Genomic DNA, 72,089 nt, shown 5'->3' with positions numbered 1-72,089 from the left:
CACTCTCTGCAGAACTTCATACAGGAAATGTCAATGTTACCATCAAGCAGATTTATTCTCAAGCAGACCCTTTGGAATCACTGCCATTCTTCTTACACCATGTATTTAAGGCCCATACACACATAATGATGTATTACTAACGACACATCGTTAACGACCATCGTTTACTTTCTCCCTTCAAGGGGAAAGTGAACGACCAGTGTAAATTCAAAACAAAGATGAAGAACGATGCTGGATGATGGACAATGGACGATGAGCGACGATGAGCGATCTGTGGTCATTGAAGACCTATTGTCAAGGGAAGAGTGAGCTGCCAAACACAGAAATGGCAAAAACAATGGGCTGGCTTAACAATGGAAAGTGGGCAGGATATGTACAGGGAATAAATAGGCTCAACCATTTTGAAATCTCTGCATTTGATGCTCTGTGCTAGTTCTGTGAGGGCACAGTGGCTTGCTAGTCTCGCCACCTATTCTGTTCTCCCTCTATGAGGGTCATGGATTCCCACTAGGGAGAATAGCCGGTGGCCGCCGGGAGCCCGGCTGTCAGGGTTTTGACAGTCGGGATCCCGATGTCGGGTAACTGCCTGTCGGGATCAGCATGTGCATAACTTTTTGTAAAAACAACGTAAAAACAGAAAATGAAAATTCACAAATTCAAAAATTCTTGCTCATCACCTTATAGAGTGGCATGGGCACTTAGCCAAGCTGAGCAGCTACCCCTTGAGGCTCTATAGGGAACAGAGGAAGGTGGGGAGGGGGCCCCGGATGCAGACTAGTGGATTGGGTGTATTTGGTGATAGTGGATACGACGGATAATGCAGGTAATTTGTTGGTGGTGGAAGAGGTGGCCAAAGCAAAGTCTGCAATGGTAATATGGGGCTCTCAGGTAATTTGCCATTTTGAGCACATATTAGCACATCATAAACCATGCTTTTAAACTGCAGACATTGGAATGGATCCATCACCTGCAGTTCAGTGGCGATGTTCATTCCAAAATTTTCATGTTCATCTGGGGGCATCTGAAGAACCTGCTCCGCGCGCCTCAGAAATTGTTCTGTACACATTGGTCCAGAGCTCGTAGTCTGTGCAGCAACCCGACATCTTCTAGACAGTGGTGACCAAATCGGTGGAGGAGAGGGATCCACGTCACCATTTTCGGGCTCTGTGGGCTCGCTGATGGTGAGTTCCAGTTCGCTCTCTGAGGGTGCAGGCTGTAATAAAGGAATACAAAAATTAATTATACAGACCGTATATATGGTGTAGAACAGTGATGGCTAACCTTGACACTCCAGCAGTTGTTGAACTACACATTCCAGCATGCCTTGCATCAGTTTTAGCATGGCCAAATAGCAAAACTGCAGCAGAGCATATTGGCATGTGCAGTTAAACTACAGCTGGAGTGTCAAGGTGAGCCATCACTGGTGTAGGGTGTGTTTGTCAATATGTATATGTACTTACCAGCTCTTCACTGCCCACTGGCTCCTCCTCAACTACCTGGGGCAAGTCCCCCATCACTGAGCACATAGACTGCGTCCTGGGATCTACTTCAAGGGTGAACAGGAGTAGGCTGTAGTACCACAGCGTGGGCCTTCGGACTTCATCAGCCCCTGCTCCTGAATGCTGCGACTCCTTCACTCTCTTATGTTCCTTTAGGAACACTGTCCAGGAATTTTGGATCTTAACCCAGTGCAAATCAGCTTGACTTTTTCGGACCTTGCAGTAGTCATTGAGCTGCTGGTATGCCTTTGCTTTTTTCTCCTTTTGGCATAGTCTTTTGAGGTTATTTTCCACAGACACTCATAGGACTGGTACAGCTCAAGGAATCCAGTCCAGTGGTCTTGTTCAGTGATTTCCGAAGACATGTCTGTAAAATAATACAAAACTGATTAAATAAAAAAAAATAAAAAAAAATAAATTGTATTAAATATTCTTTAGAACACATAAACTGCACCAGGCGGTCCGCAGCAGTTTTCACCAGGCACTGCATGCATAAACTGCACCAGGTGGGCGGCAGCAGTTTGCACCAGGCACTGCATGCATAAACTGCACCAGGTGGGCCGCAGCAGTTTGCACCAGGCACTGCATGCATAAACTGCACCACAACCACAGTACACATATAATTCACAACAGTCTTGCAAAGCACCCTCCCCAGCACACATCATCCCCCACTGAACACCTTGCCTTCCACCCTCCCACCACTGACTCCCACCCAAAAAAATATATCCCCACTCTGCCAGCCATCCCCACCACACCACTGAGTACACATATATCTCCAGAGCCAGCCACCCATCCAGCATCCCCACTGCACACGGCCGCAGACCCCCCAGAAAACATAAATCTCCAAACAGGCAGCTATCACCCCATTAAAATAAGCATACTGCACTGCAGCTGCCCCCTTACCCCCCACCCCCCCACTCAATTCACCAAATTATTTCTGGGAACTCCCCTGCCATGTCCTGCTATGCCTGCTATGGCCGCTGTGCTGCTGTTGCGACCTGCGGCGTGTTGTTTCATCAGAAAATGGCACCTGGGAGGGTCCTGGGAGTGACTAGGTCACCTGCCGTCTTTGATCGTCTGTCATCGTACGTCGTTTACCGTCGTCCGCACTGTAGGATGTTAACGACCATATCCAAATTGACCTGCATGCAAGGACGATGACTAAGGTTATTAACGATCCGCGGGTACGCGCAACATCAGCCATCGTCCGTTGTTGAAAGCAGACACACTAGACGATGTAAAACGATGTCAAACGATCCACGACCTGACCGACTCACTAAGGGTCGTTCAGGGTGGTGAAATAAAAATAAATCTTTCACAGTCGTCTACATGACATCTTTGTGTTTGTATGGGCCTTTAGTGTGTAATGAATTGGGGAGACAGGATATTGGAGCTGCTGCATTTGTTTACTCCTCTCAGACTTCAGAACCAAAATGGCCGCCATAGAAACCTCAGAGACCTGCACAGTGCCCATTCTGCAGTGCAATGTAAGGGGAACCAGTCTTGCAATGAAACTTAGGAGGTTATTCTGGTTGGTGCGGAACTTTCCGAATTCTTTCGGAGCTGAACGAACGCCACGCTGTGCGGACATTGTAAGAACAAACGCCCACAGGTCCTCCGCATTCGGACGGACTCGCTCTCTAAGAAGAGTGTGTGTTTTCGGACCACATCCAAACCGTGCGTGTGCGGTGGGAACACAAATATTCTGCACGGTCTTACAGCATCAGAACGGACGGGAAGCTGCCCGTACGCACCGATGCAGTGTATTTACGCAAAACTCACGACTATTATCTGAACTCATAAATCTGTCACATGACACACTTATGCAAATAGGCTACCTCATAAAAAAGGGTTTGTTTATAATTGTAATCAATTAAATCCTATTTGATACTTAAACACATTACTACCACTTTACATTAACCCTTATCCCCAAATGTGTGGTGTTATTGCTGAATGTAAAAGTGACATGTAAAATTATATTATATTATAGACTCTCCTCCAGTCTCCAAACCTATGAGCATTCCCTAAAAACTCATCTCTTCAGGCAAGCTTATCAAATTCCAGAACCAGTCATAGAACCTTGCATTCTGGTGGAATCAATGCAATAAAGAATACAGTATCTATCCTCATGTATCAATGCCTATTTCCCTATAGATTGTAAGCTTGCGAGCAGGGCCCTCCTACATTTTGACTGTCTGTAAATACCCTGTTTTGTTGTATCACTGTCCCCTTTGTAAAGTGCAACGGAATATGTTGCGCTATATAAGAAACTGTTAATAAATAAATAAAATAAATAAATATTATTGGTACCAATTTCTGACCATTGCTTGCAGTGTAAATGTGGGTAAAATAGCAAACATGCAGTGGTGTTTTAGCTTATCTTTGTGTCTTTAACTAATGGTCCATTTAGGCAGCAATGCTACCAATTGAAGCAATGAAAAGAGTGTAATTAATGAGTAATGAGTAGAGGAGTGGATTGTATTGTGTTCAGCTGACAGTGCTTCAGGTGCGGGCATACTAATTGGGCGAACCGAATGCCTAGCACATGAACAAGTGCTCTCCGCAAAGTGAAACTTGCTTATGAAGACCGCATATTTCATGCGTGTTGGTTCGTTTGCAGTGGGTGTGCTGTCCGAATGCACGCCTACCAGAGTTTGTGCACTCCCTCGTGTACGCCCATATTTACACCCAGTTTTTCCCACTTTGAAACCACGCCCTTGTGTAAGTCCGAATGACGCCCAAAAACGCCCATATTTCCCGAGTCAATTTGGTGGACATTTCTGTACGGTATTAGTGAGAACGAGTACGGAGACCATGCGTGGCACATGCGCATAGCGTTGCCTACGCATGCGCAGATGGCTAAAATGCACCCTCCGAAAGAATTCAGAACGGACCGCATCGACCAGAATAATGCCCTTAATGCAGATATGCTACAACCTTGATAAATGCTGATGTTAAAGTTGGTATAATACGTTTTTAAAAAATTTAATGGCAGTTCTATATTTTGTAGTGCTAAAGACTCATGTATCTAAACCAGTTATAAGTCATTAATACATATTAAAGAGCTACTGGCATAGCTGATATCAAATCACAGAAACCTGAATATTTTCAGTATGGCTATAAATAATTTATAGTGATTAATATAGAATAATTTTCCCAGTCAGTATCCAGCCATTTCCAGACAATAAGAATGAAGAGACATGGACTTGTTAGGTTTGGTACACTGTGTTCTCAGGAACACAACATCCTACCGATATTTTTGACAGTGACATTCACCTACCCTTCACAATAAAGCTTTGAGTAGCTGGCCTTTGAGTTCCCGTCTCCAAGTAACTAGTCATATCATGCTGGTACAGTGAAACAGCACTTCATTGATTAGCTCAATGATTAATGCCGAGCAGTACTAATACTTATCTTTTCTCAGGCACAAAGTTAAAGAGGAGTGTAGGTCTAAATATGTGCTGTAGCTGCTAGCTGCAAGGAGTTACAGGGAGCAGAGGTAAATGTCACAGTAAAGTTCACAAGGTGAAATATGTATAACTGTTACAAATGTCAACATGCAGAAAACCAAAGCATATATAATTCTGCAGATTCCACACTGTAAGTCCCTGCCCGAATTCAAGCATACAAATTTCAGGGAAGTTCTATTTCAAAATGAAATGTTCTTATGATATACCTGGTTAGACACCCTGCAGTCATCACCTGTCCAATGCATATGATCTCCCAGATATACAGTAGATATAGCTATACATAGAAGCAGAACCGCACTCAGTCCATCATAGGAAGACACAGGGTGGTGCTCCACATTAGAGGATTATCCATCCCAAATATAACATTGTAGAGAAAGCAGGCACTCACAGCACTGAGAATGTGCAAAAATAAAATTTTTATACACGGGTTCAATATCAGGACATCATATTTGGTCGATGTTACGTCCTCCACAGGGACCTTTGTCAAGACTCATTCTTATGGACTGGATACATCGCAGCACTCTGCTTGCTTTCTATTTCAATAGAAACAACCAAAGCTGTGGCATGGCCTGTGGCAAGCCCTGATGCCCCCTCCACAGACATATTGATGGAGCAGAAGAGAAAGCCAGGAGCAGGAAATTGAAGCCAGGAACAGGAAACTGAGCACCTGCAGCATCCTATATGTGTTGGGTGGCTCTGTAAGCACCATGCAAGGATGGGGCCACCTGTTAACAATGTTATTGTGCTGTGTCATTGTATCCTCAGTGGCTGCACATCACAATTAAAGCCATGGAAGGAACAAATGGCTAGAATATATTTTAAGTATTTTGTAATACATTAGAATCTATTTTACACAAGACACTACTAAATCTCTTATCCATGCACTCTTTATATCCCACATTGATTATTGCAATAGTCTCCTAACTGTTCTTCCCAAGAACAGACTCTCGCCACTGCAATCCATTCTAAATGCTGCTGCCAGGCTGATCTTCCTAGCAAGATGCTCATCGTCTGCTAATCCGCTCTGCCAGTCCCTCCATTGGTTGCCTGTGTTTTACCGTATTCAACATGAAACCCTTCTGCAAGCATATAAAGCTATTAACCATACTGCACCAGCATATATCTCTTTACTTATCACAACATATTTCCCATCTCGACCACTACGCTCTACACAAGATCTGCGTCTCTCTTCTGCACGGATCACTAGCTCCCATTCACTATTACAGGACTTTCATATGGCTGCTCCCACCCTATGGAATGCCCTTCCACGCACAATAAGACTCTCCGCTAGCCTCCAAACTTTCAAGCGTTCCCTGAAAACTCACCTCTTCAGGCAAGCCTATCATATTTAAGTACCACATGCATGAACCTCTGAGGCACTTATGTATTATATAGCTTTTTTTCTGGACCCGCAACTTGGTGGGACTGCTATGCTATTACTGGTGCCTGTCCTTGTGTTTCCCTCCCATGTTCCTATAGATTGTAAGCTTGCAGCAGGGCTCTCCTACCTCCAAGTCTGTCTGTTGTTACCCAGTTTGTTTTATCACTGTCTACAATTGTCCACGGAATCTGCTGCGCTATATAAGAAACTGTAAATAAATAAATGGGTACTTATGTAATATCTGGGCTCCCGTTTTTCTTATGAGACCACGTCCCCTCGCGGGGCACGCTGTGCTCGCCACGCTTCGGGCACGGTGGCTCGCTGCGCTCGCCACACTATATAAAATCAACTCCATGCGTAGTTGGATAGTAGGGGAATGAAAAAATGGGGTGCATTTAACATGAGAGCCCAGATAATACGTAAGTACCAATAAATGCATTCAGTTGCATTATACAGTATGTGTTAATTGTATATATTTTATTACAGAAAGAGGTATAATGTTGAAGACAGATTAAATTAAAACAACAGAAAGTAAAAACGTGTTGTTTTGTCATTTTTGAATTAAACCTACTGTTAAAGAGCCAATGTAAAATGAAAGAAAAACAATACAATAAATACAATTTCATACATTTTCACAAAAATACCCAGCATACACAGAACAGTGTCATTCATATGGTATCAGAAACAATTACTTTCAAACTGTCTCTAAAGCCAACAGTGATTTCTTCCATAAAGTAAAACAATGTAACATGATACAGTACACAGCCTGGAATTGTACTAATTTACTGTGTAATGCTGTTACTCTGCCTGATATCTGTTACATTCCTAGATTCAGTAAGTGAGTAACAAGAGTTGAGACAGAGGGCGTAGAAGGTATATTGTACTGTAATAATATTTTACTGTGTCGTAGCTACAAGAAGAAAAGGAATGTTTTGGTTTCATTTGTGCAAAATGTATTGTCCAATTGTAAACATTGCGTTCCCTAATTTTACAGTTAAGTAGTTAAATTAAATGACATACTTTGTCATATGGCCAATATAATGTATGTTTATTTACAAACAGCAAGCGAAAACTGCATAGCAAAAGCTGTCTTATGATGTCACGTGACTACATTTGCATAAATGTGTCTAGATTTGTGAGGAAATGCAAAGACTGGTCAAATGGGTATTTGCTGGGGCACTGGGAAGAGCTGGGCTGTTGGAGGGCGAGTTTGGTACAATTACAAGGCTCCAACTTTTTCTTCCTGGAAAGGCCTAGAATTATCCTATACAATTACTTTTATATTTTTCATTAAATGTTTCTTCATATATAATAAATGTGTACGTACGTCCTGCTACATACAGTAGATGGAATCATTATAAATGATATATTTTTGTGTAATTAATGATAGTGTCCTGGAGTCCAGTGTAAACGATACTCATACCCCAGCTGTCAGTTCATTTGTACAGTAATGAGGACAGTGATGTCCACTCTCATGACATCACCATAGTAACAGCATTAGAGTGAGGGCATACTTTACGTGCAGGGAGGCTGGGGAAACAGAAGAGAGAGGAATAAATGTAATGTAAGTATATGTGATTCAGCTCTATATTCCTGTGGAAACTGAAGAGAACTTTGTGCTTTGAAATGGAAAGGCAGCTAGATCCAATCAACATGTCTAAAAAAGGCAAATGTCTATATATTTTCCTTAACACAAACAAGCTAAGCCTAAAACGTTATTAAAATGAATGATTTCTTGATGAATGTTTGGAAAGTGTCAAGGACGCATGTGCACATTTAGGGCCTAATTCAGAGATAGGTGCTGCTGCATCCGCACTATCACCCATTGACAGAGTTGCAGGTGCATTTGCTTTCAGACTTCCCCTTGGGCACTAGTGTGCTCTGAAATGGCCATTTTCTGTACCCCTGTAAACAGTATCACTGTCAGTGTCTCTAGACAGCCCACACCAGCTTATGGCAGAAGCTGGCTCTCCCTGGAAGTGGTTATGCATCTGACAATGCAGCCTGTCTGAGAAGGGGATGGGATACTAATTGCCCAGGCCCAGGTTTGATAATGGGACCCAATGTAGCCCCAATCACCTGGCAGCAGCAGCTTTTCTCAACCCAGCACATGCTGCTGTGTGCTGAGCTGCAGTGTGGCAAAACAAGTGCTTACAGTACTATTTTCTCTGTGTTTTATTCTAATGGTGCATGGCCGCACGTCCTGCAATTAGGTCCTGCCCCCAGAAAAAGTACCCGGGTCCAGCCAGGCTCTCTGCTGCCCTGTCTGCCTCCACTAATTTGCCATTGACACTCCCATGAGATGCCCACCTGGCAGATTCTTTTGTGATCACCTATGGCCACCTTGCAGTCACCATCCAGGAATGCAATCACTGACACCATCTCTGACACCAGTAATCCTGTATGCTCCTGGTAACACATGCACCGTAGGGGTTTCCAGAACAATGTGTGCATGAGTAGTAGCAAATAATTACTCAACTGTGCCAAGATCAGCATTGCGTTCTATTAAAGTCCACCACTGCATCAGGCCGTTAGTATGGTGCAGCTAGAAGCTCTTGGTACCTTGTGTACAATCTAGTCAGGGCCGTCTTTTCGTATGGGCTTAATGGGCACTTGCCCAGGGGCCCCAGGTGTATAAGGGCCCTATGCTGATAGCTGAGGATCCCCTTTTTCCAGGGATACCAGAATTTTGAAAATCGGCCCTGGGGAACTGGAGATATCCAACTTCAAAGCAGCAGTCCACATCCGACCTGTTAATTGCAAATCCCAGTCATATTTCTCAGGTTCTCTCTGACTTCGTTTTTCTGAGGGTATATTCCAATATCTGGGACTCTCGCCTTTCTGACAACACTAGCTGCTTGTCTATATCATGCCCAGAACCAGAGATATCAGCCTTCCAGCAGCCGGTCCCTGCTCCAGCTCCAAACGTCTGGTGTACAGTTTTATATTTTTGTCAATGGATTGCTCTGGCTCCTGATCTCTGATCCCCAAGTTCCTAGCACCTTCTGAAAGTTGGGACTCTAGGTTTTTATACTATTTAAGGCTAAGAAATCTATTTCCAGATAATGGCGATATCTGCAGTCAAACAAGCTGCCCTTCCACCGGAAAATGACGAATATTAAGCCCACTCCATTATCCAACCCTCCCCTGCATATAAAACACCCCCTACCTCCCTGGAAGTCATTTACAAGGGACCCTTAATTAACCCTCAGTTCCCCCTTCCACACGTTAGTGTTCACCCTCCCACCACCTGTGCAGTAAAGGAGTAATTAGAAGAAGTTACTGCTCCAGGTCCTACATGTTGAATGGAAGATAGAGTACCCCCTGCCACCCGTGTGACATCAAAGCTGCTGCTGATAGCACCCCCCACCCCTAGGAAGGGAGAATGGGTAAGGGCCCCAGTGCATTGCTCTGCCCAGGGGCCCACACTGCTGTTAAGATGGCCCTGAATCTAGTGTGTGTGTAAAACGGACTAGCTATTCTTAGCTGGACAGCAATGTCAGCAGGCTAATTAGTAGCAGAAGAACATTATATAAACTTTATCTACACTGAGGAAAGGAAAAGAATATAGCAACTGAAAACGTAAATTGTCTTGATGTGAAGAGAATGCAGCCAGAGAGAATTGCGAAGCCTGAGATTAAGTCTCATATTGCTAACTTCTAATTATGGGTTATAATGTGCTATCAATAGTAGAATTGTTGATACATACAGTATGGGTAATTTTACTAAGATGGGAGTTGTACATAGCAACCAATCAGATTTGTCATACAGGAAATCCAGATGGATAGATAGATGCATATAGAGATAGATATATATGCTGCCAGTATGGTTATTTGTATACTAGTGTAGTTTAACAGCGGTCACTGGGGGACAGCCTCAACAACCAGCTCATTTGAAAGACAGCTACACAAATGATCTCATGACCAGAGCGGGACCAGAGAAAACTCTTTTAAATAGAACTCACTAATATGACTTCTGACGTGTGGGCGGAACTACAATATCCAGGAGAGTGGTTGTGTGCAGTGTCCGCTGGCTGTGCCCAGCATGATGGAGCTTCTGCTGCTGCTGCTAGCCTATGGGGAACCACAGCATTGTGGTAAGTAGCTGAGAAAATTAAGGAAGTGGACCTGAGTAAGCCCTTCTTCCCTGCTGAAGTTACTCCCCCAGGCTGGGGAAGTGGGGGATGCTCCACATTACTAGTGTCCAGGTGGAGCCAACACCAAGGCCAGCCCTGCTGCCAGTACTTTTAAGGAGGAAGAAGGTTCTAGGGGTGGGTAGTGGGCAGCAAATGCAGAACACCTGAGAGACTCCCACTGGGAAGATGGATTTCATGGGGCCTGTCCCATGGGCCTCTTGAGAACTGTTGGGCCTGAGACAGGTGCCTAGGTTGCCTTGCAGGAAATTCAGCCCTGCCCACAATTATGCCCCTGTAACCATATTATGTCTCAAACAGTTATACTGCTCTTAACTTATTATACTACATTGCCACAATATTTGCTCATTGTCATTCGGCTGCTGCCACAGTACCTGCTTGTAAGGCCGGCCTGCTGGCATCCTTCAAGAGATGGAACTAGCAAGCTGTGGGCTCAGGTGCAAAAATATGCTTCCCCCCATCATACTCTAAGTAGGAATAGTGTGCGCCGATGGTGGGTGTAAAAAATGTATGGCATAGCTTTGTGGGAAAGTGGCGTGGACAAATAGGGTCACAGTAGTGTCCATTATTCACACAGTGTGCCAATTGTACACATTGCACCAGGTATAGGCCCTTCATACCCCTTTCTGATCGCAGTTATAACCGGGTTATTGCCAGGTCGTTGTGCGATGTGAAAGCACCAAATTGAATAACCAGTGTCCGACAGGGGATAGCGATCTGAAAGAGCCAATTAGACACATTGCACCAGGATTACACACACCCTAATTGCATTACACCTTGTCATACACTGTAATGTCAATTACACATTGTCACACACCATAATGCCCATTCCACATTATGCTTCCCACCGTAATGCTAATTACACATTATGACACATACCGTAATTCCCATTACAAATTATGACACACACCATAATTCCCATTACACATTATGACACACACCGTAATGCCCATTACACATTATGCCTCACATATAATGTCCATTACATATTATGCCCCCAATAATGTCCCTTACACAAAATTCTCCCAGTAAACAATGCCCACATTAGTGCCCCTTACAAAATTTGCATATAAGAGGGGAGGGGAGAGCTTGTCACGGCCCTGTGTGCTGTGCGCTCAGCTCCTCTACTGCTGAGCGACTCATACCAACGCTGAAAGACAGTTGAAATATGGCACAGGCTAGTGAGCCAATTGGAGCTTGCGGTTCGGGCTCGTGAGCTCTGATAGGCTGGTGGGCAGGAGACATATTTCAAATTTCCTTCGGCATTGGTTTGAGCCCCTCAGCAGCCAAGGAACGGAGTGCACACCGTGGCGGTGGGCGGTGTGTCACCATCTCTCTATCCCCGTCACCCCTGCATCTCTCACTCCCTCCACCTCCCCGTCCCCATCACGCCTGCATCTCTCACACCCTCCACCTCTCCGTCCCCATCACCTCTGCATTTCTTACTCCCTCCAGCTCTTTGCCCCATCATCCCTGCATTTCTAACTCCCTCCACCTCTCAGTCCCCATCACCCCTGCACTTTTCCGCCCCTTGTCACCACTGCACAGCCCCAATACACCCCTAACAGCTATCTCCATACCCCTATACCCACCACACACACTAATCTCCTCCACATATGCCTCTACCCTTACATTACCTACTGCCCATGTCTTCACAAATGCACCCTATACCCCTCTACCCCTAAAATACCCTACTCCTCCTATCTCCTACAAACACCTCATATATTGCTACCAGAATACATCCTGCACTTCACATATCACATATCCCATAACTCACCCCACCCCCTACACATCCCACATGACCAACATCTCCTTTATCTTGTTATGATGGTCCCCTTCTGGTCTGGTAGCCACTCTGACTTACCAGAACATCGGGGAAGCCGGGCAGGATGAAGTCAGCTGTGGCAGGCAGCCGGCTTCTGTTCTCCTTTGTGCAGCCTGCGTGCTGGCCACTCCCAGTGCAGGCTGCACAATCATACAGACAGCTCGGAAAGCAGCCGTCACAGCCCACACTGCGCCGGTGGCTGTGATGGCTGTGTCACTCCGCATGGGGAGCAGTGCGGTGGATCGGATCCACAACAGAGATCCGATCCGGTCCCCTCCCCCTCGCCACACAACGTCCCCAACATCTGCTTTCCTCCTAGGACCCCCGCGGGCTGCACACACCACACTGAACTTTCAGTAAAAAAAAAAAAGGATGAAAATGGCGGAATGCAGTGCAGACGGCAGCAGGCCCCAGGAACTGGCTTGGGCACCGTCTGCACTGCCAGTAGTTTCACCTCTGCATTCTTCTTTTGCCATTACATGGCCCTGCCAAAATGGCTTCCACCTTCTCTAGCATCCTTAAAATTGTTCTCCTTTGAGGTGGCGGTCATTTTGGGAATTGTCATTTTCAATAGTATTCTATATGGAATAATGTTTACAGCACTGTCCGTGGCCACAGGTGCTAAGTGTGATAGCATGGCTTGCCCGGCCCCACAAATGGCCTTGAGCGGGTGGGGTTTCATCACCATTTTTAGGCACTACTCAGCCTGTGACTGCATATTCATATGCAGTTGTGAGAGCACTGGCATCTTAGTTCTGATGGATTTTTTGAGCCACGATAATGTAGATCAGGAGATAGATGATGAATTTTTGTATGCATGCTCCGGATTAGAGATGTCAAAGGTGGGAATCATCTCTACAAATACCTGCAGCTCTTTTTGCCTACCAAAACACTCTGGATCGCGGTCGTTATGGGTTTTGCCTGCACCTGGGAATAAGGCTCTTTGTGTGGATTCCACCTGTAAACTATTACTAAATCAGTAGTAGATGCCATAGGTCTAAGCAGTACGAATGTAATTTTTCACTTTATTAAGAGGTTGTTATTTCATATAGCATGCTGTGATAGTTAATGAGAGAAAAGCGTGATGTCAATACTGGTTATAGATATATTTTTCCAGACCAGTTTTGGTAGAATGTTATTTGCTTTAATAAAAGTCATTAACTGACTTTATGGCATCAACAATGTTAAACCAAGAATGGAATTTCTCTTTTTTATCAGCGCAACCCTGTCTAATTTAATGAGGAGTTGGCTGGTATATTTTTGCAGAAACATAAAATCAGTATAACTGATGTATTATCCCAAATGTCTTACAGTATTAATTTATATTTTCTCAAGGTTAATTTCTGTTTTAACCTGTCTACTGCACATATATACTGTATTGCACAGTTAAGGAAATAATTATCAATAATCTAACTCTCTCAAAGACAGAAAATGTGATAAATCTAATCTCATGTCGTGACAAATAACAGACATAATGGTTGCTGAGACAGCTGTGGGGCCGGGGAAAAGAAGGGAAGTGACCCAATGGGAGAAGCATGGTCAGGCTCCCCCCTTTGAAAATTCTATGCGCACTGTGCAAGATATTTTTTATCAGCCATTGGTTGAGACACCCATTGAGCATCTCCCGGTGGCACAGGCCTAGGTACTGTGTCATTATAATGCAAGAATTAAATTAAATAACTATGTATGAAAAGCAAATTATTCAGTAGTTTGTTTAATGACCAATAGTATGAGTTTATTAGACTCTTATATTGTAAATGTAGTCATACAGCTGTGTTTGTCTAATTACAAAATTTTTACACAGTGCCAGAAAATATTTGCAATTACAATCATTGTATTTAAAATAAGTACTATGTTTTCAACAGCCTACACCACTCCTCATCATTTTTGTTTAAATATGTTCATGTTTTTATGTTATAATTAATTTAGAACATTTATAGTATAGATTTTTACTGTAAATAGTTATTGACCAGTTATATAGACCAACTAGTGTATATTCTACATGTTGTGGCTTTGGAATGTAGCTTATACATGTTCCTCTCTCAAATACATTTCATATATAAGGGTCCATTTATAATTTAATATTTGTGGCTTTTATTATTCTGGACAGTGATCTTCGCAGCTACTGCCATTTCAAGATAGCCGCTACAGATCACATAATTAATCATCAGAGGGTTCCACTGGAACCCTTCATACCAATGGCCACTGGCACAGTTAACAGGACAGCAAATGAACAGAAACCCTGGCAGAACTCAGGGTACATCAGGTATATAGTGATACATCCAGCCCAGTATTGTATCTATAATGAGTGCAAGGTGTCCAATGAACATGCACTGTACAAATCACAGGGAAAATGATGTGGCACATACACAGTAGGAAAACCACTGGTAAAATGGCTGCTACCCCATATTCCCAGAGACCTGCACATGTAAACTGGCCTTCTAGTGACCCATCTAGAGTCCCACAGCACTTCCAACTAGAAAGGAGGGTGGATCAGACTGCACCAATGTTTCCTTCTACCTTAAGATGCCCCTGATCTTGCTGTAAGAATTGAATCCTGTTATGCAAATCTTGGCACTAATACCATGTATTGCAAATTAGATTCTTGATAAATAGACCCCAACATGTCAGTGATGGAGGTGTATAAATATTGTCAGCGCTATGGTTGGCTAAGCAGGGAACAGCCACTACAGTTATTACTGGAGATAAAAAAACATACACTTCCCCTATTAATACACTTCCCCTAAAAGGTATACACTTCCCCTATTAACAGGATAAAAATAAGGCTGGATGCTGGAGTGATTAAGCAAGGTCTGACGCTAGATTGTAATAATCTGCTATACAATGTATTGTGTGTCATGATGAAGCATGCTATAGTGAATTTGTTTACAGTGGTGAATAAATCCCAGCAGCTTCGGCAGCTGCACAGAAAGTCAGTAGCATGTCACAGGACCAGTGTCAGGAGGAGAGTGAGCAGCAGTTGGGCAATCCAGTCTGTGAGAAGTCCAGGGAGAAAGTGCAGCAGATAGCGAGAGCACGGAGGATGCCTATACTTACTGGGGCATGCGGAGACGGCTCATCAGTTGCTGGGAATCCCTCTCAAGTTTTCACTGTGACCTGTCGGACTGTGGGCGGGATTCTCGTACATTTGCGGCGAATCAGTGTATTTACAGCTTATATAACGTCACATCTTCACGCCGTTAATGCTGTTCACTTCTCCATATTCTGTAATATTTCAGCTACCGCAATCTGTTTGCGGTAACTGACCCGTCTGCGATCCCCGGCTTCTGTGTCCAGTGCACATGCCTCCGCTGTGTGCATAGCGGACATGCGCACTAGCATCTTCCGGCTTCCGGACGCTGTGCAGCTAAAAGAAGCACGCGTCTTGCTGTTTCTGCCAGGGCGGGTTTTTCCCTCGGCCATCCGTAAGTGTATATGGCGTTTTAATATATGTTCTGATACGGGTCACCATACGGTGATATGGGTCACCATACGGTGCTGTGGTTAAAAAGTATGTGTAGAATTTGGTTCATTTGTTACACATAAACACATAACACATATGCCAGTACATTAAAAAACATATATTTAATACCTCTTTGCCAGACCTGTGAGGCGAATAAAAAACCTGCAGTGAGTACCGCAGCGGGGCATACAGAATATGAACAGCGCGTCTCCCCAATGTTAATTTATGGGGAGGCGCGTGCATAGAGAAAAAACAAAGAATGCGGAAGTACAGGGCGCTCCATAACACCGGTGAGTGACACAGAATATGCGGAGCAGCCATCGTGGAGGAGACTGACCCTGGCCGCGGCGGTAAGCGACAGAGAATCCCGCCCTGTAAATGATAAAAGGAGAGGTGTGGTGAGTCCAGCCCCAAAATACATACATACCTGTACCAGGACAGGAAAGAGGTGTTCTCATATTTACCTGCACAGCTGTATACAGTTTTTTTTTTATGATTTTTATTAAAGTATTTTTGTTCAGGCATGAAATACAAAAAGTAAACAGGTTAATGTTTGTTTCATACTGTGACAATTTTACATAGAAATTACTATGTTAACTGTTATATAATATGTCTCCTAAGCAACTTTTGTCGATAATAAAGTTTTATCAATTCAAATAAACCTTGGGACTTTTTATATCCAGACTCCTTTAAAGCAAATAACTAAAGCTCGTGGGATTGTTTGTGCCTAGGAGATATCTGAGAAGATATATGAAAAAATATATATTTGAAATACAAACATTCCTATTATTCTAAACATTTAAACATACAGACATATAGACACTACTGGGGCGGCAAAGAAAATAAAAACGAAGAATATGAAATAAAAATGGAGGGAGGGAGGAGGGGGGGAGGGTAAGAGGGGGGGGTGAGGTGGGGTAGGGGGGGGGAGGGGTCTCAGTCCATCCAGTCTTCACATTCTCATTAGCATAAATAACAATTAAATAATCCAATATCTATTATTCCTATGTTATAAGTTAACATACACACCATGAAGTGGTAGCGACAGATGTATAGACAATAGCTTCCTATATTTTACAATAAAGACATCAGCTTAGACAAGGGATATTGAGTGATATCCTGTTCTCAAAAACGGAGGAGATATGTTCTCTTACTTGAACATCTAGTGTATTAATAAAAGTAGACCATTTTTGATAAAAGGATCTCGCACCATTCATCAAATCCAGTCTAGCGTAACGTCTCTCAAAAAATAACATTTGTAAGAGTTTTTGTTTGAGTTGCATTATAGTAGGTGCAGTTTTTTTAGTCCAGTTTATTAATATACACTTTCTTGCTGTTGTGAGTATCATTATAAGTAAGGATATTTCTTGTTTATTGAAGGCCTGAAGAGGCCATGCTTGGTATGATATTCCCATATAGACAGCTATGCTCGGAGTGAAATTAGTATGAAACATGTTGTTTATATATTGCAGAACTTTGTTCCAATATATTTTTAATTTATAACAGTCCCACATGCAGTGAGGGAAATCGGCATTGTTTTTTCTACATTTAGTACATTGACCGGTTTCTTCTGGAACCATATGTTTTCGCCTAGACGGTGTAATGTAGGCCCTATGTAGGGTTCTCACATAAACCTCCTGTAGGTAAACCGATTTTAGGGATTTACAGTTTAGTTCGTATGATTCTAACATTGAGCTGACTTGTGACAGTTCTGGTATATCTGTATTCCATTTAGACCACAGTATTTTCCATTGCGGATCTTTGTCTAAATCGTTGGTCAATAAAATATTGTATAAAAATTTCACCTTGTAAGGTTTAGCTATAATGTAATTTAATAAAGAGTCCAAATTTGTAATTTGGGTTATTAGGGCTGTAGAGCTGGTTGTCTTTTTTGGTAATTTTAAAGATTGCAAGTAGTGTCTTACTTGTAAAAACATGAATAAATGAGAGTTAGGTAAGCTATATTTTGAGGCCAAGTATTCAAAAGAATGTATATTGCCTCCTGGGTCAAACATTTTTGACGAGTTGTCCAAGCCTTTCTCTTTCCAAATTGCATATCCCGAAGTCGAAAGGGAAGGGGGGAATAGTGGGTTTCCCCATAATGGGACATGTGATGTAAGAAGCGGTTTTCTACCTGTTTTTTTGTTGGTTTTTGTCCAAGCCACACAAGTATCATGGAAGAGTATGTGGGATTTTATCTTCTTTGGAATCGTAGAAGTGTTCAACTGAATGAGTGCGCTAGGAGAATAGGGTGCAAATATGGCACAATCTAAGTTATAGTCTGTGTAGACAGACTGTGCAAGTATCCAGTCTGCTAAGTATCTGTAGTGTACAGCTAATGAATACGCAAATAGGTCAGGATAACCTAGTCCGCCTTGGGACTTCAAAGTTTTAAGCTTACGTTTGGCTATTCTGGCTCTTTTGTTTTGCCAGATAAATTTTAAAAATAGTGAATCTAGTTTTGTAATATCTAGTGGGGTTAATGTGATTGGTAACATTTGCATGTTCTAAAAATTTTTTGGGAATATTATTGATTGTATAATAGCCAATCTTCCTAGAAGAGAAATTGGTAGATCTCTCCATGCTTCCAATTTGGTGGCAATTTTTGAGATAACAGGTGTAAAATTTTAAGCGTATAGCTTGGAAAGATCATCGGGGATTTGTACTCCAAGATATTTGAAGTGTGAGGGATTTACTACCAATGGTATGTCTGGATTATTACACAAGTATGGGTTGTCTGGGCCTAGGGGTAAAATCTCTGACTTGGTTAGATTCACTTTATATCCCGAAAGAGCACCGAAGGAGCGAATGAGGTGTAGCAGAGCAGGTAAGGATTGGGAGGGTTTAGTGATAAATATGAGGGTGTCGTCCGCAAACAGTGCAATTTTTAGTTCCTCTTTACCTATTTGGACACCCTGAATCAAAGGAGATGTTCTTACTGTGATAGCAAAGGGCTCAATAGCCATCGCAAATAGGAGGGGGGAGAGAGGACACCCCTGTCTAGTTCCTCTGGCCAATAAAAAGGGGGATGAGATTGTTCCATTGCAAGCAATTGTGGAGATTGGCGCCGTGTATAGCGTATGGATTGTATTAATAAATAGCAATGGGAATCCAAATCTTGATAAAGTATTAAAAAGATGTGGCCACAACACCATATCAAAAGCCTTCTCGGCGTCCAGCGTCAGAACCGCACCAGACGCCGAGGAGGCTGATGAGTCACCATTCAGTTGCTGTATAGCAGCTAAAACCCTTCTGACATTTACGACTGAATGTCGTCCTGCTATGAAGCCTGTTTGGTTTTCATGAATTATGAAAGGTAAAATAGGGGCTAGCCTCTCTGCTATGATCTTAGTAAAAATTTTATAGTCAACGTTGAGTAACGAAATAGGCCTATATGAACTTGTTAAATTTAGGGGTCTTCCTGGTTTCGGGATTACTTTTATAATTGCATCGGAGAAATGGTCAGGTAAAGTTCCACTTTGTATAATTTCATTAAAACACTTTGTAAGGGGTTCAGCAATTTGTTGGGACATGCTTTATAAAATTCATTTGTAAACCCGTCAGGGCCTGGGGCCTTAGCGAGTTTTAATTTTCCTATTGTTTTTAATACCTCTTCCTTGGTAATAGGCTGAATAAGGTTATCTGTCAAGTGTATCGGGACTTGCGGCATTGGGATAGAGTCCCAGTAGTACACTGGATCTTTTAATTGGGGTTCAGGAATATGAGTATCTGCTTCCACTCGCTCCTTCGGGGACTCCTCAGGTGGAGAGTATAGTTTTAGATAATATTGTCTAAATCTCTCGGCTATTTGGTTATTATTTTTTGTCAATGATCCATCCGATTTTAATAACGGTTGAACAGTGTTTTGGGTTCTAGAGCCCTGTAGTAAATTAGTCAAAAGCTTTCCCACTCTGTTTCCAAACTTGTAAAATTTTGCATTTACATTAAACAAGTATTTATCGCCTTGAAGCTGGAGATATTCATCATATTTAGATTTAGATAATTGGTATTTGGATTTATTTTCCAATGTAGGGGAGAGTTTAAAATTCTAAAAAATCTAGTGTTAGTTTAGATTGTAAGTCTCTATATTCAGTGTTTTGTTTTTTCTTTAATCTTGAAACATGTGCCAGGACTTCTCCTCTAATTACAGCTTTTGCTGCTTGCCAGAAAATTTTTGGGTGTTGTTCTTCATATTGCGTGTTATCATTAGCATAATTTGTCCAGGATTGGGTCAATTTATCTCTAAATGCTTTAGATTGAGCAAGGTGGGAGGGAAATCTCCATTGAGGTGTGGTTTTTTCTTTTTGGGATAGAATTACTTGAATAGTAATCAGGCCATGATCAGATAGTATTGGGGGTAAAATCTGCGCTGCAGACAGATTTGGAAGTAGCGGCTCAGGAATTAATATGTAATCCAATCTCGACCATGTTTTGTGTGTCAAGGACAAACATGTATATTCTAGTTCAATTGGATTAAGTGTTCTCCATGAGTCAACCAAGTTAAAACATTTGGCAAGGTACGGGACCAGAATTTTAGGGAGAGTAATCGGGTTTTTAGGTGGGGGAGTGCGGTCTAGTACCACAGATGACAATAGATTTAAGTCACCACATAATATAAGAGATTTGGGATCATAGTTATATAATTTGGCAATAATATTTGTGAAAAATGATTTCTTATATTGTGTTGGCGCGTAGATATTACATATAGTGAAAACTTTGTTAAAAACTTCTATAGATATTATGGTATATCTGCCAGCAGGATCCGCTTCCTCCTTGAGAACTTTTATATTAATTTGTTTTTTAGCCAGGATGACTACTCCAGAAGATTTAGAATTTAAATAGGCCGAGCCTAGTACTTCCCAGTTCATTATTCCCAATTTCTTAATCTCAGGAGGGAGGAGGTGCGTTTCCTGTAGACAGATTAAGTCTACTTTTTGTTTACCCAGGTAGGTTAGTAGTTTGCGCCTCTTTGCTGGTGTGTGTATACCTCTTATATTTAATGAACCTATAACAAGAGACATGTTAGTTTCAATACAGATAGTATACAATAAAATGTGGCGCTGGCATGGGCTAGAGCAAGGGAAGAAACACAGGGGAAGAAAAACAAGGGTGAGACAAAAAAGACAATAAAGACAAACATCATATTAATACTAGTCTAAGTACTTCTAAGACAATTCTGGTATAGCAAGAGATATTTAGAATTCTAAGATTTGACTCTAAATTAGAACCCATAACTACAACAACGCAATACTAACTAACGTGTTTAGCATCCGCCAGCCGGATACCTCCTAACTATAATCTTCTGATAGAAGATCTAAGGTGTAAACATTTTAAATCCCATTGCGGGGTTTTCCAAAATACGTGGTTTAGAATAACCTTGTAAAGAAAAAGGTAACATGGAAAAGGTAATAAAATTACGGTTCAGTCTGGTATTGGAACATCCGTGATGTCTCTTGATTCTTGGTCAGTGTCAAGTCTGTCCATGAATTTCTTGGCGTCTTCCGGGGATATGAAATCTTTGTAGCCTGAAGGAGTGAAAATTCTTAGGCGTGCCGGGTTCATCATGTAGAATTTTGTGTTGGTCTTTACCAGCTCAGAGCAGACTGGGTTAAAGGATCTGCGGGTTTTGGATAGTTCCAGTGAGAAATCTTGGTAAAGTCGGATTGTATGTGATTCCCAAGTTATAGGGTTGATTTTTCTTGAAGCCGCCCAAAGTAGTTGTTTATGTAAAAAGTTCAATACTTTGAAGATCACTACTCTCGGTTTTGCTGTGGGTTGAGATTGTAAAGTTCCCATTCTGTGGACCCTCTCCACTACTAGATCGGCACATTCGTTTTCCACTTTTAGTAGTTTTGGCAGGGTGTTTCTCACGAAATGCTCTAACTGAGTACCCTTTAGGGTCTCGGGTAGGCCTGTTATCCTTAAGTTGCATCTCCTTGCCCTGTTTTCCATGTTTTCAACAGAATCAATGAGGCGTTTGTTTTCGGCTTGTAATGACTTTACAGTCCTTTGTAGAGAGACAATGTGATCTGAATTATCACTTATTCTAGTTTCTGCTGTATTGACACGACAATTAAGAGCATGAATCTGTTCTGTAATATCGGTTACAGCTTTCTGTAGGAGTGGGGCCATAGTGCTGTGAATAGCCTCCACTAGATCAGAATATGAAAGTGAGGATGAGCCTGTTATAGATGTTAGGGAAGACATTTCTGATGTTTGTTCCCCTATTGGTTTTTTCGCAAGTGGTGTGCCTTGGGTGTTATCTGGGTTTGGGGCTAGGGAGTGATCTCCCCGTCTCTTCTCCTGTCTCTGCGGCTGTGGAGATTGCAGGTTCTGGTGTTGGCTTTTAGCAGGAGGTGGTGGGGATTTGAATTTGTCCATAATGCTCGGCTGATGTCTGGGAGATCTAGAGCGGGATTTCCGTGGGGTAGACAGCTTGCTAGGTTAGGGAGGATATTTTGGCGACGGTGCAACTTGAATAGTTTGTTTATTCCAGTCTGCCTATGAGACGGTTCACTCAGTTAGTAAGCATAGGTTGATTAGTTATGGTGACCTTTTTATAAGCTACATGGGTCTGTAAGATCAGTTGGCTGGGTCAGATGAAAGTGTCCAATAAACAGAAATTTCACAGGGTGATATGCTTAGATATTTGTATCAATATGTGTGGTAGATATTCTTAAGATATGCTCCAGGGTCAGTGTGGGTTTCAGAGTTTTTGCGTGTAACACTGCTTACCCTGCAAGATGGCGTCCTGATCGGAGTATCTGCAGATTTAGCCTGGCGGAGATTCTTTGTCTCAGCGTGGTTGTCACTTCGTGCGGGTATGTCAGTGCTGCACGTCGGTGCTTTCGATTGTTCCTCACCGCTCCAGGCACTGTTCTGATGTTATGCCAGTGCCGAGCGGGAGACGCTGAACTCCGTGTCTGTGCAAAAGATAGCGGCGTCCGGCCTTCTCTGCCGTCTCCGTATGTCAGTGAAGCGGGGATAGGGTGAGTTTTAGAAGACACCCCACTGTAGCCTGGGTAGTAGGGGGTTTAGCGGTGGTAGTTCGCGGCAGGAGAAGCAAGGAAATCCGCTGATATCTGTGTTTTTGCTGGCTCAGGTACGGAGCTCAGCTCTCATGCTTCCTTCTTCCTCGCGCTCCAGGCCACGCCCCCCAGCTGTATACAGTTTAAAGACATTTTACCTCAGAAAAATACATTTTACCTAATGTAGGGGGTGACACAGAGACTGCGTTTACGTGAGATGATAACTGTACCACCGGCAGACCACCGGCAGACATTTATTTGGTTCCTCATCAGAAGGAGAGAAGAAGTCGTTTTCCCTGACTAATATTATTTGATGGAGAAATAGTGACTGTAATAAGCAATAAGATGTAAATACTTTATACAGCTGGCTTCATGTTACAGTGACTTACATGCTTAGGCAAAGGATATGAAGAAAAGTGGAGAGGATATATACAGTGTTGTTACAGTGTTGCTACAGTGTTGTTACATTGGGGGTTATTCTAGTTCACTCTTTCTGACAAATTCCTTCTTAGATGGACAAAACCATGTGCACTGCAGGGGGGGCAGATGTAAAATGTGAAGAGAGAATTAGATTTGGGTGAGTTATTTTGTTTCTGTGCAGGGAAAATACTGACTGATTTATTTTTGCACTGCAATATAGATCTCACTTTGAAGTAAAACCCCACCCAAATCTAATTCTCCCTGCACAAGTAACATCTGCCCCACCTACAGTGCACATGGTTTTGTCCATCTAAGAAGGAATTTGTCAGAAAGAGTGAACTAGAATAACCCCCATTGTGAGAAAGCCAGCAATTATTACATGATTCACTTTCACTTGGGGATTACAAATACAATAAACCCATTGCCAGGATACTCAGTGCCTGACTCTAATCTACAAAACAAAAATATATGCTTTGGTTATAGTGACTACCTAATAAAAAGAGAGACTAAGTAAAAGTCTACAGCTGCAGCACGTATATTATTGTGCAATAATAAAATAGTATTTTAGCATATAATAGTGATAATATTGTCATTTTGATGTCATGTGAAAATGGTAACAGTATATCTATGTTGAATATCTATATATAAATTGTCGAATAGTTCTGTGTTTTGTGTCCGTCGTAATTGTAACTATCTTTATAACTGTATTAATGTAATGTTTTTGCATATACCTTTTAATGTTTTAACTTGTAAAATAAAAGACAGACAGGGACTCACTATTATTAAAGTACTGGGATAGAACCATAGGCAGATTTTCCACAAGGCAACCTAGGTGACCGTCTAGTGCGCAGCAGGTCCCAGGGGGCCCCATAAAGATTTCCTGGTCATCCAAAACTTTACCAGAGGAAAAGTGTGGGACTACAATATGGCATCATGACATATCACGGACCTGCCGGCACTCCCAATGTCCCTTTTATGTCCTCTTTTATAAGATAATGTTTGGACACACAAAATGGTTTTATCTACTGTATGTGGGCAGTCAGTTAACTGTAAATGTGACATGGGTATAAAGTCTACATCCAAAAGACCTAGAGCCTGATTCAGATTTGTATACAATGCTGATGTTCATGCAAATGGACATTTATTTCTAGACTGTGCACGCACCGAGGTACTCTATCAGTGTCGGGTGGTATCAACAAACAAAAATATAGTGCTATGTATTGTTTGAGGGAGGAGGGCCCCAAGCTGGTATCTTGTCTAGAGCCCCAAGAGGTCTAAATCCGCCTCTGAATGGAACTGATTAAGCTCTAAATGCTGGGCTGTGACTGATTACTGCACTTGGATACTGGGCCAGATATGCCCTATACACCAGGTTGGGACAAGCTAATATGCTGGAACACCTTATAATTAAAATTTAATAATAATAATAATAATAATAATAACAACAATAATAATAATAATAAAAACCTAAATTTCCTTACTATGTGTCTTTTGAATTACTAATGTAACTTGGTGTAAAATCAGTATAATTAGAACTTCCAGAGTCTGTGCCTGATAGTGTGTTGTCTAAAACATTTTTCATCAGTCTCAGATTTTATTTTCATTTTCATTTGTCTTATGTCAGTGTACATGTTGGACTTAAATACAAATGTGTAGGTACATGTAATTAGCTACCTAGCAACACATCTGCAGAAACCTACATTTAGACATTCAGAAGCCTTTTATGTGACCGAAGGAGACAGCGTTGATATAACACAATATCAGAGGTTGCATGTAGTCTACACAACAAGGAAGGGCAGCAAGCATAGAAAGCTCTTTGCATAGTATTACACTTTTGAAGAACATTCTCATTCTTCCATTAGAGGCTATCCGTATCTGAGATGAATATCCCCTTCAGATTTCTATCCATTCAGAGTGTGGTTCTGTATCGTCGCCTGGTATAGAGGAAAGACAATAGTAAGTGATGTGAAGTGCCCCTATATGCTGTTTGGCAAGTGTATGCACACCTCATTGACTACTATTCGCAGGCATTTCTTATACTCCCATAAGGTCTTTGTGCAGAGCATAATGACAGAATCAGCAGAAAATGGATTGTAATGTCTGCCTCGTAAATTTAGTCCAATTTAATTATGCATCACCAAAACACAATATTTTCATATTAACCTTTGGGCTCGGAGATATACTCTGAATTCTCATGTTTTTCTGGGTGGATCTCAGTAACATGGTTTTTGAAACATTTCCTGTCATTTCAATTTATTACAAGTAATTATATTATAGTATCCCCAAAACTCTACATGTAGCTCCCTTAATGACACATTCCAGCAATCTGTTTATCTATCTATCTATCTATCTTTCTATCTTTTCCTATATATAGATATATATCTATATATCTAAACAATGCTGAAAGAGCTTTTCGAGCACCACTCAGCGCCGCACATCAGTCAGTGGCATAACTACCGTGGGTGCAGGGGATGTAACTGCTATGGGGCTGCTGCTCTCTCTATACCCAGTCCTGACTGCATCAAAGAATAGCGGCATTCAGCACTCCCTGCTCCCCCTTGCCACAGCCCCCTCACCTTGGCCCGGCACCCGCAATAAAATGCGATTCATTTTATAGCAAGGTTGGTGGTTTGTAGTAGGGTGCAAGAAGAACTGGTTCATTTGTAGCAATTTCAAGTAGTTGAGCAAAACTGATCATCTTAGCCATGCCGTATTGGCGCATCCAAGTGCAAAAGTCAACTTTTAAAATTGAACAAACAATACAATGTGCAATTCTAAATTAAAAATTCATCAAAAGTGGAGAACTTAGGCCCTTATTCTGATTGATGCGGACTTTACCGCGTTCTTACGGATTGCGTCTTTACGGCGTCTGCGCATGCGTAGAGAACGCAACGCGCATGTGCCACGCCTTGACTCGGTACCAGTTCGGACAAAGCCCGTCCAAAACTGGTCACCGCAATCAGTCGGGAAATAGGGGCGTATTATGGGCGTCATGCGGAATGACACATGGGCGTAGTTTCAAAGTGGGCAAAACGGGGCGGAAACATGGGCGGACACGGGGGAGTACACTTATGTTGGGGGGCGTACATTCGGAAACCACTCCGAATGCACGCGAGCAAAAAGGGCTGAAATGTGCGGTGTCCACAAGTGTACTATTGCTTTGCGGACACCACTCGTTCATGCGGTAGGCGAACGTACGCCTAATGACTACAACCATTAACACCTGAACCCAATACAATCTACTCCTTTACTCATTACTCACTAATAGGACGCTTGTCAGTGCTTTAATTGAAACCATTGCACTTCAATTGCTGTAAGGGTTAATGTGTGCAATGCATGTGTTAGGCATGCTTGTAAGGATATATTGGAATCTAATTGATTCCAATTCCAAATAAGCAGTTTTTTATGAGGATAGGTAATTGAATAAGTGGGTCATGTGATGTCTTGCAGAAGATACTTCATAGTGGGTTGTTTGGCGTAAATACTCCGCTTACGTGCGGTAGCACCGCTTGGCTCCCGGTCGGATGCGGTATTCCCGAGCATACTCTGTAATACTCTGTAATACCGTGCCGAATCGGAGTGTTTCTCCCGCACACGCATGGTTTGTATGTCGTCCGTAAACACGCCCTGTTCTTAAAGAGTGAGTCCGTCCGAATGCGGAGGACACGTGGGCGTTTCTACGGACGATGGCCGCATGCGGAAAAACACCGTGGCGTGCGGACCGCTCCGTAAGAATGCGGGAATTTCCGCACAGATCAGAATAAGGGCCTTAATCTTTCAAATGGTACTTCATTAATTGATTTTGGTTAAGTATGATGGAAGAAAAAGGGATCGTCCCCAAAAATCACCTTCTAGAAATATTATATATGATGATATTGACTTTACTAAAGGAACCTTATCAATTTTGACAATTGTTAATGTATCATGATGTTAATATAAGCAATGTATTACTTTATCATTACAATTTCAACATGATTAAGCATTAATTGCTATATAAAAATCACTTTTTCCCAGAAATAAAAACACAATATACAATTGATCATAATAATATTATTATTAATATTAAAAATTTGTTATAGTTAGCCATAGCATCACAATGATTTGGGGTTAAAAAATGGGCCCCAAGACTGCTGGCCTCTTGTGTTTTCAGCTTGTATGTTTTGTCACGCCCACTTAAACTACTCATGGAAAGATAGGTAATGGACTAAGAGTGCTCTGAAAACTATTTTAGCATACAAAATATATCTTAAATGGGCAGGCAGCAAATCGTGTTTGCTAAAGGGCTGCTGGATCAACTGACTCTTGGCCTTTTGATAGCATCTTTGAAATGGAAATGGCCATCTGCTTGACCTTCTGTTCAGTGACCCTTTTTGTACAAAGTCAAACTGCAATGACTTTACTGCTGCAATTCACCTACGTAACATAAACTGATTTTCCTGTGTTTTTATTTGCACTCTTATCGATCCATTTTTTCTTCTTCAGTATAACACAAAACAAAATAAATCCTAGAAAACCAATGCCAGAAATGAGGAGAAAGAGGTAATGAAATCCACCTCATTAGGTAAGCAGCAAAATTATACAGATTTTTATGGGTAGGAAATAAAGAAAGGATGGCTTAGAATTCAGCTGATGGGTTGTACTTATTATTGTGGTTATTTAAGCAATCTGGAAAAATTAAATTCAGTCAGGAAATACATATGTACTGTACATTTATATAACTGTTTTGGTATGGATGTCTATTGTTGCCTTTCTCTGTCCCACCAATACGGAACCTGCAAACCGGGCATTGAAAGACCCTGCACAAGACTAAACAAATGTGTCAAATCTGTTGTACTGTAACAACTATCTGAAATACTGTATATAAGGTATACATTTTGCCCATACAGAATTAATGTATTTTTGAGGTGCTGATGGGAGACTGTTTAACCTAAAATTTATTTATAGTGGTCACAGGTAAGTCCTGTATGGGAGTCCTGGTGCCATTTGTATTGCAGAAGAAAAATGTACCAAGGACGTACATAAATCCCACTTGTAGGATAGGAGTGAGAGGGTATGGTGGTATCTGTGGTGTGGCATTAATGCATATTGGCTATAATCTGTGTGGTGTTGGCGGGGAGATCCAGTTCATCAGTCAGGACCCTGGAAGTAGAAGCACGTTCACCCATTGGCTTGATCACTAGCTTGTGCTTGATGATGTGAAAATGGGGCCCTGTAATATAACTTAATATGAAGTTGAGGACATTGGCCCTTATTCTGGTTGACTCGCAAAGGAAAATTCCTTCTCAAATGGACAAAACTATGTGCACTGCAGGTGGGGCAAATGTAACTTGTGCAGAGAGAATTAGATTTGGGTGAGTTATTTCATTTCTGTGCAGAGAAAATACTGACTGCATTATTTTTACACTGCAATATACTGTAGATCTCACTTTGAAGTAAAACCCCACCCAAATCAAATTTTTTCTGCACAAGTTAAGGCCCCCATACACTATACGATTTGGGCACGATTTCACCCGATTCGGATGAATCGGGCCATGAAATCGGCCCAAATCGCATGGTTTGACAGCCCCCCCGATCCGATGCGCGGTCCCGTGCGCATCGGATCGGAGTCGGGCAGTCGGACCGGCTGCACATAAGATTTCCTAAATCTTATGTGCAGCCTCCGGGCGGGGGACGCCAGAGCCAGGCAGGGGAGAGCGGGCAGCGTCAGCGGTGACAGACGCTGGGGAGGGCGATGCTGGAGAGCCGGGTTGGGGACACAGGCAGCAGCGGGCGGGGGTGGACGCCGGTGAACGGAGCTGGCCGGGCGCAGCATGACCGGGGACGGGGAGAACGCTGCAAGAAAAAAAAAAAACCATTACAAATGAATTGGAAGCCAGTGATTGGCTGAGAGAGCTCTCAGCCAATCACTGGCTTCCAATTCATTTGTAATGTTTTTTTTTTTACTTGCAGCGTTCTCCCCGTCCCCGGTCATGCTGCGCCCGGCCAGCTCCGTTCACCGGCGTCCACCCCCCCCCCCCCCACCGCCCGCTGCCTATTTGACAGCTACAATGCCCGGCTCCCCCCTGTTGCTCCCCAGTGTCCCTCACCCCGCTCTCCCCCTGCAGCTCCCCGGGAGTTTTATATGATAAATCGCATGGCGATTGTCCATTTGAGAAGGAATTTGACTGGGAAATAAAGGCATCATTTGTCTAAATGTCCACTCAGGGGCGGATCCAGGATAAAATGACAGGGGGGGGCACCATGATAAAAAAAAGGGTTTGGGTAGGGGAGGGGCGGTGTTAATGGTGCCAGTGTACATGTTAAGAGAGCGGCAGGAGAGGGTTGGAATGGAATTAAAAATAGGCCCTGGCATTTAAAGTACGGAGGCCCACCATGGCGACAAAAGTGAAGGATGTAGTTGTGCGCGCGCCAAAGGCGCGCTCCAGAAAAGGGTGTGTGGCCACTCAACAGGGGGCGTGTCAACACATATACAACTTCTACACATTATGCAACAAAATACTAGACCCCATTATACTTGCCCCTTACACATGATGCCAAATGGAATGAGTCAAAATTGACATAATGCCACATGGATTGAGCCAAAATTCAAATAATGCCACATGGATTGTGTCAAAATTCACATAAATTCTTATAATGCCACATGGGTTGAGCCAAAATTCACATAATGCCACACGGATTGAGACAAAATTCACATAATGCCACATGGATTGAGCCAGAATTCACATAATGCCACACAGATTAAGCCAAAATTCACAATACACTTCATAAACAGGGACATTGTCCACCAAAGGCGCTTATTAAACATTTACACCATAATGTCCATTACACGTTAAGTTACACGCCATTATGTCCATTATGTGTTATGCCAAACACCATAATGCCTATTAAAAATTATGCTACATAAGTGCTGCTTCTCTACATGCTCATTGGCAAGGGTTCCATGCTCATTGCCAGAGGTTCCATGCTCGTTGCCATGTGGGATTACATGCTCATTGCCAAGGGGGAATACATGCTCGTGGTAAATGGGGGACAGCCGCCGCCAGGCAGAAGTGATAGCCACTGACAGTGGCAGAGCCTGGCTGTATTCAGAGCACTGCAGGTCCCGGCTATTTGAAATAATACCCCTTTCACACCAGAAAATGAACAGCCATGAAATTACATTTCAAAAATAAAAAATTTGGTTTACACGCATTATCTCTGGAACCGATTGACCGATTTGGACCAGCCTGGTATCATATTGAAGGCCCAGCGATTTGGAATTGAATGATATCAACCACAAGCTTCTGAGATGCCAGGACGGGAACTGGCAGCCGTCGGAACCGGGTGGGGGTTGGAATTGACGGGTCCCATATTATCCTATGGGGAAAAAACGTTACAGGTTTGCCAGGCAATATCTCCGGTTCCCGGGGGACTAGAGACATGGGGCTGGGCTCGTTGGAAAGCCCTGGTCCTCAGATACAAAATAAATGACAGGGGGGGCACGTGCCCGGGTGCCCCCCCCCTGAATCCGCCACTGTGTCCACTAGCATGACGTAAGGTGTGTAAAGAGGTGTACACACAGGCTGTAGCAGGGAGATTTTGACTAAGCAATATTTGCTTAGTCTAAATCTCCCAGTCACTGCCGGAGATAAGCTGGTGGCTAGCCTAATAGACACTGCAGTGTCTAACAAGAATATTCTTGCCTGCATTGTCTGTTTGGTTGGGCAATAGTAACTCTACGTGGCCATGCATTGCTATCGCCCATTGAGTACGCACGGGATGATTAAAGGACACATTGTAAGCGATTTTAACGGGGCTATTCATCTAAGTGATTTTGACTTCACTTAGAATGTGTCCTTGAATTGCTCCGTGTGTACAAAGCAGGCGATGGCAATGCGTGGCCATTAGGCTGTAATCACGGACTACAATCTCCTTGCTACAGCCTGTGTGTACATGCCTTTAGATGAATTGCCTGTGTGTACATGGCTTAAGTTTTGTGTGTGTGTGTGTGTGTGTGTGTAAATGATCTTTTGTTATTCATATTATCTATTTAACCCGTTCATGCATGGAGGCCACTAGGGAAGACAACTGTTTTTATGTCATTATCACCTATAGAAACTCTCTTTTGACAATACTAGATTTCTACCAAACTTTTTTTTACAGTTGATGTAATTTCATATGTTCACTTTAGTGTGGAAGTAACTTAAAATATTTGTGCTAAACAGACTTTTTTGTTTTTGGAATATAATTATCTGAATATATCCATAATATGTGTAAAAAATAATGTTCCATGATAATACAGCAGTTTTTGTTGTTGCATATGCTTGCTGTCCTCTCAAGTGGACATGAGTATAATTTTAGCTTTTTAGGTAAGAACAACAAAACATTTTTGTTTATTTATAAGCCCAGAAGACTAATAAAAAACATTTCAAGTTTGATTTAGGTTATCATAATTCAAGACATAAATAAAAGGATAAAAAAACAATTAATGCTTGTCCTATTTGGTTAGACATAGTATTAGAGAGAACTGTGCCTTGAGATCGTCTTTTGTTCCAGTTCATCAAAACACAGCAAAATGCATTTTCAAAACTGATAAAGCAGAATAGATGGCTATATATATATATATATATATATATATATATATATATATAGATATATATCTATATCTATATATCTATATACTGTATATATATCTATCTATCTATATATCTATCTATCTATATATCTATCTATCTATATATATATATATATATATCAAGAGAAAAGGGGGGTTGTGGCCCTGTCTGCGCTCTAAGGTTCGCAGCACCTCTAGATACCTCGCTGTTAATAGAGGTATATAATAGACATGAAGACAAGAAAAGGGTATAGAGGTGCGCTGATAGTTTCACAGAATGTGTGTACACACAAATGTATAATGACAAATTTAAAAAAATTTATTTCATAAAATAACATAAAACATACTGAATAGTACACATGATCCTAATAGGATAAATTTCATGTGTGACACACACTTTCTGACAGATTGTAATTATGATACAATCAAATTTCTTATTTTCTCAGTTGAAGAACCCTTTTTTCTGAAAGACCCTACGCGTTTCGTCCCGATGGGACTTCTTCAGGGGTGTTAGGGTATCAATCGACAGGTGAATTCAAATAAACCGGTTGGATGGAAAAAAAGGGGAATCTGTGCCCTGACCGGAGTGGATACTGTCAAGGTATCATAGATCCAGAATAAAAACACAAGCCAACTGCTGTAGGTATCAATGATCTAAATTCTGTGCTCCTCAATACCGTAGGTAAGGTACACGGTGAGGATTCTCCTCTGGAGGGATGAGTGTGTCTCAACAGTCAGCATAATTCATTATGAAATCCAATAACATTTATTATGTTGAACAACTCTGGTGTATTTGTATATAAATTAAGAGATGTGTAGTTTGTGCTCATTATAGAAGTGTGATATGGAAGATCTACACTGCTTAAATTGACAGTTTTCAGGTTAACATGCATTAGATCCTCATGAGATACCTTGTTTTAGTAATGTCAAATAACTGTACAATTTTGAAAAATATCAGCTGTAATTCAGTAGCAATTTTTCTTTAAGCAATGAAGTTGATGTCATTTTATGTTACACTGTGTAAATTGGGGATGAGCGAGGTCGGATTAGGGGAATCCAGACACCACTAATCCGAACCAGCTTTCCAAGCCTGTTCGGGATTTCCCACCCAGCCCGTGGGTCTCAGGACCTCGCGAGATCACGCCGTCGGATCTTGTGAGATCTGGACCCTATATATATATATATATATATATGCGGGCGGCGGGCGCCATTTCTCACTCCAGCTTAGGAGAGGGGAGAGGAAGGGTGTGCTGTGGTCATGTCATGTCCTGCTGATTGCAGTCCAGTGATACTGCTGCCGTTAAAGTCCAGTCCAGTGATACTGCTGCATAAATCCAGTCCAGTGATCCTGCTGTATAAGTCCAGTCCAGTGATTCTGTCGTTAAAGTCCAGTCCACTGATACTGCTGCAGTTCCAGTCCAGTGATAGTGCTATATTAGTCCAGTCCAATGGTACTGCAATTAAAGTCTAGTGGCACTGCTATTAAAGTCCAGTGATACTACAGTTAAAGTCCAGTGATACTGTTGTTAAACTCCAGTGATACTGCTGCAGTTCCAGTCCAGTGATAGTGCTGTATAAGTCCAGTCAAGTGATATTGCAGTTAAGGTCCAGTGGTACTACTTCCAGTCCAGTGATTCTGCTGCATAAATCCAGTCCAGTGGTGCTGCCGTTAAAGTCCAATGGTACTGCAGTTAAAGTCCAGTGATACTGCCGTTAAAGTCCAGTGGTACTGCCATAAAGTACAATGACACTGCCATTAAAGTTCAGTTCAGTGATACTGCTGCATCAGTCCAGTCCAGTGATACTGCCATTAAAGTCCAGTGATACTGCCATTAAAGTTCATTGGTACTGCCGTTAAATTCCAGTGGTACTGCGTTAAAGTCCATTGGTACTGCTGTTAAAGTCCATTGGCACTGCTGTTAAAGTCCAGTTATACTGCCATTAAAGTCCAGTGATACTGCAATTAAAGTCCAGTCCAGTGATACTGCTACATAAGTCCAGTCCAGTGATACTCCAGAAAGATAATGGAGAACCAAAATTTGGAGGATAAAATATTGAAAGAACAAGAACCACTTCCTTGAGTGCTGAAGCTGCTGCTACTAGTCATGACGTAGAACATGAAATGCCATTAACGCCAATGCCGATGCCCAATGTCATCGTAGAGGGCATGTAAAATTCAAAATGCCAAAATTCAGTAACACAAAGAAAAAAAAGGAACGTACAGGTTAGAGTGGAAATAAGTGGAAATGAATGTTATTAAGCTTAATAATAGCATAGGAGCAAAAAAAATAAAATAAAATCCAGATCCAAAACACGAAACACAAAACACGTAACACGAAAATGGTGGTGTTTTGGAACAGATCCAGATCCAAATCACGGCTAGAAATACAATGTCAATAGAATAGATGACACCACTAGTCTAAATATAATCCAAGCAGAATATAACAATCAACAGAGGTTGACAGTAGTCGTCTCAATCCTTGCACATTTGGATACAAGGTTATACACCAGGGAAGGGCTTTGTAGCTACATCCAAGTTAAAAACAATCTGTTTTGAGTAAAGCTTTTTTTTGTTGTTGCAAAAACATCGGTCAAGATGTAATAAGCCCTGCTGGATTCATCCTTCCAGCTGTATAAGGTCACATCCTGCCAACAAGCAAAACATTTATCAGCGATTGGACTAGGAATTAAGCTTGTTAGAGTTTACATTTAATGTTTGATTATTGTCATTCTCCCATTTAAATAACAGTGTTGTTGGTATTGTACATCAAATATTCCATTTATTTAATTATTGTACAGAAAATTACATGTAAGACATTGTTCCAGTAGTATAATGGGGTTAATTTTGGCAAAGGACATGCCTGGGTTCAATAACTACAGTGCGTTTTGTGAAATGCTCGTTGTGGCAGGATGCCCAGCCTTGGAGCTCACACACAGAACAGTTCATAATTACATCATAACTCAATCTGAAGTAGTTTGTTTCCAATAAATTCACCATACAATGAGGGTTTTTAAGTACTAATTCATGTCCGAAGAACAGAAGTATAACTTCTTGTGGTTTACAAATATGTATCCATCTTTGCAAATAGTTAAACTCAATTATATTATGACTTCTACTGAGAACAAGAAGGGTGAGATTTAATAGGATGAGAGATTCAGAAAGTGAGAGATTTGGTAAGAAATCTCCAGTTTTTTTTAAAAGCGGCAATCATTTACACTGCAAAACCAGTTTGATTTGCAGTGTAAATAATTGCCGCTTTAAAAAAACTGGAGATTTCTTACCAAGGGCCTTATTCTGATTGATTCACAAGGCTGTGAAATTCGCAGCCTTGCAAGTCCATCAGACGCCACCCACTGCCCACAGTGCCGGCAGCCCCCCCTCGCACGGCTGCGAATAGATGATTTACATAATCATCCATTCGCAGATGGGGAAGTGATTTCTCCCGTGCACGCAGTTCAGAGTGACCTATATAGTCTAAACTGCGGGCGCCCTGTGCAAGGACAGGGTGGGCATCTGGTGATGTCAGCTGCCCGCCCCCTGCATATCCGTCACGGCCTCATTAGCCTGGGAACTCCCATGGAATGCTGGGCGTTCCACTATGCTAATGGGGCTGGCCGGCGCCCCTGCCCTCCTCCGCTCCCCGCTCGGCGTGTAGGGTGCGTGCACCTGGCGAATGCACAGAGGACCAAATTAATCAGAATAAGGTCCCAAATCTCTCACTTTCTGAGTCTCTCATCCTATTAAATTACACCCAAAGTGTCAATAGGGTTTGCACAACGCCTGTCTCTGCTATGTGTGTACCTTCCATAATGCAGCATAAACTGTAAAACATGGATAATTTCAATTGTGCAGTGTTTGGTTCTAAATAGCCAGCAACTCATGGTTAAGCATAAATGGTATTTTTACTTTCAGAAACAATGAAACTAAGTAAATAACTGCCATTTCAGCACACTACCTCACTGCGCTGCTCCAGCTACAGTTTAGACACATAAGGACAGATTTACTAAGCTTGAAGAGTGATAAACAACCAGCCAATCAGTTCTCAAATGTCATGTCACAGGCTGACAGCTTGGAGCTGATTGGCTGGCTGTTGATCACTCCATTTTAACACTTTTCAAGCTAGTTAGTACATCTGGTCCACTGAGCATGATTTGGTGTAGCGCATAATTCCAAAGGCAGTCATATATCATGATATTTAGCAATGTCTTACATGCATCATGGCCTGCATTCATAACATTTATCAATGATACAGAGTTGCACACCTCAGTCACTTCTCATTTATGAATGAATGGGCATTATTGGGCAATAAAGTGGACACAAGTTGGCTTTTACATCTGGAATAAGCATCCAGTAGGTGTGTTTTAGATGTGTAGACAGAGCTGTGCGCTATTAGTAGAGATGTGCACCGGACACTTTTTGGGTTTTGGGTTTTGGGTTCTGATTACCTTGAGGTTTTAGGTTCTAATGGGTTTTGCCAAAACACCTCCTAAGTGTTTTGTGTTTGGATTTCTTGGGTTTTGGGTTCTGATTTTTTTGTTAAAAAAGCATAAAAACTGCTAAAATCGCATAATTTTTTTTTTTTTTTGCTCCTCTGCTATATTAACCTCAATAACATTCATTTCCACTCATTTACAGTTTATTCTGAACAGCTCACACCTTACAATATTGTTTTTAGGGCAAAAGGTTGCACCGAGGTAGCTGGATAACTATGATAAGCCACACAAGTGTGCGGCACAAACACTAGACTGATATGGCACACTTAGCATCCCCTCTAGGCTGATACTGCACACCTAGAATTACCCCTGGACTGATATGGCACAGGTAGCATCACCCCTGGACTGATACGGCACATTTACCATCACCCCTGGACTGATATGGCACACTTAGCATCTCCCCATGTCTGATACAGCACACCTAGCATCACCCCTGGACTGATATGGCATGCTTAGCATCACCCCTGGACTAATACAGCACACTTGGCAGCACCCCATGAATTATACGGCAGACTTGGCTTACCCCAGGAATTATACAGCACAGATGGTGGCACCCCTGACTTGATACAGCACACATGGAATTATACGGCACAGATGGCGGCACCCCTGGACTGTTACGGCACACATGGCGGCAGGCATGGAATTATACGGCAGACAAATTCCTGCAGTAAAAATAAAAATGTGTATTCTTTTAATTATAAAAAAGAGCAGCACACCTTACTTAGCAACACCCCATGAATTATACAGCACTCTTGGCTCACCCCTGGACTACAGCGCATTTAACAGCCCTTGCAGTAAAAAAAAAAAACCTTAATTTTATTTTCATTAAAAAAAAGGGCATCTCCCCTGGTCTGATATGGGACACATGGGGCACCCCTGGAATTATATGGCACACATGCGGGCACCCCAGGACTGATACAGGACACATGGGGGCACCCCTGGACAAATACAGCACACATGTGGGCACCCCTGGATGGATACAGCACACATGTGGGCACCCCTGGACTGATAGTACTGGTAGCCAGTGGAAACAGCAGATTGGAATTATATACTGCAATAAATACTGGTAGCCAGTGGCAACAGACTGGAATTATATACTGCGATAAATACTGGTAGCCAGTGGAAACAGCAGACTGGATTTTTATATACTGTGATCAGGGCCGGTGCTAGGGTGTTTGGCGCCCTCCTGCAAACTTTACATTTGCGCCCCCTCATACTTTACAAAGAGACAGCGCACACCGAAAAAAGATGTGTGGTCTCACAAGGAAGGGGCATGGGCACACAATAGTACTCCCAGTTCAAATCATGACACAGTAGCACAATCTTATTCTCATTACACAGCACCAGAGCTGTAACTGTGACAGAAAAGGAATTGTGACCCCACCCCACTACCACCACTTCAGAGAGAACAGGGAGAGTGCGCGCAAAAAAATGTAGGGGCATGGCCACATAACAGTACCAATAACACCGTTGTTACACATTATGCCACATGCCATAATGGCCATTCCTCATTATGCTTCACAGTAATGTAAATTACAAGATATGCCACACATCGTGATGCACCTTACACATTATGCTATGCATAATGCCCCAAGTACTTCTGCTTATACACATAATGCCACGAGTAGTGCCCCTTAAACAATGCCCCAGTACTGCTGTGTAATCAAGTCCAGTCTAGCCCTGAGACCAGCAGAGCCTACATAGGCATGGAATTCATTTTCAAATATGGCGCCAGCTCATGAGCCAATTGGAGCTCTCGGTCCGACAGCCAATCAATAACTGCAGCTGTCGGACCACAAGCTCTGATAGTAGTAGCATTGCTTATACATAATGCCAAATGTATCCTACAGTAGTAGCATTGCTTATACATAAAGCTCACTGTTGCCCTCATTAGAAGCGCTGATTATATGTAACGCCCACACCAGCTGCCGACAGAAGTAGCACCGTGTAACGCCCACACCGGTTGCCAACAATAGTAGCACCGTGTAACACTCACACCAGTTGCCGACAGTAGTTGCACCGTGTAACGCCAGTACCAGTTGCCAACAGTAATAGCACCATGTAAAGCCGACACCAGCTGCCGACAGAAGTGGCACCGTGTAACGCCCACACCAGCTGCCGACAGAAGTAGCACCGTGTAACGCCCACACCAGCTGCCGACAGAAGTAGCACCGTGTAACGCCCACACCAGTTTCGGACAGTAGTAGCACCGTGTAACGCCCACACCAATTGCTGACAGAAGTAGCACCATGTAACGCCCACACCAGCTGCGGACAGAAGTAGCACCGTGTAACGCCCACACCAGTTGGCGACTGTAGTAGCACCGTGTAACGTCCACACCAGTTGCCGACAGTAGTAGTACCGTGTAATGCCCACACCAATTGCCGACAGTAGTAGCACCGTTTAACGCCCACACCAGTTGCAGACAGTAGTAGCACCGTGTAACACCCACACCAATTGCTGACAGTAGTAGCACCGTGTAATGCCCACACCAATTGCTGACAGTAGTAGCACCGTGTAACACCCACACCAATTGCTGACAGTAGTAGCACCGTGTAATGCCCACACCAATTGCTGACAGTAGAAGCACCGTGTAATGCCCACACCAATTGCTGACAGTAGTAGCACCGTGTAATGCCCACACCAATTGCTGACAGTAGAAGCACCGTGTAATGCCCAAACCAATTGCTGACAGTAGTAGCACCGTGTAATGCCCACACCAATTGCTGACAGTAGTAGCACCATGTAACAGTTGCTGACGAGAAGTATCTGGGTGGGAGCTGATGCTGCTACTTGTCAGCATTCTGGAAGGTAGCAGGGGTACCACTTTCTGTAGAGCACAAAAGTTTTTTTTATGAGTGCAGGGACACATATTATAATACATCCAGAACTGCTGTGCTATCTGACTGGACAATATATATATATATATATATATATATATATATATATATATATATATAGTTGGGGGGGGGGGGGAGCACCAAAATTATATGGTCTGTGGTTATTACCTTATTCCTGGCACTCAGCAGCACCTCCAGTCTCCATTAATAGGAGTGGCTTCCTGGCACCAGCTTTCTCCTGGCTGACCATGACGCTGACAGCAGCCAGCGATGGCTGACACAGTGGTACAGGGCTCAGGGCTCCGCTGTGCTGCCTGCGTGGCGCGCTGATCCTGCTGCCGGCGCTGAGGCTGTCATATATATTGACAGGTGCACTGTCGACTGCGGCACCCGGCAGCAGCAGCGCTGTTAAAGGGAGCTGGCGGGGGCGGGCAGTACTCGGAGCGCCTCTCAGAGCCTGCTGCCGGCGCCAAGGCTGTCATATATTTTGACAGGTGCGTGCACTGCCGACTGCGGCACCCGGCAGCAGCAGCGCTGTTAGAGGAGGCTGGCGGGCAGGACTCGTCGGAGCGCCTCTCAGGGCCGGCGCCTACCTGCATTGCAGGCTGCGCTGAGCGGGTAGCGCCGGCCCTGACTGTGATAAATAATACTGGTAGCCAGCGGCAACAGAAGACTGGAATTATATACTGCGATAAATACTGGTAGCCAGTGGCAACAGCAGACTAGAATTATATACTGCAATAGGCACTAGCAGCACCAGTGGACTATCACACTGTGACTGACTATACAGGAGCAGACTCAGCAGAGGCAGGCCCCAGCACAAAGGAGAGACAGAACACAGCACCAGTCATCCTTGCAATGGTGATGTCTTGATCACTGAGCAGAGACACAGTACACAGCAGCACGGGCCCCAGCAGAGACCACACACAACACTTTTATTGGTAAGCTGCTCAATCAGAGGTCTGTCATTCAGGTGCCAACAGGGAGGGGTAAATCTGGTTAGGAAAAAAAACAGTTTGTATCCCTATTGCACACTGAATGAGAAATATACATATAATAATCAGATAATACAGAGATCTTGGTTGCATATATCTGCAGATATAGGGTTAAGCCCCCAGGCCGTACGTCAAGGCGTCTCTGTCACTGGGGGTCCCTAACACTGGGTATGGGTCTGGGGTGTGGGCCCCCAACATGCCGACACAGGCTGACTACTCCAGGGCAGCACACAAATGAAAGTTAGTAGGTGTTAAATAAGAAGCACATAAGTGCTATGTAGGGAGGTGAAGGTGTGATTAAAATAATACATACAATAGGGAAAAAACATAAATGTTAATAAAGTGTTAGGGTGTGCTACCCTGGAGCAGACCAGCCATACCAACAAAGGGGGAACCACACTCCCAAACCCATCCCATGCACAATAACAAATTTATGGGCCTAATAGCCCAGTGTAAGGCCACATGATAATGGCTTACAACATCTGAGAGCCAGCTTACCTGGAGATACCCCTGGCTTCTCCAATGGCACTCAGGTGTCAGCAATCCCTCCTATTGCTGACCCATCTATGCCTCTCAACTGCACAACACTTTTATTGGTAAGCTGCTCAATCAGAGGTCTGTCATTCAGGTGCCCAGTGACAGAGACGCCTTGACGTACGGCCTGGGGGCTTAACCCTATATCTGCAGATATATGCAACCAAGATCTCTGTATTATCTGATTATTATATGTATATTTCTCATTCAGTGTGCAATAGGGATACAAACTGTTTTTTTTCGAGACCACACACAGCAGCAGCACACCCTTCCCTACCCTTCTCCGAGATTGGAGTGAAGATGGCGGCGCGAGGTTGCGGAATTTAAGGGTTCCGTGATCTCGCGAGAATCCGACACCGGGCGATGACGTTTTGCCCGTGCGCCCGGATTCGAGTCAGGCGGGAAGCGCCGAGCGCTGCTCGTATCCGGGCCCGGATTGATGACGTCCGTGCTGGCTCGGATCTGAGGAATCCGAGCCCGCACATCTCTAGCTATTAGATGTGAGAGTATGCAGAAATCAATCTGATTTCAGTCAAATCTTCTGCACTAAGTAAGGGGCTGTAAATGCAGATAATGGGGATGACCGCTTCTCTCACAAGTAGGTGGTTGAGGTCAGTGAGGTTGCATATATGCAGCCATCTCATTTTCTGAGGTTTGCATGGATTTACGATCACCGATGGTGTCAGTGGTTAGAATGAGGCCCATAGTCTGTTACAGTCTCTTGGGACTTATGCAGGCTCTCTCAAAACCACAGTCTTTTCTGAAGCCTCTTGCCTGACACACAATGATCTACACTGGGCTCTATCACTCGGCTCTCTTGTGGAGTCCAAAAACATGAATTAGAATTGCATGAAGTTGAAAAACAGATAGTTGATGAATTGGCTAACAAATGTGGTTACTCCTGTTTTCATCCTTCTGTGTGAGGATATTACCATCACTACATTGAATAGGTAGCTCACTAGCGCCATCTATATTGATTCCACCTTACCTGTTTCTGCAGATCAAGTTCATTGACTCAAATGAAGAAAGCTCTACAAGGGGCAAACACAGGCAGAAATGTATATGGTCTACTCTATTGTCTTATGTCTTCAGTCTGTCAGGGATCCACTAAGAATATCCATGCACACTGTTGGCACTTTGGGGGGTTATTCTGATTCACTCGGAAAGACTTGTATAGGGGGAAGAGAAAAAGTAAACTATTTTTGGGAGCACATTTTCCGAGAAACCAGTATAAAAGATATTTTGCTATAAAATAATAGTTTTATTAAGTTATTAGTTAGAAAATAAATATAAGTTCCTATAATGTCCCTGCTGCCTGCAATATAGCAATCGCGAAATTATGGCATATGTGTCAATGTGTCACAAATTTGTGTAATGGTGAGTCAGTCCGGTTGCTCAGAGGATCAGTTAAATGCAGAATGTCTCTCCTGTGTATAAATGTGTCGTTATAGGAGGACCTTCATTCATACCATCATTATTCACCACATAGCATAAGTGATAGCATGGTAGCATGGTAACTTAAATCATGGGTCACCTGTCTTATGTTCGTGTGATGCAGTTTCAACCATAGACACTTATGCAATACAGTATGATCCCTTTTAGGCGGTGTGTTCTGTATATGAACAGACATACGGTACCTGGGTATTCCGTAGAGGTCTCCCCGTCAGGTACTAGCCCGGGCCAACACTTCTTAGCTTCCAAGTGCGGGATGAGTTTGGGCGTAGTTAGTGTGGTAGGACTGTATGTTTGATTACAGCCAGTGGGTATCTACTGTTTATATCGCAAAGAATTGCAGTCTAGAAACAAAGCATCACTCCATGGCCCTTATTCAGATCTGAGCGCAGTACCAATTTGTATGGAAAATTGGCAAAACCATGTGCACTGCAGGTGGGGCAGATGTAACATGTGCAGAGAGAGTTAGATTTGTGTGAGTTATTTAGTTTCTGTGCAGGGTAAATACCGTCTGATTTATTTTTACACTGCAATGTAGATTTCAGTTTCAACACACCCCACCCAAATTTAACTCTCTCTGTACATGTTACATCTGCCCCACCTGCAATGCACATGGTTTTGCCCATTTTCCAAACAAATTTGTACTGTGATCAGATCTGAATAAGCCCATGCTCGGGAGAAAGGTAATTATTTGTGCATTTAGTGGGTGTCATATATCACTATGTTTGATGAGTACCACAAATCAAATAGCCGCTCTGAAAAATACCCCCGTGTACAAGTGAGGGGGAAACATTTACTTAGGAAAGTATTACAAATATTTAAACAGCCTTGATGTAATAATAATAATAATAATAATAATTATACGTAGCTATACTTGAGCTTCACTTGTAGACAGTTTGAGAAGTTACAATGTTGCTTATATTTGTGGCTGATGATCAAGCTCTTATTTGTAGTATTCTCTCCAAAGTATGCAGTCACCTACACCCTTGGACTATTCTGAATTATTCTATGGGAGATAATAAGCATAACATATGAGAGGAACATTCCACAGTGTTTGATTCTGTGTTATTAATTAAGAGGTGATAATTGGCTGCAAATAGCTGCAATGGAATGGTCCCGGCTCTGTATGTTCATAAAAGTTACTATTTGCCAGGCAAACGCACAAATGCTTGTTGGGTGGTAATTAGCTGCCTGTAGCTGGCAATAAGTAAGTCCCGTCTCCGTGTGCCCATAGAAGATAGAATACATCAATAAATAGTTCAGATGATTTCTAAATGATATACAATATGCCAAACAATATTGCAGGTTAAAGGAGCAGGGTGAGCCCCTTTGTTTTGACCATCTCCCGCAGGGGGGTGGTTGAACATTTAAGGGATTGGGTTCCTCTGTGTCCTGATGTCATGGGCGGTGTGGACGCGTGTTGTCCCAGCGTCCTGTTCCGTTTGGTTATCCTGGACGTGTGCTTCGGTATGTACCAGAGACTCGATCCTGCTCCGAGTCCTTTCACGCTGCTGTCACTCGGAAAGGCACAATCACTCTTTAATGGACGAAACCATATGCACTGCAGGTGGGGCTGATTTAACATGTGCAGAGAGAGTTATATTTGGGTGGGGTGTATTTCAAACTGATATCTATATTGCAGTGTAAAAATAAAGCAGCCAGTATTTACCCTGCTCAGAAACAATAAAACACCCAAATCTAACTCTCTCTGCACATGGTACATCAGCCCCACCTGCAGTGCTTATGGTTTTGTCCATTAGAGAGTGATTGTGGCTTTCCAAGTGAATCAGAATAACCCCCTTTATCCTAGGATTGGATTTTTAGTGCTGGCTAGATCCAGACAGAATGCTGTTCTCACATGGGAAGCCCTCATTTGTATGAGCCCTTTCATTTTGTAATGGTGTGTACACACAGTGAGATTCCTTTGCTAATCCACTAATGCTATGTACACACAGTACAACTTGACATTCTATTTTGACTATATAGTCAAAATCGAATCGGGATCGCATAGACATCAAATGGAGATAGAACATATTTCTAAGCTTTCTATATTCGATTCTGATGCACGCTTCCATTCAGTTGAAATCGAAAAGCTAAATAGACAGTGCAGATTGAATATAGATAGCATGAATTGTATAGAATAGAACAGAATAGAAAAGAATCAACTTTATTGGCCATGTATGCTTGCGCACACTAGGAATTTTTTGTGGATTACAGTGCAGCATCAAACAGGGGTATGGGGCGGGGGGAGACATTACATACATTACATTAAGACATTACATGCATTCCATTTCTTGCTACGACTATGGTGGTCAGGTCGCCAAGTAGGGTCAGGTTGTTTGGCTGTTGACATTGGGATTGCATTCGCTTTGACTAGATTGATCAGGTGATGGACGGCTAACGGAAAGAAGTTTTGTCGGGGACAGACCTGAACCGTCTTCCGGATGGTAGGATGTTGAACAGGTTGTGACCGGGATGCAGCTTGTTCTTCGTGATCTTCTCAGCGCGTTTCCTTACCCTGGATGAGAACAGATCCCTTATTGGGGGGAGGTTGGTCCCTATGATCCTTTTCCCAGGCTTCACTACCCTCTGCAGTTTTTGTTTGTCATTCTTGCCTGTGCCACCGTACCAGATCGAGGAACATAAGACATTCTCCACAAGTGCATTTGTTTTTTTCCTGTAGTCGACCACCATCTCAAATGTTTTGGTGGGGTTTAGATCGAGGTTGTTGTTGCTGTACCACTGTGTCAGCTTCTCCACTACATGCCTGTACGCGGTCTTGTCACCATCCTTGATTAGGCTGATGATAGTGGTGTCGTCTGCGAATTTGATGATTTTCACTGACTGTTCAGCTGAGGTGCAGTCATTCTTGTAGAGAGAGAGGAGCAGAGGGTAGAGGACGCATCCTTGGGGGGCTCCAGTACTGATTGTTTGTGTGCTGGACGAGAAGGCGCCAGCTTTGACCACCTGTTCCCTTGCCGTTAGAAAGTCCACTATCCATGAACATGCTGATCCTGGGACTCCTAACGAGAGGAGTTTTGGCTGCAGGATGCCAGGGATTATAGTGTTAAATGCTGAGCTGAAGTCCACGAATAGGACTCTCGCATAGGTGCCTGGATGGTCAAGGTGTTGTAAAATATGGTCCAGCCCAAGATTCACTGCATTCTCTACACTTCTTTTCGCCCGGTAGGCGAACTGCATGGGGTCAAGGTGTGAGTTGGTCACTTCTCTCAGGTACTTCAGTACTAGTCTTTCGAATGCTTTCATGGCCACTCAAGTTAGTCCATGAAAGCATTTGAAAGACTAGTATGTAAATAGCACAGTTAGCAAAGATTGCATAGCAATCAAATTTGAGTTGAATAGCAAAGAAATCTCACCGTGTGTTCACACCATAAGATTCGATTACTCTGCAATCTTTGCTAACTCATGTGCTCTTTACATACAGTTTGTACTATCTACATTCAATCTGCACTATATAGTCATTGCTGCACTGTCTATTTGACTTTTTGATTTCAGCTGACGGGAGCTCGCATTGGCATATAGTCAAAATCTAATGTGAAACCGTGTGTACACAGCATACAACTTTAAGCAGTGTTTGGAAAACAAATCACTGCCAACTATAAGTTTTTGCAAAATATGTTTATTTGTTATGATGATCTTCTGAAACTGCTATACATTTTTTAAAGTGAATAGTAGCTTCTTAAATATAAAAAAACATGTAATATATATTCAGAATAGCCCAAATACCTCTTCTGCGTTAAGGGACATATCAGGAGCTTTGGGAACATTAAAGCTACAAATACATTTACATTTGTGATGGTGATAAATGTATGTAAAAAATATTAGTTAGACAGCAAATATGGGCCCCCTTCAGCTCTGGGCCCCATAGCAGCTGCACCCCTTGCACCTATGGTATTTACGCCCTTGGGTAGCATGCAGATGGCAGCTAACAAATTATACAATTTATATTTATATACAATTCATAGAAGCAAGTATAACAGGAAGAGACAAATGGGGGGTGGGAGGTATTAGAGGGGGATGGCCATGTGGACAGAAATAAGGTCAGAGATGTAGGAGGGTGCAGAGTTATTGAGAACTGATTTCCAAAGGGGGGTGGGTAGCAAGTGAAGAAAGTTGCAGAGAAGGGAGGCTAGTACAGACCATTTAGAAATGAAATAATATATGTGGCAGCCTTCTTAATGATTATAATGGGAAAAAGTAAGGGAGGGGACAGAGAGAAAAGGGGTATAATTGACCTATGGGATGATGAGTACTGTACATTGATTAGAGCTTTAATGACATTAGGGGTAAGGTATAAGAGACATTACAGAGGTGGAATTTATAAGTGTAGAGAGGGAGATGAGTGGGTCCCTGTTAAGAAGAGGAAAGGTTATACGTTCAGATTGGAACATGTTTTACTTGAAAAACACAGACATCCAGGATGAGATAGGCAAAGAGGCAACAAGATAGGGGCACCCAAACCTTGTGAAGGGAGTGGAGGGATGGGATTGCCTTTGCGGATAGTATATATCTGGGGCAAGTTGAGGGATGAGTAGAGGAAGGAAGGTAAGGGAAGAGTACTGAATCGAAAAGAAATTAGGGCCATAAAAATAGGACGACAGTATAAGCATCCTCTCTTCAGGCCTGTTCAAAGGAAGGGGCATGTTTTATATTTTGTAAGTGGGCAGGTGTTCTTTATAACCAGTTCTATTGTTCCTGTACATATGTTTGTGGGCTAGGAAGACAGTTACAGAGAAAGCAACCACTGCAGGACATCAGTGCAAGTTTGTCCAAAGTCTATTTATAACCAATAAAGGGTCACTTTTCTTATTTTTATTTTTAACTCTTTTAAATACCATTATAATAAATGTGATTTTTGCACTTTTACTTCTATATATCACAGGATATCAAAAAAATATACACGCGCTAGAAACAATGTATGTAAAAAGTTTTTAAGAATTTATTATACACTTAAGTTGCACTGGCCAGTGCTATTCAACATTTTAAATCACTCTAATATATACAAACACATTAGTGACTATCCAGCAGTTGGTTTTACAATCTAGCCAATACGAAACTCCCTGTGGTGATAGTACCCGGATATTTTTAATCACTGAGAGCAGTTCTGAGTGTCCAGTGTCTGGCCAGACCATAAAAAAAATCCATAAAAATTGCAATAAAAAGCGCAAAAGAATAGAAAAGTTATATTAAAAAAATGGGTGAATTGAGTCCCGGGCTGCTACTGACCTACTACTATTGCATGCAGTGGTAGATCAAAAGGTGTACAATACTTGCTTTTCTTAGGCAGGCAGATACGGGATCCTATTCTGGAGATCCAGAAAGGAAGGTGAGGATAAAAAAAACCTGTTTGACGCGTTTCTTCGCCTCCTATCAGGTATCAGCGGCTTCATCAGATACCTCACAGGGGGCCTTATTTTGGTTCATTCTTTCTGACAAAATCCTTCTTAGATGGGCAAAACCATGTGCACTGCAGGTGGGGCAGATGTAACTTGTGCAGAGAGAATTAGATTTGGGTGGGGTTTTACTTCAAAGTGAGATCTATATTGCAGTGTAAAAATAAAGCAGTCAGTATTTTCCCTGCACAGAAACAAAATTACTCACCCAAATCTAATTCTCTCTGCACATGTTACATCTGCCCCCCCTGCAGTGCACATGGTTTTGTCCATCTAAGAAGGATTTTGTCAGAAAGAATGAACCAAAATAAGGCCCAGGATATCAATTTGAAGAAAATTTTATAAAGGCAAAAGAAAGAGCCAGAACTTTCCTCTCCATTCAATATTAAAATAAAAGTCACTGGACCGATATAACAATAACCAGTAAAACATGTTACTTGAAATAAAAAACATTTTATTAAATGTATTTATTAAATGCATTCTACAATGCATTTATCTAAATGTTACTGTGTCACGATCGTTTATTGAATAACGACAGTTTACTATATACCATAAGTGCAAAGGTGCATACAAACTGGGTGTTTTTGTTCCTTTTGTATGTACAGCAATGATGGGGAAAATCATTGGGCTGCCAATCGCTCAGTGCATACACACATTGAGCGATCTTCGCCCGCCCAAGTGATTTTTGCAGGGAAGGACGACTTTCGATAGCAGGAATAAGGCGTGGCCCTTTGGACAGTTAAGACCCCATACACTACTGAGACTTGTCTGAGCCTTAAGGCATATCTGATTTCCCTTGAATTCCCCCAGCAGCTCCCCGGAAGCCCTTCCTTCTGATTCCGTACTTGATGTGCTATTTTTACATGCAAATTATCATGATTTATCTGATGGGCTGTACTACAGGGCTGGCAAATATGGCTATATAAAGCAAATCGCATGCGATGTATCACAGCTGCTAAAATCAGCAACGATGTGCACCTGACACCTGCGATTCCGATGAATCCTACGTGCAATGTATCCTATCTCAGGAATTGTACATGGGAAGAAAAATAAGAGGCATTTGTTTGGGCCAGTCTTCTTAGAAAACTATTTTACCATCCATGGTGTTAGGAATACAGTTATTGGAATTTTTACAAGGTGAACAATTACAGAAAGGTCAATTTCAAGGACCAAATCCACTCAGATTATGGGGCTATGCATCATAAAACGTCCTTCTAATGGTGAAGTATGTTTTTTATTAGTGGCAGTATAGCGCAATTTATGAGCACCGATGAAAAAAAAGGAATACTGACGTGCACTTCAAATCAGTGCACATATACGGGATCAGTTCGAATAGCGATGGCAGTCAATAGTGGTAAAAAGAATATTACTGGGTAAGACAGAATCATATACAGAGTCAGGGAAAAACAAAAATCCTAATGCGATATAGCAAAACACATAAGTCACATCTAATATTATACAGGATAATAATTTGGCCAGATATTCTGGATAGTAAAATTCGCCCATCTAGTAGGAAGAAGAAAATTAATTGTTGAACTACTTGACAGTTCCAGCTCTCTGTCTACTTAGAAGCCTTTAATGATTGAGCTGCTCACTCTCTGAGCTATATGGAGATTATAGAAAGAAACTAACAGGCTTTGCCAAATCTAGATAGCTACTGACTTCAGTGACTGTTATGTATTTTACTGTAGAAATAAAAAATAAAGATAAGATGCAAGTGTGTGAGGCCTGATTATTGGAGTTTAATGTACTTTCAGATGAATAGGGAAAATAGATCATGCAGTAGATCTCTGTAAAACAGCCGGTGGCAGATTTTACTAAGGGGCTGGAGGAATATCAAATGTTAGGAATCTTGATCTAGTCTATGCTTGGACAAAAATTGATGTAAAGCGCTTAGTTTCCACAGCCCATTAATACTTTTTGTACAACTGTGTTGGTAATCCAGCCACCCACCCACATGGCCTTACCTCAGTGGTTCCCAAACTTTTTCAATCACGACAACCTTAAGTATCAGAATATTTGAGGAGGCGTGGCCACGGCAGGACGTGAGTAAGGTTGTGTGTCCGAGCTCCCCCGTGCCTACCGCTGTAGATGGAGCTCTTCCCCATGTGTTAATAAGCTCCCCCCGAGTAGTAAGCTTGAATTAGCCCCCAATCGTAGACCCCTGTTGAGAAGCGATATTAGTGGCTACCTTTGGTCCGGCTCAGTGGTCCTGCGGAGAAGCCTGGCATGTCCGTGTGAGAGACGGCCCCGGATGCAGCAGCGGGGTCCTCTTGCGAGCTACCCCCAGCAGTGCCGGTCCGGAAAAACGGAGGTGGAACGAGGCCCTGTATACAGCCTTGGTGCCTGGGCGTGGGTGTCGGACGAGGCGCCGGGAGGAACACTGCCCTGCTAGCCTGCAGGAGGACTGCCGGTACGGCGGGTCAGGGCAAGAGGCAATACCGGACCTAGTTGGAGGGGTCCTACAGTGAGTGGCCATCGGCATTGCCCGTCCTAAAGTTCTGGAGGAACAGAGTGCCAGGAGAGACAGCTGCACAGCGTTCCTGCCTCCAGTAAGAGGGGCGGACTGAGCACAAGAATCTGTGGGTGAGTGAACGCTGGGTGCAGCGAATGCCCCCTAGCTCCCCTACGAACATTGCTTTATTGGGCTTGTGGCAGCCCCTGCATTTGTGGGCAGTAAAAAACATACGGTGACTCTGTCTGTATACCCCTCAGCATAGCAGAGTTATAGACTGAGGAAGTGATACAGCCTCATTGGAGTATACAGCAGTTCCCCAGGGTGACCTGGCAAAGGGACAGTATCAGAGGGTTTAAAAATTACTGCTCTCCATCACTCACTGAGAGGGGGTCGGTCTGTAATTCCCCGGTGCAGATCAAAACTGACTTTCAGTGTCCCAAGCACTGAGTGGTTAAGAGAAGGTGGCACCGGTGCTGGAGAAGACACTATAAAGAATCGGTGGTTGGTTAAGTGGGAGCGGCAACACATAGGCTGCATGAATTGAGCAATAAACCCTACAGATTATAATTGTAAGAGTGAGTTCTTGCTTGCAGTGAGAGACAGTGCCTGCAGGGTTGTAACGTATGTGTCACTGCCACTCACTGTATAAGTCCAGGAGGGGCCCGCCGTCTAAATCTCAGTACAGTTTAAAACGATCTTTCAGAGTTGCCTGTGTCCCCTTGTGATCCTTAAAGAGATAAGTGGGTAACCTTTAAGAACTGTGAGCATAATTTACACTGTCTATCCAACATTGGTCAAGAGAGGACGACATTGGTGCTGGTCAGCAGTTTGGCTTTGCCAAGACTAAGCGGCAGTTTATGGGCAGTGTGGACTGAATAAATTTACTCTATCTATTCTGAATTGTGTAAGAGAGCTTGATATGCCTGCAGGAGCTGTGTACTAGTGGTCAGGAAATATGGTAAAACAGGCCAAAACACGGCGGCGGCCCGACTTGAGAAGTACGCCCGGTCCCAAGCAGGTGGTAGCTCTCAGACAGGTACCCTTCAATCGACTCCCACTAAGGAGAGTAAAAATCTGCAACCCCCAGAGGTAACCTTGCAACAAGTCCTTGAGGCGATTAATACCTGTGAAACCCGCCTTCTTGAACAGATTAACAAAGTTCAGTCAGATATTACACTTTTGAGAAATTACGCACAAAAGATCTGCGAAAGAGTAACAGAGGTAGAAAATCGCATCTCGTGGTTGAAGATATAGTTGCCCCTCTACAAACTCAGGTCAAATCTCTGAACGGTCAAATGATAGATATGCATCAAAAAATGTCGGACATGGAAGGAAGGCTAAGATGGAATAATATTCGTCTTAAAGGTTTTGAGGAGCGAATAGAGGGAAATTCCCCAGAAAAATTCCTGGAAGAGTGGCTAACTCAGAAGCTAGGCAACAAGGCCTTTTCTGCGCAGTTTGCAATTGAGAGAGCCCATCGCATCCCTGGCCAGGCTCCACCTCCCGGAGGCCCGCCACATACCCTGATAGCAAAATTTTTAAATTTCAAAGATCAGGACTGTGTGTTGAGGCTGGTTAGGGAAAAACCGGACTTTGCCTATAATGGCAGGAGAATCTCTGCTTTTCCGGACTTTCCCTTAGAGGTGCAGAAGGACCAAGCAAAATTTAAGGACATTAAAATTCGTCTCAGGGAGCTTGATCTGAAATATTCTATGCTCTATCCGTCCAAACTTAGAATAGTGGTGGAGGGGGCCACAAAGTTTTTTTTCACACCAGGGGAGGCGGCGAGCTGGTCCTGGCAGAAAACAGGTTTCATCTAACTAATGTGCCTAATAAGAAAATAAATGTTCTCTGCTTCTAAGTACAATGGCTACTTTCGCTATGCTTGATGCGGGGAGATTATGCTGGGAGTAAAAACATGGGGGGAAACTGACGATATTAAGATGTTATAATCATGTGACTGCAGGCGGTGGGAGCATGGGGAGGGTGGGGGTAGGCCTCATTGGTGGCCATTAGTTTATTGCCTCGGAAGTCAATTTAGTTGGTTTAGTGTATAGGAGGGGGATTTGGTGAGGGGGGATAGGGAAGAAGGTATGCCTAGGGGATTAGGCTATACAGGGTGCGGGAGGAGGGAGGGGGGTGTTTTTGTGTGCATTTGTCCTTGTCTGTCCACAGTAAGCATACAATAGCATTGATTCACAGTACGTACTCAATAAGTTTGGGAAACTCGGCAATAAGAGCCGCCAATTGTTCCCATGCTCAAGGCCTTATAGAGCTCTGGTTAAATTTCAAATATTCGCTTCACCATGTTGAGCAGCATACATGGTTAGAATAATGACCTGGAATGTTAGAGGGCTGAATTGTAGGGTCAAAAGAGCATTAGTTCTGTAAGAGCATGGATGCCGATTATTTGTTTGCAAGAGACCCACATGTATGGGGAACGTTTAGAGTCCCTGAAACGTCCCTGGTCATATCTTTCATGCCCCCTTTTCTTCGACCTCTAGGGGAGTTTCGATGTTGATTAAGAAATCTTTGGTATTTGAAGTTGGTTCATTGAAGATAGACGCGGGGAGTAGATTTATCTTTTTGAAATGTGCTATAGACCATATACGTTTTTGCATATTTACGGTGTATATTCCAACCTCCGTTTTCCTATGACGTTATGAAAACTGCGGTTGAATTTGCCGCCTCATATCCAGACAGTTTGGTAATTTGCCTGGGAGATTTTAATAAGGTACTCCAGCCCCGCCTGGACAGATGGAATAGGTCTGAAAAAGAAATTGCTAACGAAGGAAATAGGTTTGCAGAGTTTATAGAGGAGATAGGTTGGAAGGACCCATGGAGGTTAAGGAATCCAGACCTCCAGCAGTTCTCCTGCTACGCCTCGTCCCATAAAGTCTTCTCAAGAATCGATATGATTCTGGTTTCTGAGAAAGTTCTTAACAAGATCTGTCAGGTGGAATACAAAGCCTGAGGGATCTCGGATCACTCCCCGGTGTCTATTCAGATTGACCTAGTGATCCAGATGGGTTTTCGATACTGGAAACTCCAGTCATACTGGTTGACACAAATAGGGGAACAGGAAGTAATAGAGGGCATGATGGAAAAGTTCTTTGATAAAAATAAAGGTTCAACATTGAATATGTATGTATGGGATGCCTTCAAAGCATTTATAAGAGGTGTTTTTATTAAAAGAATTGCTTTTTCTGAAACAGACAAACCATAAAAGGGTAAAGGAATTGGAAGTTAAAATGACCAATTTAGAAAATGTATACCTCTCAGACAAATCAGAACAAGCTAGAATTGCATGGCAATCGGCCCAAAAAGAGTGGGTCGAGTATCTTCAAGACATGACCTATAGAAGGATGACCACAGAGGCTCATAAATGGTATTCCAATTCTGATCGTACTGGGACATTTTTGGCATACCTAATGAAACAGGACAGACCTTCTAATATAATCCCTATGATTAGGTTAGATACGGGGGAAATGGTGACAAAAACCCCCAAGATAGCAGAAGTATTTTCCACTTATTTTGAGGGTGTGTACAAATCAAAACTAAATCATAGTGAAGAGGCTATTGGGGAGTATCTGTGGAGGATAGACTTGCCAAATTTGTCTCCCAGTTCAAGAGAGCTGTTAGAGGTCCCCATAACACTAGAGGAAGTAATGTCAGCAATTCCTTCATCTCCAGGGGGAAAGGCACCGGGCCCGGATGGACTACCTTGTGAAGTCTACCAGAAATATGCTAACAAAGGTCCGCGGTTGCTGACATATATAACCCCAGTAAGGATGAAAAAGTATGCAGGCTCAGGATCCGATAGATGTCCAAAGTGTGGAGAAGGAGAGGCTACATTTGGACACCTATTGTGGAGCTGTAAGAGGGTAAGCAGATTCTGGGATGGGATAATTAAAATTATTGTGCAACTGGGTATACCTAGCAGAACCCTGAATAAACTTAACCTGGTCTTAGGGATATGGGAGGAGGTGGAAATTACTCGGGATGTGAAACAGCTGGCAAAGAATTTGTCAGCTTTTGCAAAAGTGATAATCGCACGTCAATGGATGTCCTCCAAAGGCCCAGTGATAGCGGAATTTGTCAATTTAGTAAATTCTACTATTGAACATGATAAATTCGTATATGCATCCCGAGGCTCGATTCAGAAATACTATAGGATAGGGTATGGGGACACTGGAACCGATCAGCGCTGGAACCGATCAGCGCAGTATAAAGTAAGCAATAGTTTTAGTTTGAAATAAGTAAGCACGGAAAAGTTAGATATATTTTTTGTTTTCATTTTATACTGCCAACGGTAGAGTTTTTTCTTTTTTGCACGTAAACAGGGTTGACTAGTCAACACGTCAGTATAGATGTAGGCACTTAATGAAGCATATATAGGCTTGAGCATAACGTTCCTTGTTTAAGTCTAATTATAGATGCAAATTATGAGGCACATGTTTATATATGTAGAAGGAAAGAAGTTTATTCACTTATGAGTTGACAAAGTAGAAGCAATAAAATGGCACGAGAGTGGAAATATTTGTTTTCTAAAATACAAACAAGTAATAAGTGGCACTTATTTAATTTTTACACATATACATGTCTGGAGTCCAGTGGTCCTTCATAGCCAGTGTGGGGTCTAAGGTGGGATGCAAGGGTACGTTAAGGCAAGGGCATGTATGTATAGCATTTCTCGACCATTGTCACGTCGACCTAAAGCTTGTGTCAGCATTTTGACCATGTCAACTATATAGTGTCAACCTAGACATTGTCTGTCAACCATTTGGATGCCGTATCTATCTATCTATCTATCTATCTATTATTTATTTATGAATAGTTTCTTATATAGCGCACACATATTCTGCAGCGCTTTACAGAGAATATTTGAACATTCACATCACAGTCCCTGCCCCAGTGGAGCTTACAATCTATACTCCCTACCACATGTTCACGCGCACACAGACATTCTAGGGTTAATTTGTTGGAAGCCAATTAGCCTACCAGTATTTTTTTGGAATGTGGGAGGAAACCGGAGTACCTGGAGGAAGCCCACGCAAGTACAGGGAGAATATACAAACTCCACACAGTTAAGCCATGGTGGGAATCGATCCCATGACCCTAGTGCTGTGAAGCAGAAATGCTAACCATTACACCATCCGTACTGCCCCATCTATCTATCTATCTATCTATCTATCTATCTATCTATCTATCTATCTATCTATCTATCTATCTATCTATCTATCTATCTGTCTATCTATTTTATGAATCTATCTATCTGTCTATGAATCTATCATACTCTCACAATATGATGTCTCCTAATGAGATGTAGTGAAATGACAAAGTAATTGATGAAATCATATATTGTTAATAAATTAAATATATAGATGTGTACCTTTAGGCTGCATCCCTACATGTGCGCTATGTACACCACATTTTGACACAATTTTGCATATACAGTAATCCTATAACTCAGATTTTTGTTACTTATAATATTGCCTTGCTCAGTTGATATAAATAGTCATAGGGCTTAATATCTTCAGCTCAACCTCATAACTCTCTTTTTTTTCTTCCTGCAGAACTGTGATTGTCATGAGCGGCATATTGTCATCAGACTGAAAGGGAGGCTTTGTACAAATCCACAAAAGATCAATAACCTGGGCTCTTTTCTTAAAGTCACAAAGGTTCCAAATAGCCACATATGACTAATGTAAATCTACTCCCTGCAAACTTGTTCTGTGGGTTAGTCATCTGGAGTAAGCTTTCAGTCTCTCACATTTCTTGTTGCACTTATGAGTAAAGTGGTGCCTTTTAGTAACCACCTCTGCTATACAGCCTGGCCACATGGAGTCCTCTTTTTTACGTATTGATCATAACAGGAAATATACATGAATGCCTGTGAGCAGAAAAGCAACATTTCAAGAGAAGTACTCAAAGCCAAATGTTATTACAAAGGATCCTGTCTATAGGTCTTTTATTACCGAAAAAGGACATGTGGCATATTTTTCTAAGTCATACAAGCTGATATACGTACTTACTGACATTAAAATGACGTGTTTAACATGTTTCCATACCTCACAACTGCTCCGATTATGGCGGGACCGTCTTGGTTTTTTGGGACGGTCAGGCGCCCAGCCCAGGGCCGGTAGTGTCCCGTGGTGTGGGGGCATTTGGGTGTCCCCCCTGCCTGGCACTGCTCTGCAGTTAATAGATGCTGTGCGAACAGCATCTATTCCCAAAGTCAGAGGGGCTGGGGGCATGGCTGGCGGCTCACAGAACCGCTAGCCATGCCCACACAGTGGCTAGAATGGGGTAATGGCCTTGCGGGAGCATCGCTAGTATAGGCCATGCCCCCTTTCCGCTAGGCTATGCCTCCAAATTGTGGGTGTGCGGAGTGTCCCACTTGCCAGGGATTGGTTGTTGGGAGGTATGCAAGTTACGCATGAGAACATGTGTGCAATAAAAGTCATTGTGGGGTAGATAAATAGCCCTTATATATTTTCAGCTGTGAAAAATGGCCAATGGTCATTGTCGCGGTATTTAATTAGAGGCCGTTTCTACCGGGTGAATATTGGACCTGCAATAGCACGAAAACTCATGTCCCTGATCTCATATGGTTACAGCGGGTCTGGCGGCTGCGTACCTGGGATTATGCTTTGCGAGCCAAAGGCACATGAAGCATATTAATTAATATATGGGGCTATTGGGAAAAGAGAGAGAGAGAGAGAGAGACCCACCTATTCAGGTGGAATGCCTGACCTCAGGTGAGTAATTTTTTTGGAAAGTTTCATTTTACTAAAATTCCACTTAAAACTGAAATGTTTTTATAAGGGAAATTAAACTTCAACATGCAGCACCATATCTGGGTGACAGCATGCTCTGTGCAGCTACCCCGCATCTCTGTGAGCGCATACCGTCATAAGTCTACATCCACAGCGGTGGATGGGTGTACACGTCTACCATCTACAGATCACATTTGCACTGCTCTGGGCATTCGTAAGGTGGTTGGAGGGGCTGTACAGCCTAGAGGGTGAAACTGACTGCTGCGTTGTACTGAGCAGAATCATTCTAGTCAGATGGACAGTCAGTGAGGGCGCAACCCCAGTGGCACCGGCCTCACTGCCCACCTTACAGCCATGTCAACATGTTCAATATTCCTTCTCTGCTAATCCATCTGGAAGTGAAAGAGTTGAAAAGTCAGTATAATGTAGGCACCACCCTCAACACCGTTATTTAAAGATTGCACAGCTTAAAGTAAACAGTTATGTTCCGTGTTCCGTAATTCTTCCAAAGTCAAAGCATAAAACAACAAACACAACAAAATTAATTGTTTTATGTCAACCTAACTAATCGCTTGTGTAGAAAATCAAAATAATCTAAAAATAAATCTATTCAAAATGTAACCTAAAGCATTTTCTTAAATCAGTATCAGCTTCTTTAAAACAACAATAAAACCCTAATTTGTATTTTTTACCCTCATGTGGTAAAACTATTTTTGCAGCATTGCATGTTATGAGGCAGGGCCTGACTATAGACAGCTGTGAGGGAGAAGAGGGGATATTACAGGAGCCAGCTACCGAATGTCTTTGTTGTGTTAGCATGGATTTTCAGTGTGATTTACTGGGGATTGATTTGCAGTATATTCTGCAGTCATTGTTTGTAATGTGCTTTGCCAGCTCGTGTACTCTGAACCTTAATTGTTCTAAATTAAACTATGGGGACTAGGCATCACACATTTCAATCAGAATGACAAAATATTGCACAAATCACCACTGGGATGTGTAATCTCTTGCATTGACTATAAAGCTTGTAGATATCAGGCCAAGTAAGAAAAACTGCTTTATGAAGTCACTTTGCTACAGCACCAATTTCTGCTATCAAAATGGGGTATCACAATGGCATACGTTTAATTAAGCGGCCACTATAACACTGTGATGCATTTGAGATATGAAATGAGGCCTCTTGAGCATTGAAATGGCTCATGATGGAGTTATTTCTGGTCTGAAAAGTAACGGGAGCTTGCAGGATGCCATCTGAGACAACTGCTCTAGCTTTTTATGAAATTCAATTTAAACTACGATAATGGGTAGATTCCCATCATGTTTGCTGTATACATATGCTGTGGATGATCACAGAAAGACAGTTTTATTCAGGTCAAACATATTGCAGTTGGACACTTTGGGGTAAATTTACTAAGATCGGCGTTCTATTGAAGATGGAATCTAGCCCATAGCAACCTATCAGATTATATTTCTTATTTATTTAGCACCTTCTAGAAGATAATAGATAGCATATGATTGGTTGCCCATAGCAACATCTCATCTTCAATAGAACACCCATTTTTGTAAATTTTACTCTTTTTGCCTAATTCATATTTGCACTTGCTTTAGCTGATACTAGCAAGTGAAGGTGCCGCCCAGGAATGAAGAGAGAAGCCTATTGGTTTTATTGCATTCTCATTCACAATTGCATACACATACACAGCCCATAAGCAAAAATCAACAACATTGGGTAAGGCATACCTCCTAACTGTCCTGTTTTTTTGTCGGACAGTCACAATTTTTTGTTACTGTCCCGCTGTCCCACCCGCAGGCAGCAGTGCCCCACAGTGAGGGTGCAGTCGGGAGTCCACCTGTCACTTACAATGAATCAAGGCTGTGTGCCAAAGGGGCTGGGGGAATGGCCAGCAGCTCACAGTGCACTGGCCATGCCCCCACAATGATATAAAATGGGGGCGTGGGTAGCAGGAGCATTATCCCTGTGAATCCTCTATGCCATTTATCGAGGCCACACCTCTTTTCCTGGCGGCTGCCTGGTGGTGTAATGAATACCAATTTGGAGAAGTTGGAAGGTATGCTACGGGTTGGCCTATAGCTAAGCAGAGTGGACATGGCAGTAAAGGCCCAGGCACCATGTCACAGTTGACGGCAAATATACTCCCTGAAAGTAGCTATGATGCGTCTGTGATTGCAACTTGCACCGTGTCTGGCGAGTTGGACCTGGAACCTGCCACCCCGATTCACTCAAGACCAGCTCAAGCTTAACCTCCATGATGGACTGGACCAGCTTATACACCCAGCTTTAGGAGGAAAAGGAGCGCTGTCTAACCTCTACACATTGGCAAATCTAGAAATATGTGCAAAGAGAATATTGTTAACACCATTAAGCGCTACTTCCAAATCAAAGTGAAACCATATATTTGGAATGGAATACAATACATAACTTAGGCAGTATTGATTGCCCCATCTTGCATCTCAATCATAAATATGCCTCTCCTCAACTCTGAAAGAAATAGTCTCCAAAAACCCCCCAAATTTGAGGGTTTTTTTTGGAGACAAAAAACAACAACAATTGGTGCAGTACGTTTGAAGTAGAGGGAGGAGGTTTTTATTAAATGATATGCACTCACAAACATGGAATGTATCAACGCATATAAAGAAACTCCAAATGTCAAAAACAGCTGGGCTTTTCCACAAGGTATATCCCTTCAATCCAATATCGATGCCTCTGTAATTGAATCGATCTCCACGACATCCAAAACCGATGTTTTTTTATTGGGATGCGGTGGAGATCAAAGACAAAGAAAATTGGTGCAATACTTCTTAAAAGTATAACAGGTATTTATTGTTAAAATACACTCAGACTTGATAAAAAAAGCAGAAAACACAAATTCTACCAGGCAAATACTGCTGGGCCACTCCAGTATAGGATCTCTCACCCACGATGGTAACCAGGGGAGGCAAGTGGAGTCCAAGCGCCGGCTCAAGGATCCAGTATCCAAACAAAGGAGAGGCCGGGCCAGCAAGTTTGTGGTAGGCAGGTCACACACTTAACGCGTTTCGGACACTAGGTCCTTCGTCAGAAGTGTGTGTGTGATATATCATACAGCACATATTTATACCCCACTAAGTTAAATACACCTGTTTCTAATATCCGGTATTTTGCAGTCCGTGTGGGTGTCAGGATTGTAGTTGCAGACGCGCTCTATCCAAAGAGTGGAAGTGCGTCATTCTGCACTTCCAGTAGTGTAGAATGACGCACTTCCGCTCTTTGGATACATGTGCTGTATGATATATCACACACACTTCTGACGAAGGACCTAGTGTCCGAAACGCGTTAAGTGTGTGACCTGCCTACCACAAACTTGCTGGCCCGGCCTCTCCTTTGTTTGGATACTGGATCCTTGAGCCGGCGCTTGGACTCCACTCCATTCAATTAGAGAGGCATCGATATTGGATTGAAGGGATATACCTTGTGGAAAAGCCCAGCTGTTTTTGCCATTTGGAGTTTCTCCTCCCTCTACTTCAAACATACTGCACCAATTGTTGTTGTTTTTTGTCTCCAAAAAAACCCCTCAAATTTGGGGTTTTTTTGGAGACTATTTATTTTAGAGTTGAGGAGAGGAATATTTATGTATTGTATTCCATTCCAAATATATGGTTTCACTTTGATTTGGAAGTAGCGCTTAATGGTGTTGACAATATTCTCTTTGCACATTCGTTTCTATCATTGGTGATTGACAAACACTGATCTTTGTAGACTGAGCTGCACAACTTCCTCTGCGCTTGAGTTCTGGAAAAATTAGTTTTTAAGGAATCTAGAAATATAATAATGGGTGGTCCCAGATCCAACTAAGTACAGTGAAGGGACCCTTGCGCGGCTAAGCCGTGCTGTGAAAAATGGGCATGACCTCACAATAGGGGGCGTTGTATTACACATTATACCACACACCGTAATGCACAATTATAGCAAATGCCGTTTTGACCGTTACACATTATTCTGCAAGCTGTAATGCCTACTACATATTATGTCATGCACCATAATGACTATTACACATAAGGCCACACACTGAAATGCCCATTACACATAAGGACACACTGTGATGCCCATTACACATTGTGCCTCACACCGTGATGAGCATTATATATTATGTCACATAAGTGCTGCTTACCTACATGCTCAATGCCAGGGGTTACATGCTCGATGCCAGGGGCTTCATAATCAGTGCCAAGGGGGTTTCATGCCTGTTGTCAAGGTGTTTCATGCTCATTGCCAATAGGGATTTGTTGCCATAGGGGAGTAAAATGCTTGTTGCCAAGGGGGAGTAAAATGCTCGTTGCAAAGGGGGACTGAGATGCTCGTTGCCAAGGGCTGAAATCCTGCTCGGTGATAGCCAGGCAGAGAGCTGTGCGTTGCCCGGCTGTTAGACTCAGAGCATGACAGTACGAGGTATACTCTGCTGCTATTTTTAAATTTTGTGCTGCCTCATGAGCCAATAGAAGCTCAATAGGGGGTCAGTGGTGCAGTGTTTGGGGGAGGGGGTGTGAGGAGCGAGTGAGAAGGGAATGTGTATGGGAGGGGGGTCAGTGGTGCCGCGGATGGGGGAGAGGTAGTGAGGAGTGAGTGAGCAAAAGTGAACTTGTGTGTGTGTGGGGTACCGTGAATGGGGGAGTGAGTGAACAGAAGGGAGCCTGTGTGGGAAGGGGGGTTGGGGTGCTGCGGATGGGAGAGGAGTAGTGAGTGAGCAGAAGGGAACCTGTGTGCCGTGCTGCACATGACGGGCTGTGCTGTGGCTGCAGCAGGAAAGATATAATAATGCAGTGTACTGCTAGTAATAATGCTCCTTATACAGATGGTGCAGGTTGAGTTGCCTGTGGTGCTGCACATGACCGGCTGTGCTGTAGATATAATACTGCAGTATATGGCTACTAGTAATAATGCTCCTTATGCAGAGGGTGCAGGTGGGGCTGTCTGTGGTGCTGCACATGACTGGGGGAGGGGGGGGGGGTTGCCTCAGATGGGGGAGTGAGTGAGCAGAAGGGAACATATGTGTGTGTGTGTGTGGGGGGGGTAGTAAGTGAGCAGCAGAAGGTCGGGAGAAAGTGAAACCAAAACATAATTCCAGCACTGAATCTCTGTCAACAGCGCCTACCCTGCTATGTGATGTGGCTCTGCAACGGCTCTGTTGTACTGTTTGATTTGATGATGTCAGAGACTGCCGAAGAGTCATACTTGGCAGTGCAGGGTGCTCCGAGCAGCGGAGTCTGAGAACTTGAAGCACTGAAGGAGCGAGTATGCTGCCTGAAGAGCATGATGAGCTACGTGTATCAGGGGTGGGGCCACATGCAGGGGACGGGGGACGGGGGGGATCGGATGTTCATTGTTCAGAAATCCAGGAACTGCACTCAGTTTTCGGGGCAAGCAAGTGGCAGAATTCCTCAGGAGGGTAGTGAAGTCTGCGGAGCTGGGCTGTGGATGGGTGCAAGGGAAGCAGCTTACAGCCGGACAGCCCACAGCTCTCTGCCTGGCTGTCACGGCTTTAAACTGCATAATGGTTGGGACAGCAGCGGTCTAATGGGTGGTCCGGTTCCCCCCCCAGGCCACCCCTTAGATTTGCCTACGCCTCTACATATATATGGTGGACAGTAACATTTTCAATCTAATCTAATTCCCTCTTGGTTTATTTGAACAGACTTCCTGGGGCATTATAGGAATGGACAGTCTAAATTCAAAATTACCAATGACCCTACAAATGCAGTGTATTTATTTACAAACTTTTAACAAGTGTTTTTAAATGATTCATGGATATTGCCAAATTTATCTGTTTTTGTGTTTAATAAATTAATTGTAAAAATCGATCCAGTTGTATGACTACTGTTTTTTAATCTTTGAGCGCTGCTACCATTTTGCTTTTTGTTCTCCCAATTTCCAGGACCAACTACCCTGGATTTAAGCAGTTGCTGGATAGGACTGCTCCTGTCACAGCGCCACCACCAACCTCCTCTGGTAATTTCGTGTTTTTCTGTTTTATATAGTTTCCCTTATAACCAATTTATGTATTTGAACAGTAACTTTGCCTCAAGGTGCTGGCAGTGACAGAAGGAGCTAGAAAGCGCTGTAGAGGCAGCTGGCTCTCTGTAACTGAGAGTGTAGTGCAAAGAGTGCAGTGCAGAGGGTGTAGTGCAAAGATTGCAGTGCAGAGGGTGCAGTACAGCGAGTTTAATGCAAAGAGTGCAGTAAAGTGAGGTGTTTTGTAGTGGAGCGAAGTTTGGAGGCTTAACCAAAGAACTTTCCTGGCCAGCAGGTTACTGCAATCATTGAGGGTATGGGTCATAGGGTCAATAAGAAAAGGTCGACAGTCAATATGTCGACCACAAATGTTTGAAAGGCAAAAGGTTGAAACCTGAAAAAAGGTGTTGAGGCAGGTATTAAAAGTGTGGAAATAGAGTTAGCTGTGGGTCTGATTCAGCAGGGATCACAGCACATATGATGAGCTTATCGAAGCAGCTTAGTATATGCGATCCATAGCAGTGCAAATGGCGGTGCATACCATCTCCTGTCTGCATTTGCGATCACGTCAAACTGCCCATTGGTCACATTGCTCCTTTGCGACGGCAGCCTGAGGAAGTCTGATGTTATTCAGGTTGTTCATCTCAGGGTGGCTTGTGAGCCCAAGGAAGCTGCACCTCGCAGCACAGTCCTTGGCCTGACCGCTTCCAAAAAACGTCCCCGTTTCCAGCAACTCCAGTCGTCTCATCCCACCCTATAAGCACCTCTGCCTGTCATTCAGACAGAGGCATTCGCAAATCTACAATGCAATCATTGGACCTGTCCTGCACATTATTTGTATTTATTAACAGTTTCATATATAACGCAGCATATTCCGTTGCGCTTTACAATAGGAGAATGCGATACAACAAACTGGGTATTTACAGACAGTCAAAGGTATGAATGCCCTGCTCGCGAGTTGACAATCTATAGGGAAATAGGCCTTAGTTCCACCAGAATGCAAAGGTTCCTGGTGTGCTGTATGATACGGTGACCCAGCAGTTTGGCCATGGGTCAGGAGGATAAAAATTGTGAAAAAGAAAGAGGGTGAGATTTAATAGGATGAGAGATTCAGAAAGTGAGAGATTTGGTAAGACATCTTCAGTTTTTTAAAAGCGCAATCATTTTCACTTCAAAATCAAACTGTTATTGCAGTGTAAATGATTCTTGTACAGGTTGTGTCCCTTTTTCAAATATCCATTATCTAAATTATTCCAAAATCCATAGTTTTCATAATGTACTTTTTTTTGTTGAAAAACCTACTGGTTACATCTGTAACTGGCACTACTGAGGACATGATATGTAACTGGCACTACTGGGGACATAATGTAACTGGCACTACTGAGGACATGATATGTAGCTGGCACTACTGAGGACATGATATGTAACTGGCACTACTGAGGACATGATATGTAGCTGGCACTACTGAGGACATGATATGTAACTGGCACTACTGAGGACATGATATGTAGCTGGCACTACTGAGGACATGATATGTAACTGACACTACTGAGGACATGATATGTAACTGGCATTACTGAGGACATAATGTATGTGGCACTACTGAGGACATAATGTAACTGGCACTACTGAGGACATGATATGTAGCTGGCACTACTGAGGACATGATATGTAACTGGCACTACTGAGGACATGATATGTAGCTGGCACTACTGAGGACATGATATGTAGCTGGCACTACTGAGGACATGATATTTAACTGGCACTAAATATGTGCAAGAAAATGATTGCTTGCCAATCAGATTTAGAGCCTGAGAAAGTACACAAACCTTGTTTCATGTTTGAAAACCTTGTTTCATGCACAAATAAAATATATTTGTGTGTATTTCATGTGTTTGATGTGTTTATACAACATAAATGCAAGATACCTCATTGAAATATAAAAAATATTCAGAAATACGGAATAATACATTATCCAAAATGCTTCAGGTCCCAAGCATTTTGGATAAGGGATACTCAACCATGCTTTGCAAATACAGTGGGTAATAGCCCAAAAGTAGACAGGTGATGAGTACCAATAGGACAAAAGTGAACAGCCCTAGGGAATAAACTTCATTGGTTAAATGTAAATATAATTATTGTCTTTGGTGAAAAACCTAACCCCTCCTTGAACAGCAGTTATAGTTGCGCCAGTTGAGTGCCAGATCTAGTCGTCATATTTGGTAGACATGTGCCATCCATAAGAACATCATTGCTCTCCTTAGTTTGCCAGAACACCAGTTCTTCTTTACATAGCACGCTAATACGGCGAGAAGAGTGTAATTATCGAACCACTGCGCGTGTAACACTTTCGCATTGCACAATTGAATTTTGCAACTAAGAGTGCGAATGCATAGTAGTCGCAGTTGACAGGAAGCCGGTATTTCTGGGTGGAAACATGGCATTTTTTGTGTTTAAAAAGGGGGTCTCTGACGACAGCACTGACCATTTCCAGCCTGTCTCTGTTGCAGATTAGTGGAAGACTTACACAAATGGAAAATACACTTTTGGGACATAAAACCTGCGGACCACAGTGTCCGCAGGTTGGACGGAGGGGCACACGCAGCCCCTGCTGCTATCTGATGTACTCTGCAGACAGCAGCGGAGGAGGTGAATGAATGCCTGTGTGCGGCAAGGGCTGAGGGGGTGCACGGGGGCATCCCAGCAGATTACCTTAGTGCTGGGCTTGCCCCCAGCGCAGCAGTCCGGGTCCTGGCGGCATTGATCGGCGCTTGGAGATGATGTCATCTCCAAGCGGCGGCTCAGGAACCGCCTGCGCCGGGTGGGGGGGAGCTCCGGTATAAAAGGGACCAAACGCCGGGTCACACCCGGCTTGAAGCTGGGTCCAAAAACCCGGTGTTTTTGGTATAAAAAGGGGTATTATTTAGCATAGCACATCCTGTTGCATATAGAACTTGCTAAATTACGTTTTTCTGTATTCAGTGGTGAGGATGGCATTGGTATTCAAACAATTACTATATAGAAACAGGGCAGCTGAGAGGAATACCGGGCCCGGGTAAAATTTTAGGGGTGGGGCCTAATCACGGGAGGCGTGACCACCTCCCACGTTTAGGCCACCCCCCCAAATGTTTAGAGGGGGTGAAAAAAAACACTCTAAAGTCGAGGTGGGAGGGGTGTTATTGCGCCCCTCCCCTCATACAGCATGTGCTGTGCTGACAGCAGGCTCAGCATGAGCTCTCACGCTGTCAGTGAGACGCTCATGCTGAGCCTGCTGTCAGCACAGCACATGCTATAGAGATGTGTGCTGCTGCTGCCCAGGAGGGACGGAGGGGGAAGGGGGGGGGTCGGGCCAGGGCCCCTGCCGGGCCCCTACAGCAAGCCTGGGCCCGGTAATTAGTACCCACCCCCCCTCTCGGCAGCCCTGTATAGAAATGTAAGGTCAAATCAAAATTTATAGAATGTAATGGAAGCCACATGGATTTATTTAACATGGGTTGCATGGGAAAATGTACACAGTAATAATGTTAGTATGACCTTATAGCCTCTTATGGCACAATTACTGTACATGACACGCATTCAAACAATAGCAAATGAAGCAATGGAACAGCTCTGTATAAGGCGGTGTTACACTGTAAGGCATTGGGTGAGCTTGTGCAGATTTTCATATAAAATTTTCTATTCCAACTATGGATGAGCGGGTTTGGATACTAGAGATCCGAACACATCAGAACTAACCTGATCCAAGGCATTTCTGAGCAGCTCGCTTCTGTCCTGCTGAAAATCCGAGTCGAAAACTAGGCCGAACATCATCTTTCCAATGTCGGATTCTCGCGAGACCCAAACTTTATATAAGTCCCAGTCATCTGCACCATCTTCATTCACATACTTGATTGCAGGCAGGATGGACGTGTCCTGTGTTGTCTGCTACTAGGGGCTGCCTGTAATGGAGTCTGAGAGGGGCTGAGCGGGGGCTACTACAATGGGTGACACCTAATGGGACAAATACTATGGAGAAACTAGTATACTATGGAGAAAAGTACCAAGGAAGAAACTACTATGGAGGAAACTACTACCAGGGACAACTGCTAAGGGGGAAACTACTATGTGGGACAACTACTAAGTGGGAAACTACTATGGGGGACAGTTACTAAGGGGGAACAACTATGGGGGGCAGCTACTAAGAGGTAACATACTATGGGGGACAACTACTAAGGGGGAAACACTAAAAGTGTACTATTATGGGGGCACTACTAAGGGGGCAGGGGGCTATTAAATGGGGATGTATTTGAAAAAATGCTGTGTATTTGAAAAAAATAAAATAAAAAAATACCAGTCCAGGGGTGCCCCAAGTTTTTTTACTGCAGGAGTGTCACATATGTGCAGTATAATTCCAGGGGTGTCCCACGTGTACCGCATCATTCCAGGGGTGCCACCATGTGCGCTGTATAATTCCAGGGGTGCCACAATGTGTCATGTATAATTCCATGGGTGCTGCACTTTTTTTAAATTAAAATAAAAAGTAGTTTTTTTTAACTGCAAATGTCCCGTATAATTTCAGGGGAGCTGCCAAGTCTTCTGTATAATTCATGGGGTGGTGATAAGTGTCCCGCATTAGTCCAGGAAAGCTGCCCTTTTTTTTTTTACTGCAAGGGCTGTTAAGTGTGCAGGGGTTCTGTATCAATCCAGGGGTAAGCCAAGAGTGCTGTATAATTCCTGGGGTGAGCCAAGGTGTCATATCATTTCTGGGGTGAGCCAAGTGTGTCATATCATTTTTGGGGTAAGCCAAGTGAGTCATATAATTTCTGGGTTGAGGCTAAATCAACCGTATAGTTCCTGGGGAGCTGCCTTTTTTTATTAGAAGAATAAAAAAAGTTTTCTCTTTTTTTTTTTTTAACTGCACCGCCATGTGTGCCGCATCAGTCCAGGGGTGCCACCATCTGTGCCGTATAATTTCATGTGTGCCACCATGTGTGCTTTATCAGGCCAGGGGTGCCACCATCTGTACCATATAATTCCTGGGGTAATCCAAGTCCGCCATATAATTCATGGGGTGCTGCCAAGTGTGCTACAGTATATCAGTTCAGTGGTAATTGTAACACCCTGCTCAGTGTTTTAGATGTAATGCACTCACCGGGGTTGCTGGTGTAAGTCCCCCACCCCACAGGTACTTCTTTTTCCTTAGAGAGTTAGTAGAAGGAATACAGGCTCACACGGGTGTTGTCGTTTGAGGTAATTTATTTTGCTTTTGAGGTCATTTATTTTGCGGTTTGTGGCCATGTGTACTCAAAGCGGTACACATGACCGCTTTGAGGTCATTTATTTTGCGTAAGAGGTCCGGTGAAAAGGAAAAAACACAGGGGGACACTGCCCGTGGGTAGTGTCCTATAATTGCAGTAAGTTATCACAATAAATGCAATATATTTCTGTATTCACTTCAATGGTTCACTATCTACCTCAGCAGGCATATATATCTGAGGCTTAACTGTTTCGGGAGCAACGCAGATGGACCTCCCTGCCCGGCAGCCACAGAGAGGAGCAGCGCAGACGGACTCCTGCCCGGCAGGAGCCGATAGAACGGGTGACTGACCCGGGCCATCTGGAAGCTGCAGCGGTAGCAGTAGGATCATAGACATATGGCAGGAGCATCAACATTCCCCCAGGTACACTGAACCCCTCCCAGTACCCCATGAATTTAGGCAGCAGAGCCTGGGTGTCACTGGCTCCTGCTCTGGCTAGTAAAAGGGAGTTAGGTTGCCCCACAAAAGGGAGATACAAACAGTCCCAGCTTAATCTCTCTCTTTGAACTCAGGGAGAGAAAGTAGGAAGCAAAGAATAAATTCATCTGAGGGGCTTGGTTGGTGGTGGGCAGGTATTCTAATTGGTATAGGGGCCTCCACAAATTTGGTGTCTTGCACGCTCTTGCAAAACTGCTCTCCCTGCCCGGCCTATCTCTAGGGCTTCTCTCCACTTTCTCTATGGGTAAAATAAGCGGCACACTGGTATGCCCAGGTATGCGCTAACCACTGGCAGCGCCAAGAAGTGTCCCTATAGGACAGTGCCCTTAATATAAACAGTTCACTATCTTGTGAGGCCACTCTCCTCTCCTCAACAGCAGCAGCAACAGACGGTGGCAGCAGCAACAACGGTGAGTTGCACTGCTGTTGGGAAATTCTGGCACGATGTGCATGTGTATTTGGCACTGTGGGGGCATATCTAGCACTGTGGGGGCATATGTGTATCTGGCACTGTGGGGGCATATGTGTATCTGGCACTATTGGGGGCATATGTGTATTTGGCACTGCACTATTGGGGTCATATGTGTATCACGCCCCCATTTTCAATGGCCATGCCCTATGTGGCATGTGGGCACACCCATTTTTGGCGCACAAAAAAAGTATACAGCGCTTGGGTTAGTCTGAATGATGACCAAACACAAATGTGATAATAAAATACAAATACATTTATTTCATTACACAACATTTAAGAGAATTCTCAATATGAAAGAAATAAAAAATGAAAAAATTGAGCAATGGATAAAAAAGGGGGGAGGATTAAAAAACAGTCAATGCATGCACATGGCTCCAGAGGGAAAGAAAAAGCAGTTCATTGGGCCAATTTGTTTGATATAATTACCACCAATGATGGTCAGACGTCAGGGCCTCATCTGGTGACCAAAGAGTAATTCCGGTTTAATTCCCAGCATGTGGATCCAAATAGCCTCAGATGGAATGGAGCAGGAATGGTTGGTGGAGTGATGGATATGCCACCACCAAGCGTCACTGCAAAGGAGGTATGGACCTGTGAAGGCACAAGTAGGTGGAGGCTGGTCCGGAATGGAGTTCACCGTGAAGGAGCCTGGTGCAGGATGGTATAAGGGCTCTTGATTGGGGCCAGGTAAATGGTGGGGCTCAACGCGTTTCAACGTGCTGACACGTCTTCATCAGGAGCAGTAATGAAGACGTGTCAGCACGTCCAAACGCGTTGAGCCCCACCATTTACCTGGCCCCAATCAAGAGCCCTTATACCATCCTGCACCAGGCTCCTTCACGGTGAACTCCATTCCGGACCAGCCTCCACCTACTTGTGCCTTCACAGGTCCATACCTCCTTTGCAGTGACGCTTGGTGGTGGCATATCCATCACTCCACCAACCATTCCTGCTCCATTCCATCTGAGACTATTTGGATCCACATGCTGGGAATTAAACCGGAATTACTCTTTGGTCACCAGATGAGGCCCTGACGTCTGACCAAGAGTAATTCCGGTTTAATTCCCAGCATGTGAGGTAATGATCTGACCATCATTGGTGGTAATTATATCAAACAAATTGGCCCAATGAACTGCCTTTTCTTTCCCTCTGGAGCCATGTGCATGCATTGGCTGTTTTTAATCCCCCCCCCCCAATTTTTTTATCCATTGCGCAATTTTTTCATTTTTTCAATTTTTATTTCTTTCATATAGAGAATTCTCTTAATTGTTGTGTAATGAAATAAATGTATTTGTATTTTATTATCACATTTGTGTTTGGTCATCATTCAGACTAACCCAAGCGCTGTATACTTTTTCCTTTTGCCTATTTATTTAACAGGGAGCTTTACACACTCCCATATACAGCAGCTTTAACTGGTTTCGAGGTTCACCTTTTTCTCTCCATTTTTGGCGCACCTCTGGTGCGCGCACAAAATATTGCTAAGTATTTTTTTTTGACTTGCACCACTGGTTGGGGGGCATTGTTTATCTAGCACTGCTGGGGGCATTGTGTAGCTGGCATCACTGCGGTTATTGGGGGCATTGAGTAACTGGCACTTTTGGTGGCATATATATGGCACTGCTGGGAGCATTGTGTATATATATGGCACTGCTAAGGGCATTACAGTAGGTGTTAAAAAAAAGTTTATGCACCAATTGATGCCCCGCCCTTAGTAGCTCCACCCACATCACCGCCCACTTCTGGCCCCGCCAGTTCCTGAACCTATTCTGACAAAAATAGCACTGGCACAGCATATTCCATTGCGCTTTACAAAGTAACTGTACTGTTCAGTGTAACTAATACTGGTTTCACATTGCAAACCTGCTTTCAACCCATTTTTGTAAACGTGTCTTCAAACGGGTCAAAACAAGGCAGTTATACCCCTTTCATATTGCATGTTGTAAATGGTATATTGCAGTTTCAATACCGTTTTTGTACCTTTCAGATTCAACCCGTTTCACCCATAGAGCCTTACAATGTCATTTTAAATGTTTATTTCCTGCTTGTGGGCGGGGATCATGCAGGGAGATAACCTATCACCTTTGTGTGGTTATCATTTGTAGCAAATACCATTTCTGAGCTGTTCAGATGGCTCAGAAACGTGTAGGATCCTGCTCTTAACACGGTTTAAAATACCTGTCATGGTTTTTGACTCGGACGGGTGAATGCCAGACCGGGAATTGGCTTGACCTGACTCAGGGGTGCGGAGTCTAACCGTACCGGTGGTTTTCGACAGTGACCCCTCCAAGCGGGATTTGGGCTTCGCTGCACTCGGTACACCGGTCGCGGTCCCCTGGTCAGGTTTCCCACATGGTGCTGGTAAACACTGGGCATAAGGCAGGGTAAGCTCTGGAATACTCATGGTCAGACTAGCCCTGACCTGACACGGATGTAGTACACAAGGAGCAGGTAGGAGAATAGTCAGGAGAATAGCCGGAATCATACACTGGTAACACTGGATATCAGACCAAGCACTGGGAACGCTGGAGCAGGTTAGTGAACCTATACTCTGTCTGTCTGCCAGAGGCTGCCTTTTATAGGAAGCACAAGGAACTGGATCACCTGTGCCTCAATCAATGAGAGCTGAGCATGTCTCAATCAGGTGTTTAATCATTAGCAATGGTCAGGTTACACAGAGCTGTCTGGCAGTATGGACTCACCCAGGTGTTGTAATCAATTAGCAAAGCTCAGACCACACAGAACTCCCTTGCAGCATGGAGCAGGGCTGAACTGACAGGAGAAGCCACAAACCAGGTAAGAACCAAACAATAACTTAATGTTGTGACATTACCCTTCCCTATAGGGGTGGGCTCCGAACACCCCACATGGAAATTTTTAAGGTCGCTTGCGGCGCAACTTTTTCTTAGAAGAACACTTAGATCCCTTCAAGGCTGGTGACACCTCTGGCTCTTCAAAATGGGCTCTGGCCAACTCTAGACCACCCAGAAAGGAGCGGCATCGTGTTCAGAATCATAATCTGAGTTGGAGTCTAGTTCTGGGGTGCAGATCAAATATTCTTTTGCAGATGATTCTTT

At 43.2% G+C, this 72,089-nt stretch overlaps 1 pseudogene; it reads right to left on the bottom strand.

The window, feature by feature from the left end:
- Positions 1 to 42,320: 42,320 nt before the first annotated feature.
- LOC146076193 (5S ribosomal RNA) lies at positions 42,321 to 42,441 on the bottom strand (annotated as a pseudogene).
- Positions 42,442 to 72,089: the final 29,648 nt, after the last annotated feature.

This window comes from Crinia signifera, chromosome 4 (genome assembly GCF_055691185.1).
Source record: "Crinia signifera chromosome 4, ASM5569118v1, whole genome shotgun sequence".
NCBI lineage: Eukaryota > Metazoa > Chordata > Amphibia > Anura > Myobatrachidae > Crinia > Crinia signifera.
This window is presented reverse-complemented; position numbering and strand designations above follow the sequence as displayed.